The sequence below is a fragment of the Equus quagga genome, chromosome 12 (genome assembly GCF_021613505.1).
Source record: "Equus quagga isolate Etosha38 chromosome 12, UCLA_HA_Equagga_1.0, whole genome shotgun sequence".
NCBI classification, from domain to species: domain Eukaryota; kingdom Metazoa; phylum Chordata; class Mammalia; order Perissodactyla; family Equidae; genus Equus; species Equus quagga.
In genome coordinates, this window is record NC_060278.1 from 25,856,294 (window position 1) to 25,928,382 (window position 72,089).

Below are 72,089 nucleotides of genomic sequence, written 5' to 3' on the forward strand. Positions count from 1 at the left end.
CCTAGAGATAACCACTATTAACCTGTTGTTATGTATCTTTTACCTGTTTTCAATGGTGAATAAAATAATGAAATTGCACTTTACGTTGTTTTGTAACCCACCTTTTTCATTTTGCACATTGAGCATATTTCCTTGTTATATAAAAGTCCTTCCTTCACAGTATTTTCAGAGGCTACACAGCACGCCATTTTATGGAAATACCCTGATTTATTTACCAGATGCCCTGTGGCCAGAATTTCAGGTAGTTCTTAGTTTTTGGCTATGACCAAGACAGCCGTGATAAACATTCCTGGAGTTATGTTCTTTCATACAGCAACGATTTGGTCATTACGATTCCTCAATTATACTAAGTTTGAAAAGTCAGAGAAGACATTAAAGAATCACTTTTTGAGGAATGTTTCTTATATAACAAGAATGAAAGCCCCAAAAAGAGGACGGGACGATTGTAATCGTTAGCCTTAGATTAAGGAGCGCTTGTTGGTTTGTTTTATGGGCACTGTGGCTCTCCTATCATCCCAGAAAAACACACTGAGCCCCGAAACCAATCTATTCCAACTACTCATCAGGTCAGCCTTGGCAGGAGAAATACGTCTTTGGAGGAAAGTGCGTTTGAGAAATGCAATGATCTGGGAGAGGCGAAGCAGAAGTTACGCTCTCTCTTCCCTTCTTTGGCAATGAAGTCAAACCCTAGCCGCTGCCATCACTTAAGTCACACCTGATATTTCTTCTCTATTCAGTCCACTGTGAACATCTGTCAGGATGTTCCTTTTTACACACTTGAGGATGTTATGACATATCCAAACATATACCCATATGTTTCATATTTAAAAGGAAAATTCTATAATTAGGTCAAAACTTCTTGAATCTCTCTTAACCAGACAAAACACATTTATCTGATTATCATAACGGCAAAATGATGTTCCATTTGCAGAAATGTTCACGAACACAGTCAAACAAGATTGGGTTTTTTTCCTCCGGTGATGATAATCTTTCTAACAAAGAATGTTCAGGAGAGCAGAAGGCAGATTTGGCAAATACACAGTAATTCTTCCATCAGAAACTGAATCCATTCTAGAGATGCTCTAAGATTTATGGGTTTTCAAAAACTGGCACCCACAGTACATTATTCTCTGGATCACTATCTGATTCTGGTTTCTGTTGATACTATGGTGGCGGTTTCATATTATGGCTGGCCGTATTTCACAACTGGCAAAACCCTGCAGTCCATAAGTGCCTCCAAAAGGTCATTAACTGGAAAACCTACAAACCCAGGCTCTGCGAACCTCTGAACCACTCCCCCCCATCTCGCCCCGAGGAATATGACTATCAGCAGAACTGCAGAGACACTTGGAGAACAAGCCAATTTTGAGTTAAAAACTCTTTAAGATGGCAATGTTTCCTTGTTTCTAACTTCTCTTTTTCTTTTTAAAGTCAATAAAAAAAGCTGCATAATCTGACAGTTAAAAAAAATGCCTACATAGCGTTCTTAGATAAACTGTAGTAGTACGTTTCCTGGAAATTCTTTAAAAAGGCAAAGATGGTGTTTTTTCTCTGATTTAAGAAACTGTTTATAGTTCAAGATAGGCAGTACGTACTATTTGAGTGCTTTGAAAACGTATTATTGCATCTACTTAAAAGGAGAAATGTATTTCTGAATAAGATATTCACCTGTATTTAAAATACATCAGTGTATTTATCTCTACCAATGTGGATATCCAAACAATAGTAGTATAACTAAACTTAGATATACAGCCTGGTAGTAAAAGTCGTTTTTCAATTTGGAGATATATCCCTTCTCTCCAACCCACTGTCCACTGCCTTCCACTGTCTTCTTTACCTCAAAACACAGACACATACACACACATACACACCTCCATCCACTCTTCAAATGAAAACTGATGGATATTTATTTTAATTGTGGGCATTGGCGCACCAGGACTAGGGTACTCATTCCCTTTCGTTGAACCAGGTAAGCTTCATTGAAAAGAGACTCTGTACCATCAAACATTCATCCTAGGGTAATGAAGTTTCTTCTTTTGTCTTTTCATGTGAGCAGAAGTCTAGAACCATATCACATCCCCCATCCTTGGGTTTTTGTTTGATTTCATATATATTTTTAAGATATATAATATTTCATTACGCATTCATAGGATAGAAATTTTTAAGAACACTAACATCTTAACTATTAATTCATTTAATAAATATTTTGGACCTCTTATATCAGTTGGCTTTTGCTGTGTAAATAACAACAATAAAGTCTTAGTGGTCCATTTATTTCCTGCTCACATGTCTTTGAGTCAACTGGGACCCAGCTGATTTAGGATGGACATAGCTGAGCTTGGCTTTAGGCTGTGAGCTGAGTTCAGGTGGGCTCCACATGTCTCTCATCCTCCTAATGTCAGAAACTACCTGTTCTTCTGATGGCAAACACAGATGTGCAAGAAGGCAAGGATGGTGGGAACCTCTACTTGTTTATGTCCACTAAAATTCCCTTGGCTGAAGCAAGTCTTATGATCAAAACAAAGTCAAGGGGCATGGAAATATTCCTCATACATCATCAAGTCAAAGCAAGTTGTGTAACAAAGTGAACATCAATATGGTAGAGCAATATTCTGAAGGCAGGAGACAGAATGAATATTTGCCAAACAATAAATAATCCAGTCTATCTTGGCCTTACCCATGCACTTTGCTCCATACTGGGAATACAGTGTAAACAAAGCTACCTGTGCCATCATGGGGTTCATGTTTTAGAGGGTGAAGCAGACAGTAAGTAAATAAATACAAAGTCAAGTGGTACTCACTCTAAAGGAAATGAGGGGGCTCTTGTTGAATAGGTGGTCAGAGAAGTTTTTTTAGGGTGAGACCTAAATAGAGAGGACTAACCATCTGTTGAAAGAGGGAATAGTCAGGAAAAAGGCCCTGGGATGGGAACCAGCTTGACATCTTTAAGAAATAGCAAGGCAGCCAAGTATGTCTAGAGTAGAGTGAGCTCATATAGAGTCCTAGATGACACAATCTTATTCTGGGTGAGATGTGAAACCAATGGAGGCTTGAGAGCAGGTAAATTATGAGTGAGAGAGGGACAGAATTTGGGGATCCATATGAGCATTTCCAGCTCCATTGAGCTGGTCCTTTGGGGACATAGAAGCACATAGGCAAATGCAAATTATTTTATAAATTCACTCATTAATATCCAAGACCCAAGCACAACATTGTTTTACTGTAAAACAGTCCTCGTTTGCTGTTTGATTTCCATTTTTGCAACACAATCAGATTCATTCTGTTTACAGAGGTTTTTTTTTTTAACTCCGCAATCTGAGAAATGGATCTAAATGCTAAAATGGCTTCATTTTCAGGAACCTCACGAAATACTCAGCAACTAACTGACCTTGCAGGATGCCCTATGCAAATGACTTCACACAACTCATCTCCTGTTGCCTGATCTTCCGAAAGAGCCATACGATCAGCCAGGTGCCCCTTCTGGGTGAATGAGCTCAGTGGTACAGCAGGCTTTAGTACAAAAATGAGCTTCAAAAGGCCCTGCATCTAAAAAGATGCTGAGTGAGGACATTCCTTAATGGCCGTGCCCACGGTTCTGACTCCAAGCCTTTTCTACCATGCCCCTCCTTCACTTCTTTGCCATTTAAGAGTAAGTTTAATCATCTTTTACCGAATTTGTTTTCCATAGCCAGAGGATTTCATAGATAGGCAACAATAAATCCCCAGCAACACAGACTCCTAACAGATGGTAGTAAACGGGTTTGAAAATATTTCAAAATCTGCCTTAATTTCCATTCCCCTAATGTCTCTCCCTCCCAGCTTTTTTTATAATAGCAGTTTCCTTCATTGTCTCCAAAGGTCCCATTTTGGTTATAATTTATCCTCCCTTATGCTCTAAGACTGTATCCAAATTACCCCCTAACCATGGGCAACTCCAAAATGGAAAACTTGTAGCATTTCACAATGTTTCCATTCATCCTACTGGTTGAATATTCCTTTGAAGACAAAGAGAAGTGACATTCTTTCTTTATGCACATTTCTCAGTAGAAGAGAAAATGCTTGAATCGGGTTTGTGCTTCAAAGAGTAGAAGCCCACTTCATCCAAAGAGAGAGGATTTTGTTTTTGTCTGAGATGCAAAATGAGTTTACAGTTTATCATTGAGAAGAGGCATTATATAGCAATATCGCTCCATTCCATCTCAGGCGTCCTCTCAGGACAGTGGCATAATGTAGTGGAAATAGTATGGTTCATTATTCTTCATTCTACCATTGTGCTCATCTGCTTCATAATAAAGGCACACTTTTAAATATATATATATTAACTTTTACTTATATATATTAATTTATAAATTAAAATAATATATGTAAGTACTTTGATGTTCATAAACCTCCTTTGCCTTCACTTTCTCCTTTGAGCCTAACAACAACCCTATGATGACAGATGGGCCCATGTTTTTGTCCCCATTTTACAGATGAGGCAACTGAGGAAGGACAGAGGGATCGGGTGGCTTGTCCAAGATCACACATCTGGAATTGATAGTCAGAACTGAAACCCCCAGGTCTAACAAGCTTTCTCTTTCTCCTTTATAACAACATTTGTTTCCTTGTGGGTTGCAAATTAATGTATATTCATAGTAAAAATGTTTTGGCAATATGGAAACACACATGGAAGAAATTAAATAGTTCCACCACCCAGAGGAAAGTGCTAACATTTTGCCGGTTTAAGCATATATATACTATCTCTTATTACAAGCCTGGGATCATTCTTCACATACTGGTTTGTAACCTGTCTTCTTCACTTAATGGCTACTTAGCAATCCATCAGAATGGCTGAACCATAATTAATTTATCCAATCTCTTTTAGTGCTCTGTCTTCCCTTTTTCCCTTTGTGGAACATCTTTGCCATAAATTAGAGCAGGGATGCCTAGGGAGTACAGATTCTTGATTATTTCCATAAGACAAATTCTTAGAAGTAAATTTGCCAGGTTGAAGGGTATCAACATCCTAAGACTTTAAAAGTCCATATTGGCAAAGTGACCCATCACAAAGTTTACTGCTATACACACTGCAGACATAAGGGACTGAGACCAATTTCCTAGAACTTAAATGCTCTTTCTCCTGCACTTGGAACCCCTTTAAATAATGTTTTCCACTTTTAAGTGGAAGACATAATGAGATGACAGACGTGGGACTCTCTGAGAAGAACACTGCTCACTGTAATGGTCAAGGCTAAAATAAACCAGTTGCTCTGGTCACTGCAATGGCTCAGGGTGGAGGTGATGGATGAAGTCTTCTGAGATTCATTTGCAAACCCATTATACTGGACACATGATGGAGGCTAAGTTGCTTGCAGGCAAGGTCATTCCTTGTGAGCGTCCAAGACTTTTAAAAATTGGGTTCCATGATTTCTGCCATGTTCGTTGATCTTAAAAGAGTGGGAAAATGGTCACTTTGCTAACTTTCATTGGCAAGGAGAGGGACTGAGTCTTAAGGACCTTGCCAAGAGGGGACAGGATAGTCAGCACTGCTCCTCACCATCTGACCTGGGGTGACAAAGAAATCTCACACCCAAGAAATCTTGGTCCTGCCCCATCAGATGCCAACCAGACAATGGAACCCTGTAGAACGCCAACTCAGAGGAGCAGATGCTCTTATGCTAAGGGTGACCATCACTCCTGAAAGTGAGCTGACAAGACATTGTCTCTGAATGGTCCTCTCAGAAAACATTCAAAATTGCAAGATTGAGACATAATCAATATAATGAGGATGATAAATGTCACTAACCAGTGAATGCTCTCTGGTATGCCCTCTGCTGAGCATGATGAGCTCCACCTCACCTAATTCTCAGCACACCCTGAGTTAGGCTTCCTTCTCATCCCCATTCTGCAGATGAGGAAACCGAACCTTGGAAATTGTACACCCTGTGAGTGACTGGGCCAGTGCTGAAATCCAGAGCTCATGCTGTCTACCACCTCGTTGTACTGAGGAGCTGTGCAAATAAATAACACCATACCTCATAAAGAGGTGACCACCTGTGGCTGCAAGTGATGCCCCACTCTCCTTCGCTCAGAAGGCTGCATCATGGATTTCCTGCCCCTACACAACCCCGCAGGAGCATTTACTACCCTAATTAGGGAGTTGGGGATTGAGAGACCTTTCATTAAAAAGAGGGGGGAAAAAGCCTGAAAAGCTGTTATCTTCCAATCCAGATGCTGTAACACACTCAGCTTTGGCTAAAACATTTACAGGGAAGGTGAAATCATTTTCTTTGAAGAGATGACTGGAATTCTGTTTGTTGAAAGTTGTTTTCATAGACTTTCCCCAGCCCATGTTTTCTCTGTCCCCCACCACTGGGCTGCCATAAAGGGGAACTTCTGTTTCTGAGCTTAGGTGCTCCCCTAGGCTTTGGATGACAAAGTATTGATTATTTGACATCTTTCAGGAGTCTTTAGGTGATGCTGCCCACAGCTTGCACTAAGCAAGCGTGGCCTCTTCCAGGACTTTGGGTCTTGCCTGCAGCCCGTGCTGCTCAATGCTTCTCCCCCACCAGACAGCCTAAGAGTAAGGCAGGTGTGGGTCAAATTCAAGGGATTGATTGGGAAGGAGGTTGTGGGATGGGGAACAGTCTAGCATAGTTTTCTTACTCGCCTTCTCCACCTCTCTTACCTGCCGCAAAAGAAAAACTCATCAGCAGTGATGGAAACAATCTCGAAGAAAGCTCAAGGTTTTGACTACAGCAACAACTAGCACTTATTAAAGATAGACGCCATGCTTGAATTCATTCCTGGAGGACCTTTCTGGGTCATGTTTGAGTGACATAAAGGCAGAATGGCCAGACAGTCAGCATCACAGCCTCGACTCCAGGCTCTACTCTTCTCCCATGCCCAACCCCAACACCAAGCACTCATTCAGCCCTTGCCTTTGCAAGAGAACAGACCCAGGGAATGGCTATAAATCAAGATTAAAATGAAGGCAGCAGGAGGAGTAAGGAGCAGGACTGTGGAGGACAGAAGGATGAGCCTCACAGATGGGTACAGATGTTCCCAGAAGAGTTAGGAGGGTTGTTGACCACTGAAAGTGTTGGCATGCTTATCTGTAGTCATTGCATAATACATAGAAGGTGTATATCAGCCAAGCGCGTGGCTAACTTTTGTGTTAAATGAAGAAAAGTAATCTGAGCACACCCATTCTGTGTTTATGGAAAGAGGGAAGGAAGTCTCCATACCTCTTGCTCCCCCCATGACCATGGGAATTTGGGGTGGGATGTGTGGGGGATCAGAACTGGCCACCCCAAAATGTGTCTCTTTGCCTTGCCTTGATTATTTTTAAGAACAAAAGACTCTGAAAGAAACTTTGACCTTCCCCCTAACTGCCTAAAAGAAATTTAAAATAGATGCTTGTCCCCAGGACAGGCCTTCACCATAGATAACTCTGGGTATCTGGTAGACTGGGAGGAGCCCTGCTAAGCCCACTCTTAGAAAAGTTCTATTTACCAAACATTTGCTTTTCCGTCTCCATGTGAATTGCCTTCCTCCCCTTTGAAGTTCCAAACCATCACCCCCAACATCCTCCTTTGTTTTTAACTGAAAATGGTATTTAAGATGACAGCCTCCATCACTTCAGCGAGTTGCTCAGTTTTCCCGGGTCTCTCCCGTGTGTACATGTTAGAAAGCTTTGTTTGATTTTCTCCTGTTATTCTGTCTCATGTCAATTTAATTCATAGCCCAGCCAGAAGGACAGAGGATATGTCTTCCTCCCCTACAGATGCAAACACTCGTCTCCAGACCTATACTTTTACCATTGGACTCAGAGTAAATAATCCTAAGTCCTACCATTAATTGAGCACTTATTAAATGGTAGTATCTTACATGAGGGTAATAATAACCAATGTCTGTTCGATGACTCCTGTGCCAGGAATGCAAGTACAGGCCTTAACTTAGTGAAGCCTCACAACAGCCCTATGAAGATACCAGGGCATGTCGCCATATGGCTAGTAAGCAATGGAGCTAAGTCTGGAGCCCAGGCGACCTGGACCCAGAGTCTGTGCTGTTAACACTGCACTCTGTTTCTTCATGTCAGAGGCATGTGTCTTTCAAGCCCTACAGCAACCCCAAGGGAAAGGGTTAGAACCAGTTTTGCTGACGAGGGAAAATGGTCCCCATGTAGCTAGTTCAGCGGAAAGGCTGCAATTTGAGCCTAGTCTCTGACTCCACACCTCATACTCCTTTCCTACACCACAGGGCCTCTTTCAACTCTCACATCAAGCAAGCTATGCAAAGTCCCTCTTACGGGCCAGGGCAATTCCTGAGGTCCCTCCTCTGTCTTCTAGACTTCAGAAGGGTCTAGAAGGGCCAAGCCTGCCGCGTTCTTGCTCAGCCACTTGCATTCATAGAATGCAATCAAATCCAGAGTTCCAGGAGAGGAGGCAGAAAGAGTGGTGGAAATATATGTGAGGCTGCCCCCCTCTAGCCCAGTCCTATTGCTATAGACTGAATGTTTGTGCCAAAGTCTTATGTTGAAGCCCAGCCCCTAATGTGATGGTATTAGGAAGTAGGGCCTTTGTGAGGTGATCAGGTCATGAGGATGGAGCCCCCATGATGGGATTAGTGTCCTTATAAAAGAGACCCCAGAGAAATCCCTCCCAACCTTCCACCGTGTGAGGACACAAGAGAAGACAGCTGTCTATGAGCCAGGAAGCAGGCTGTCATCAGACAGCAAACTGGCCAGCATCTTGATCTTGGCCTCCCAGCCTCCAGAACTGTGAGAAGTCAGTTTCTCCTGTTTAAGAGTCACTCACTCTATAGTATTTTATTAAAGCAGCCCAAATGGAGTAAGACACTTGTCCTATACACAATTCAGTGGAGCTGTGTTTTCCTTCCCAGTCTACTAGTTTGTTTGGCCATAGTGGGCAGTAAAGATGAGAAGAGCAAGAACATCCTGTCTTTCAGATTTCCCCTCCCCATTGCATTTATTTATTTATTCATTCATTCAATGATTTCTTGATTTAGTTATCTCTTCACTCATCTAACAACTGTTAAGTATTTACTCTGCAGGCACAGTTTTAAGCTCTAAGGATACGGCAGTGGAGGCAACCCTCCTGGAAAGTACATTCTGGCGGGGAAGACACCCAATCAACAAATTAGTGAATAAGATACAATATCATAAATGTCACAGTGTGAAAAGTCCAATGGAGAGAAATTAAGCAGGGTAAGAGGCCAGAGTGTCATGGGGATGGGGGGGTAGTGGCTAGTTCAACGGGGGTCAGGGAGGACCCCTCTGATGAGGTGATATCTGAGTTGACATCTGATGGGAGTGAGGGAGAGAATCCCATGGCAATTTAGGGAAGAAAATCTCATTCTCACCCCAATATACACCATTTAGAGTGGCCCTTTATTCTTTACGGCTTTGAAATAGAGTCTCTGAACGAAATTTCAATTAGTCCTTGCAAATTCAATTATCAGAAAGATAGGAAAAAGAAAAGACGTTGTAAGTGGGGACACAAAAATATTCTTTCCTGGTAGCTTTTTTCTAAGTGACTCAAACACTTTAAGTCTTCCCCATGCAGGAAGCTTCCAAACGGACTTGCAGGAAATCAGGGTTGGCTGCCCCGTCTCTCCTCCGTACACACGTGTACCAACCCACCCACCTCCACACAGATGCGTTAATGCACTTGAGACTTCAGGAGGGTCCACACTGCAGCGATCTTGAGAGGGAATAGTAGAGAAAGAAACCCCCAAAAAACATAGTATGTATTTTCACAGTCCTAAAAACAGTATACAATTGAAACTGGTAAGAATGAGGCAGAAGCGAGAGGAGCCAATATTTATTGATTTATTAATTCATAATAAATGAGCTGCATTTTGTGCTGTTTATGCTCAACTCTGTGTTAGGTGCTAGGGGTACAAGGGGAAAGAGGTCGCAGTCCTTGGATTTCCATAAATCATAGTCTTGAAACAGGCAGGGAAATAGATGTGCAAACTTTCAAGTGAAATACAATCAGTCTTACCCAAACTTGGAAGCAACCAAGATGTCCCTCAGTAGATGGATGGATAAATAAACTGTTGTCTATCCAGACAATGGGGATATTGTTCAGTGCTAAAAAGAAATAAGCCATCGAGCCATGAAAAGCCACGGAGGAACCTTAAGTGCACATCAGTAAGCGAAAGAAGTCCATCTGAAAAGGCCACACACTGTGTGACTCCAACTCTATGACATTTGGGAAAAGAAACCGTTACGAAGACAGTAAAAAGATCAGTGGTTGTGAGTGAGGCAGGATGACCCGCTGGAGCACAGAAGATTTTCAGGCAGTGAAACTATTCTGTGTGATACTATAATGGTGGATACACGTCATTATACATTCATCCAAACCCACAGAATGTGCAACACCAGGAGTGAACCCTGATGTCAGCTATGGACTCTGGGTGATGATGATGTGTCCATGTACATTCATCATTTGTAACAAATGTACCATCTGGTGAGTGATAACTGGGGAGGCTGTCCATGTGTAGGGGCAGGATGTATATGGGAAATCTCTATACTTTCCTCAGTTTTGCTGTGAACTTAAAACTTCTTTAAAAAAATAATAAAGTTTAAAAATAATAATAGCAAAAAATACAGTCAGTCTCAAAGTCCTTTTTACTTTGGTGGTAAAATAAAGCTCTGTGTGTGTGTGTGTGTGTGGCCAAATTAATTTCGATCAACAAGTGACAGTGCCACTCTCTCTTCATCCTGATTCACTTTCAAACTCTCGATGCCTGTTTCTACAGCAACACGAGGCCCTGGTTAATTGTCCTAATTTCCATGCTGTAGGGAACGTGTGCTTGTCACGCTGTCCAAATGAACTGGAGAGACATCGTGTAAACAGGTTTAGGACTTCTTCCTCTCCTCATCCCCATTAACCATCTCTAAGCAAGTTTAAATTTATCCTGAAAGCCAACACCTGTGGATGCTCAGCTTGGGCTCATCATACTTGCACAGGGAGGTTGAAAGGGAGCCTGCCAGCATCCCACACCTGACCTGGAAGAGGCCATAGAGATCACCTGGCCCAATTCCCTGATGTTAAAGATGGGGACCAAGGTCCAGAAAGCTGACATTGATCGCAGGGCCTTGGCCAGGCCGAGAGTATCCAACGCTCTATTCATCTTTTCCTGATGCCTCTGCAGTACAGCGCCAGGCCATCTGTCCCTAATACCTCCTGCCATGTCTTTCAGGCACATTTACCATTCAGAACAGGCCCGGAATTTCTGAGTCTTCTTGTTTCTTCAATATCTCCAATGCTCCGAATAGCCTGGAACCAATCCTGACATGATGATTGTTTATAGTGTGCTTAGAAGATCTTTGCCTAAAACTCGCCTGCCATCATGGTCTGAACACCCATATTAATACATTGACTCCTGTCAACTAACAAATGTACCCAGTAAATTTTAGCCACTACTTTTGTTATCCTCATTTTTTTTTTCTTGGAAATAAAAAACAGGGATGGAGGAAAATCAGCTAGAGAGTTGGAACTAAAGCTGGGTTGTGGATATGCGGGTGTGTTCTTAGGAAGAAAGGAGCATGGAGGTGGAGGCGAGCATGCATTCTCTGCACATCACTCTGAGTCTCACAGCTGGAAGGGACAAGAGATCGCGTCTCCCATCCCCAGTCTTCAGGCAAGTGGGGTAAACTTTCTCTGTTTGACAACTCAACAGTGAGGTCCATAGAGGTCAAGTGTGCTGGACGAACAGTGGAAGGGGCCGGACTGGGGTTGAGGAACTAGAACTGACGCTTTCCACCACCACGTGTGGTTCCTGACGTTCAATACACGTAAGTTAACCCTCGTATGTACCGTAGATCCCGCTGCGTCCATTTGATAAATGAGATGATGAAGGAGGCAGTGTGACACTGCATGATGACTGAGAACATGAGCTTTAGAGTCAAAGAGATCAGAATACAAATTCCAGCTCTGTGGCTTCCTGGCTGTGTGACTTTGGGCAGGTGACGTCAATGCTCTGAGCCTCCATTTCCTTTTAGCGAATGGAGATCATACTTCTACTTAGAGGGTTATTATGAGGATTAAATTCATGTAAAGTAAAAGTAAGGGAACATAAAGTGCCCAAGAAATGTGAGCTTTGATTATAATTTAATGAGGCAATTGGGCAGAGAACGCATCTGTGACATTTTCAAGGTCATCTGATCAGAGAACGGCAAGAGCCTGACTTAGAAACAGCTCCCCCGATCTGGGAACAATGGCTGCGTGTGGAGAGAGGTATAATTCTCTTCCAGCGCAGCCTCTGGCCAAGTTTAGATGTCCTCATTGAATGTAGCTAATCCTCCCTAGTGAAACCTGATCATTCTTCCAAGCCTGGATCAATTCACTGTTCTGAAGGCTCACGCTCCTGGTGGGGTCTTAACAGCACATGTTTCATTTTTGATAGAAGGGTTTGGGGAATTTCCCTAAATCATGGTGTCACCTCAGGAAGAAGTTTCTTTGTGGTCCAGCTGCCCTCAACTCCACCTGGTTCTTTGGCACGTCTCTAACTGCCGATGTTCCTGACCTAGGAAATAAAGAGGCAGCCGTGTGTCCCCCTGGAAGGAAGTGGCCTCTTTCCACCTTTGTCCCTTCTCCACAGCTGAAAACCTGTTGCTCTTCTTGCCTGGAGTCCAGAGCAGAGAGGGAGGCAGGGCAGGCCCCTGTTTATGTGTCCCACTTCCCCACGGCCCGTCACAGGCCTCTCTCTGAAGGCTGGGTGCTCTTGCTGGTCCATCTGTTCCCTCCTCTGTTTCTTTCGTCTCAGCTTCAACACAACACAGTCAGACTCTGCCAGTTTCCCCATCCAATAATCCCGAGTTTTCTTAACCATTCCTGATTCCCACTCTGTGCCGTCCAAAACAGAGGGGGGTCACGCAGGAAGGTGGCCTTAGCTGTCAGAACCACCTGGAGTCAAGTACCAGTTTCGCCTGTATCTGGGTCAACTGAAGTAGATTCTTCTCTCTATTTAGTGCCAGAAGAGAGCAAAGACTCCACACCTCTCATTTTGTAGTGGAGGAGACAAAAGTCGAAAGAGGATGTAAAGTGACTTATCTAAGTTCATACACGTTTGTGACGACCAGGAACAGCAATGCGTGTCTCCTCTCCCCATCACATATATATTTTTTAAAATCCCTGCAGAGGTGCTTGAGCCATCCTAATACTTTGAACAATTTTCCTCACTGGACCCTTTTTCATCCGTTTAAAATGAGACGCTCTGACCTTCTGCCAAGAGTGACCTACATCCACTCTTACTTCATTTGGAAAAATGCTCAGGATTCACAATGCAAAATGTTTCAGACGCTTCCACCACAAGCAGCCTGCTGTTGGCCCTTCCACCTACATAGTCTGCGAACTCTCCCAGCTGCTTCCGCAAACCTCCCAGGAGCATGCGCCCTTCGGAGTCCGCGCATCTTTGCTCACCGCTCACTTTACTTGCAGGTAAAGAATTTTCATTTGACATCGCACTTCCGGAGGGATGGGAATCCGGGAGGTTTTGCAAGGGGGGGGCAAAAGCAGACAATTCCTTCTGGAAACTTTTGCGCTTCATTCGTTCCATAGAACGTGTTCTTCCCTTGTTCCTCAACGCCCACCCTCTGCAAGCTCTTCTTTCCCACTGAATGTCTAGTTCCACATGTGGATTCAAGAAAAATGCATTCCATGTGTTTCTGATTGATTTGCACTTAACTCCCTAGGAAATGATTATGTAAGTCCTTTTGCAGCCCCACAGCCACTCGACCCTGTCAGTCCCGACAGGAGGGGAGAGCGTCGCCAAGGCCACACCAGAGAATAAACCCACAGTTTCCAAGTGGGCTTGGAGGCTGCTCAGCACATTTTCACCTTCTCAGTCCCACGGGACATTTTGCTCCCGCTCGGAGTGGGAATTACGAACATGGTAGGACGCAGCCCCAGCATCTGTTCCTTCGCCGTGGCCCCCAAGTAGGGCTGCAGTGATCCAGGAGACTCCCGGGAGAAACATGTGTGTTCATTGTCTGCTCTTCCTCTGCATCTTCTCTGTCAGTGCTGTACAGCTGTGTTTCTGTGAAAACAAGGGCGCCAGAAAAGGAGAAAAACACTGTTTATGAGGCTGCCTAGATTGGTGAGTCACGTCCTTTCAATAGCCCTGAGATATACACAGCTGACTACTTATGCAAATTTCAGACATCGTGTTTGAACAAAAGGTTACATGGTAACATAACCTGGAGCTTTTATTACTAATGAGGCACTTATTTCCGTTTGAATACAGAAATGTGTATTTTTTTTCCCTTTTTATGGCTTCTCATAATTGTGTCTAATAATATGAAAATAACATCGGGTCTTTATCTCCACATGGCTTAGACACCAGACGCAGACTCCCATGTCATTCCAGATGTAAGGAGGATGTGACATCGCACAGACCTCTCCCTCTGCTTTTGCACAGATTGGAGACGCTCAGCCCCAGGTGCCTCTTTGGAATGAGAAATCCCATTAACTTTGTTCACTTCTGAGTGCTGCCTGCTCTTTCGGCATGTTTTAAAAATTAACAGTAATAATAACAAGAATGCAGGAAGATGATAAAAAACAGCCGTTTGGTTTTTATTATCAATTAGAGAAGGCAAACTTGGCCCAGTTTAACGGCAGCTTTCTACCTGCCAGAGTGGTTTGTATTTTGGCATGGTACAGAAAGTTGCAACTGATGCTGGGGGGGTTCTTAAGATGAAATGGATTTCCATAGGTGGCTCATAATGCCATAACAACTTTATTTTAATGAATAAATTAAATAAGAGAGACAACTGAATATGTAAATAAAAAGATAATGACTTGAATAAACCATAAGACTGAATGAGAACTTCTGAGTTTGCACCAGTATATATTGATTTACACACACACACACTTATTTTATTTGAATTGGTCATTGACAAAGATTTGGGTGAGCACAGATCAAATTTGAGTTGCAAAATGTAGCACTGAGCCTGGCATCGTCTCCTTGAATCTCAATTTAGTGAGTAATCTTTCAATCTTATGTATTTCCTCCTTTGAAATGTGAAGATTTCAGGCACTTAATCTTTCAGAGTGGAGGAAAGGGGAAATACTGGTCAAACGTTGTAACGTTTCAGTCACGCAGGATGAATAAGTTCTGGAGACCAAATGTACAGCATGATAGATCCTTGAAATCTGCTAAGAGTGTAGATCTTAAATGTTCTCGTCATACACACAGTGTTAACTATGTGACATGATGGACACGTTAATTAGTTTGTGGTAATCATTTCACAATGTACACATACATCAAATCTTCACATTGGACATCGTAAACATATACAATTTTTATGTGTCAATTATACCTCGACAAAGCTGGAAAAAATTAAATAAAAAGAATCAGCCTTTCAGATGCAATGCTTCTGGGAGGCAGTCAGATTTTTTTTTTTTTTAAAGATTGGCACCTGTGCTAACAACTGTTGCCAATCTTCTTCTTTTTTTTTCCTGCTTTTTCTCCCCAAATCTCCCAAGTACATAGTTGTATATTTTAGTTGTGGGTCCTTCCAGTTGTGGTATGTGGGATGCCGCCTGAGCAGTGCCATGTCTGCGCCCAGGATCTGAACCGGCCAAACCCTGGGCCATCGAAACAGAGCACGAGAACTTAACCACTCGGCCATGGGGCCGGCCCGGCCGTCAGATTTTAAAGAGTATTTTTCACCCCATAAAAGACATCAGTTGACCCCTGGGGTTGAGCTGACCCCAGCTGAGAGCAGAAAGAAGCCTAGTGGTTGGACTGAAGGCCGAGGTGCCGGTCAGGGGAGGAGAGAGAGAAGGGAGGCGGAGAAGGACCAGTGACAAGGACCTGGACCAGGGAAGGACCAGGATCTAGGGGTGGGTTTGGACACAGTGAAAAACATTTTCAGGATTCCCTCTGCCCAAAAAAGAGCGGATGGGCTGAAAAATCTTTCGAACTCTTTGTCTGGGGCCTCCTCCTGCATCACCAGCGTGGTAGACCCAGGAATCTAGTTGTCTTCTCAGCATCCCCCCTCAGCTCTGAGGAAGGCTCTGGTTTAGATTTCATGAACATTTTAGTACCCCTTACCCTGACCCTGGGCCCCAACACACCCAAGACCATCCGCCTAGAAGGAGATGAGAAAAAGAAGGTGTGTTCTCAGTCTCATTTATTGACTTAAACACGGATGCTGTGATGATGAATTGCAGGTACCAACTTGACTGGGCCATGGGGCCCATGTATTTGGTCAAACGTTATTCTGCGTGTTTCTAGATGAGATTAACATTTGAATCAGTTGACTGAGTAAAGTAGATTGCCCTCCCTCCTGTGGGCTGGCCTCGTCCAGTCAGCTGAAGACCTGAATAGAACAAAACTAAAAGAGAATTTTCTCTCTCTTGCTCTGCCTGACTGCCTTTGAGCTGGGACATCATTTTTTCCCTGTCTTTCCACTCAAACTGAAACATCAACCTTTCCTGGGTCTCAATCCTGCCAGTCTACACACTGGAACTTACACCATTGGCGTCCAGCTTGCTGACTGCAGATCCTGGGTCTTGTCAGTCTCCATAATTTCAGGAGCCAATTCTTTACGAGAAATCTCTTCTCTCAATATATATGCATCTTACTAGTTCTGGTTCTGGAACCCTGACTGATAGCGGTGCCCAAAAGACACAAAGGAAAAGCACGTGATCTTTTCCATTCCGAAAATGGGGACGTGTCTATGTTACGTATGGGAAACTCATCCTCCTCCCCAGCCTCTAGGATGAGATGATCAGTTCCAATGTGAAAAGTAAGAAAGAGAACTACAGAAATCTGACATGGTGGGAAGAGAGTTCGAGAATAACACCATATTTCCCCTCTCAGAAGACCCTCCACGGAGAAATCTCCTCTTTGACGCTTTCTACATGGTGCCACTTTTATGTTACTGAGCATGCAGAACAGTAAGAATCAAAACAGGTGCAACCAGCTTCCCCAGAGCAGAGATGCCTGTAAGAACCCTGGCCACCAGGAGTGATACCCAACCCTCGGCACAGGCAGGGGCTCCTTCTCCATGGGACAGCCAGTCCTCCAGGCAGGGTCTGTGTCTGCGCTGGGACTCACTCCCTTCTGCTGGTTTTATTGAAGGGAGACACATGTCTGACCTGGTGATTTTCAAAGTAGCTGCTGACAGAGACATCAATTAGCTATCATGGAATGATTTGATTTTCAGTAAAGAGAAGGAAAAAAGGAACTGAAGGGAGAAAGGAAAGAAGAAAAGAGGGAAGGAAGGAAGGGAGAGAGGCAGGAAGGGAGGAAGATTATAAGTATAAATGCACAAATACATAACAATCTCTCATATATGCTTAAAATGCATTTCTCAAAGATGAATTAAGAGGAGAAACCATGACCTGTTATCTTTGGTCTCACATCGCATACATTGATTGGCTCAAGTGCAGGAACACAAATTACCAGGAAGCACTTATTAACTAATTTCTTAATTACTCACTTACTCGGATTTTTAAAATCCAATGTAGCAGCATCTGTTGGGGGCCAGACAGAACACGTGATGTCACACATGGCAGAGGCTGATGGGGAGGTGTGTTACCCATCCCTGGCCCGTTCCGCTCTGCTCCTGGGTAGAATTAGGATTTCACCAGTTTTTCATTTTTGCATCTCTCCAGCCTCGACCTTGCATCCTAGGCCTGAAACCTGAGGGAGACATCCCTGCTTTGGCAACCTGACTCAGCCTTCAGCGAGGACCGTGCTCCAGTGTCAGGAGGACACTCAGTGGCCACCAGCCTGGAGACCCCAGCTGTGGAGAAGTATACTGTCTCCACGGCTCTTAAGCCATTTGTGTTTCCCATGACTTTCCTAACACCTGGTTGAGCTCCAGAAGGACAGGGAAATCGAGCATTAGGGCTGAAAATGACCTCCTATGACATTCTTTCTTAATCCTTTATTCTAGAAGTAGGGAGACTGAGACTCAAGAAGATCACGGATTTTCCCAGACTTGCACAGCTGGCGAGTGGCAAAGTCAGGACTAGAAACCCAGACTGCTGGCTCTCAGCCCTGTGCTTTTTCTACAATACCAAATATATGTGTGTCTGTGGGTCTAGGGTTCACCCAAGGAGATGGGCCAGCCCAGGGGGTACATGCATAGGGGATTAGTATGAGCCTGGGGGCTTTTAAACTCTGGGTAAAGATTTGGGAGGGCTTGGAAGGGCCCCCTTTACAAGCAAATTAAAGTGGTCTCAGTTTTCAGGGTGAGGATGAAGTCCTGAGAAAGAAGGACTTAAATGTCACAAGGAACTCAGCTGTACCTCCTTGTAGGGCTCGAGGCACAGGGAGCCCAGTGCAGGGAAATTAGAGATATCTGTTGACACCCAGCCAAGGGCAGTGGGCTGAGCAACTCTTTGACCCCCTACATTCAGCTCACTGACGTTTCCAAGAAATGAAACGGGCTTAACAGAAATGAGTCTGTGAGCTCAAGGGAAATTTAATAACTGCCTCTCCTCTCGGTTCCTCTTTTTTGGGGCTTGCATAGAGATTTGCACTGGTGGGAAAACCAAGGTCTCCCCTCCTCCCACGCAGAGCAGGCAAAGAAAGTAATGTCGAGTCAGGGCAAACGGCGCCAATCAGTGAAAGGCTGTCCTGTCCGGAGATTGTTTTTAATCTGTTGGCCCAGCTCTTTTGAGCCCCAGGTATTTCAGCAAACACTCCTCTCTTTGTTAATATTCCTTTAAATGGGTTGAGACAGTTCCACGCACCAGGCACTACACACATTCAAATAATCCACTTCTCCCCCCTCCAACAAGACAAATACACAAACACACATTTGCAAGGGTGTGCACATATGTGTACACACACATGCACACACATCTTGTGGTTGGAGTTATGAGAGAATTGAGGGGCACACTGCTTCCGCCTGGCCCAGTGGGCAGGTGAACCCAGGAGGCACCTCACCGACCACCAGGAGCATCGTCTCTCCCATCTTGTCTTCTGGGCAGATCTGCACCTATCTGAGGATATCTCTGATCATTGTTTTGGATTCATAGAGCAACTCATACCCCGAGCCTTTCTCTTTGTTTGTTTGTTTGTTTGTCTATTTGTTCTGTCTTTGAACCAGAGAAGCTACAGAGTTGCATTGAGGCTTGGGATGAAATCACCCGCCACGGTGGTGTGTAGCTTGAGTTAAGAGCCAGCACTGCCCTGGATCCTCCATCTCCCAGACATCTCTGAACCTGGGAGTTTGAAGCAAACTCCACTCCACAGGGGTGAGGTGAAGAGCCAAAAGTCCAGTGTCTGTCCTTCTCTCTCTCGCTCTATGCCTCTTTCTCTGTCTCTGCCTCTATCTTTCTGCCTCTCCTTATTTCTCCCCTATTACAACTGGAGATCCAACTGCTGCCTTGCCTTCCAGACAGTGGAAGGCCAGGGACCAATGGACCATTGCTCTAAGCCGTACATCTCAAAAACAACCAGCCAGACTGTGAGCTGTGGGTAGCAGCTGTTGTCACATACTCCAGCCATATCACTGGTTCACTGACTCTGCAGGGTTCTGGAGAAAGGTCAGTGATGGGAGTCAGGTGGGTTGTCCAAGAGAAGGATAAAGATGGCCTTTCCTACATTCAGTAGAATAAGAAATGAGTGAGTGGAGACCGACCTTCACAGACTAGCTGCACAGTCATTAGCAAGGTATTTCATTTCTCCAAATGTTATGGCTGAATTGATAATATTGACTATCAAAAATATACTTCACCTATTTGTGACCTGAAAAATAAAATTTGCCCAAGGATGAGAAAAATGTTAAGCAAGAAGAGAATTTTTTCTTAAAGTCATTTAACTTGCATGAAATTAAATTTAATTAATATAATCTCTGGATTGAAAGCAATAGTTTATACTAAGGGTACTTCTAGTAACATTGTTATAAATGGCTGAAAATTAAAGAAAAGTGATCATCATTCGAAGAGCTTAGCTCTGGTCCAGAACTCTTTTTTTCCCCATGAATGAACAGAATCAAATTTCTTGTGACCACTGTTAGCTTCCCGTCCAGAGCCTAGCAAGACTTGCTAACTCTGGTTTTATTCTATTTCTGGTCCAATGAGTTGTTTCTTGTTGATGAACCAGGTGATATCTTGTTTTCTCTTTTTCCCTCCTTTCTATCTCACCTGTCCTTCCTAGCAGAAGGAGTGCATCCAAGTCTGTGCTTCTTGCCCAGAATTCTTTAGTTTGCTTTTCCGTCTGCCTCTGGACTGTAAGCGACTTGAAGACAAGGACCGCATCTTTCATCTTTCTCTCCAATGCTGAGTACCTGACACATGGGAGGGTTCAACCTGAGCTTCTGGGACAATAAGATACCACTGATAGATGTGTGGACAGAAGTGAGTTCAGAAGGAGGATGAGTTCCATTTGGTCCATGGCATTTGAGGCGATGGAGACCCATCCAAGCAGAATTGCCGTCGGCTGTTGGAGTTATGAGTGCAGGACTGGAGTGGGGAGCGAGAAGCAGGAGTGAGAATCATCAGCAGAGGTGAGAGCGGAGGACCTGAGGGAGGGACGGTTCTCAGAGGAGAGAGCGAAGAGAAGGAAGACACCAGGGACAGCTCTTGGAGAACCACCCGGCTCTTTCTCCCACAGAAGGATGAACAGAGGAGAGCAGGGCAGGGAAGGAGGGACACGCAACATGGGCTGCTCCATTCATGCATAGAGGGCCTGAACTAGACACAGAAGTCACAGTTACAATAGCTAATATTTATTGAAAGCTTACTGTGTGCTATTATGTTTGCATAAAGAAATGAAGGAGAGTTTAAATAATATGCTCAAGATGATATAGCTGATAAATGGTCAGTCCTGGAGGAATGCACGCCCTCCTCCCTCATATCCTCCGACCCATTTCAGTTACTGACTTAATTTCTACAATCAATTGATCACCCCATTTCACTAGATTCACACACAAAAAAATTCTATTCAATCCCATTTGACATTCCACCTGTTTCTTTCTTTGAGCAAACCTAAAAGCTGTTAATGCAATGACTATATCTAGAGGAGAAATAAATACTCATATCTATACACATTGCGTTCGTTACTATCTGGTCACCAGAGAGCGAAGACTTTCAGGTGACAGGAGAACTACACCAATTAAGAGAGAGGATTCCTCGAAAGCCCAAGGGCATGAGTAATTGAAACCCTCCAGCCAGAGCAGAGGCAGGCAGAGTAGCGTTTCCTTCATGCATAAATTAGGCCAGGGTGACTGCATGGAAAGCATATTCCCTGTGGTTTCTATTGCTACTGCTTTCTTTAGAATCTTGATTGCATTAAGAACATGGGATTTTCCTCAGTCAGGGGCTGTGGTATAATAAAAAAATGTCTTTTTTTCTTTGTCCCAATTCTTGGCACAGAGCTTCAAAAACCCTTGGAATTTCCTGAGTGACAGGAGCGTCTTTTCTTATTCATAAAGAGCCCCATTTGAATGGACCATATTTGAGTTTATGCTAACGGGGTGACTTGTGGTAGGTTCTTAGATAACTTCAAAGGAGGGTCTGGCCACTCCAGAAAGACCAACTATGTGGTTAGAGGGTCGGAACTCTGAGCCCCATGCCCTGACCTCCATCAAGGGCTGAAGGGCTGGAGATCAAGTTCAACCACCAGTGGACAACGATTCAATCAATCCTGCCCAGGTAGTAAAACCTCAATAAAAACTCTGAACAGTGAAGTTTGGAGACATTCCTGGTTGGTGAACATATCCATGTTCCAGGAGGGTCTTGCCTCCTGAGTCCATGAGGACAGGAGCTCTTGTACCCTCCCCACTCAAGACTGCGTCATACATGCCTCTTCCATTTGGTTGTTCCTTCATTGTATCCTTTATGATGAAATTGTAATTGTAAGTATAGCACTTTCAGTGAGTTCTGTGTGTTGTTCTAGCAAATTAACAAACCTAAGGGAGGGTCGTGGGAATCCCAAATTTGTAGTCATCCTGGCAGAAGTCTGGGTTGCTTGGAGATACTCAGAACTTGCCACTGGCATCTGAAGTGAGTACAATCCTGTGGGACTGAGCCTTTAACTTGTGGAGTCTGGGCTAACTCTGGATAGTTCATGTCGGAGTTGAACTGAATTGTAGGAAACCTAGTTGGTGTCAGAGAATTGGTTTTGCGTCATAGAGGCTAAAGTGTGATGGATGGTGAACACATATTGAAACACAGCTCAGTGTATGGTAAAAGACAAACATGAATGACAGGCTGTTAATGCTTTTTTACACTGTGTTTTGCATTTGTCTGATAGGACCCAACTACTTAAGATTGTGACTTTTCTGAGGCTCCTTCCAGAAGCCTTTGCTGACCCACCAAGTTAACTTAAACACAACTTTTCTGGGCTTCTGGTGCATACACCTCTCCTTGTACATATCACATAGAACATCATAGGTGACTTATATTTATTAGTGTCCTTCACTCACTGGCTCTCAACCAGAGGTAACTTCACCCCCCAGGGGACATTTGGCAATGCCTGGAGATATTTTTGATTCTCATGACTGGGTGGGGGGGTGTGTAGGTACGTGGGATGCTGTGAGCATTCTACAAGGCACAGGACAGCCCCTACAACAAAGAATTATCCAGCCCAAAATGTCAATAGTGTTATGATTGAGAAATCTGGGTTTCCAGTGGACTGTGAGCTACTGTGGAGGTCATATCTTAGTCATTCCTGTAACTTTCACATGTAAGCAACACTTCCTCGGGTGGATGAGTAAGTGAGATAGAAAACTAGGACAATGCTGTCTGACAGCTGTAAGTGAGAGGCTGGTCTATCTTGAAATGCGCACAAGCAAAATTAAAACCGGAAAAATTAACATCCTAACACATTTTCCTGAAGTGGGCTGGGTTTAGTGCCTCAGGGTACAGTCCAGGGTTCCCAGAGAATGGGCACACTGGAGGGTCTGGAGTGGGGCTGAGTGAGGAAGGGTAGTGCAGTGGTGAGAAACTGGGCTTTGGCACCAAACGGTGATTCATTTAATTTCTGGCATTAACAGTATAATCTTGAGTAAGTGGTTCTTTCCTTCTGAGTCTTTGTTTTGCTATCTATAAAATGGAAATAATCACATATGGTTTAAGAACTAAATGACATTCACAATAGCCAAAAGTTGGAAGCAACCCAAGTGTCCATCAGCAGATGAATGGATAAACAAAACGTGGAATATACTTACAATGGAATATTATTTGTACCTTAAAAAGGAAGAAAATGTCAATGCATTTTACAACATGGATGAAGCTTGAAGATATTATGCTAATTGAAATAAGGCAGTCTCAGAAGGAGAGATACTGTACGATTCGACTTATATGAGGTCTCTAGAGTAGCCAAATTCATAGAGACAGAAAGTAGAATGGGAGTCGCCAGGGGCTGGGGGAGGAGGAAACGGTGAGTGGCTGTCTAATGGGGACAGAGTTTCCGTTTGGAAAGATGCAAAAGATGCAACGCCATTCTGGCGAGGGATGGTGGTGATGGTTGTACAACAATGTGAATGTACTTAAAGCCACTGAACTGTACACTTAAAAATGACTCAGATGGCAAATTTCATGTTATGCATATTTCACCACAAGGGAAAAAGAAAAGTAATATATAGGAAAATGCGTGGCCCCTGGTAAGTATTCCTTAGTTCTCTTCTCTTTCCAATAAGAATGTGTTAAAATAGACTCCTAATCTATTTTGGGGTGAGGAACTGACAAAGAATAGACTACAAATAAGAAATGGGTACATACGGACATAGATTTGATAATGAAAAAACAGTTCAAATTCATTCTTCTTCTTACACTTCTGAACCAGCATCCAACTCCACCAAGAGTTTTCCAGACCTGAAACCCACGGTGTTTTGTTCCAAGATGGGCCCTAATACAGACAAAAGCCACTCTGTAACTAGGAGTAAAAGTATCACTTGTCTGAAAATGATTCTTTCCTGGTCTGCTCTCCCAAAGTTTTCTCCAGGGAAAAGCTCGAGCAATCAGCCTATTTTCCTCTTGGGCACTAGTAATCAATTACATGCGGCAAAGGGCAGATGACTGAAAGCTAAAGGCGGAGAAGCAAATATTTATTGATCCAAGCATCAAAATTTGCAGAAAATACCTCAGAACAGGAGCGAACATTTATTAAGGTTGGTGGTGTGCCAGACACCGCTCTATGCATAGTGTTTCATTTAATCACCACGATAACTCCACCCGGCGGGACTGTTATCCCATAGATTTTAAGGATGAGGTAACAGAAGGAACTTGCCTTGGGACATGTAAGTGAGGGAGGGAGGGAAGCCAGACTCCTCACCAGGCACCTCTGCACCGTGCTGCCTCCCACTGTTTTGGAAGGCATGCGTTTTCCGTCTAGAACAACGTCTGCCTACCCTGCGGACCATATGCTCTGGGAGGGTATGCAGTGAGTCCTCCAAAAGTATTTGTTGAATCAGTGAACATTATTATCGCCCTTGTGCTTCGGATCTGGTCTTTAGTTTAACAGGCATACAACATACGGACCTAAGAGACATACCTGGGACAGGAGTCTTCAACCATTGGATAGGATCCATCAGCACCAGGAAGCCTAACCAAGCAGTCTAGGCCATTGCCCCTTCTGTAGACCTCGCGCTCCCCCCTCCTACCAAATCCCCAGCTTCCAAGTCTGTGGGGGTTTATATGAGGAAGCACCAACCACCCCTTCCAGCTCAGTGGTGAGGAAATTTCCTACCAGCATCACCTACCTCCTTTGCCCACCCCAACCTTGCAACTGTCCAATTTCCTCCGTTTTCTTCTTTCCTGCCTCCCCATGTGTGCTCAGATAAGGCCCAGAGCTCTTTCTCTCCAAATGTTAGGAATCACTCATTCAGTTCAGATAATGAGAAGGCCTGAATTCTTGTTCCATCTGCCAAGACTGATAATTTGTACAAACTCAGGGAGGATTCTTATCCCATTGGTCTCTCATTTCCCACTTTGAAAATTGGAATTTTAGCATAAACTGCTATTAATCCAGAATCTAACCAACCAGAAAATTCATTACCAAAATGTTTTTTAAACTCAGCAGACAGGAAGAGCAATCAGCCATAAGAAGATGGAGGGTCAGGCCAAGTGCTCAGTGATAAGAAATATTATGATTATCTCTTGTCCTAACTGTTTTTATTTTAAACAAAGCAAACTCCCCTCATTTGAAGGGGAGGGGGGGTAAAGGCAGGGGGTCGATGTGAAAAGAAAACAGGAAAAATGGAGCTAGCCTGAGATGAAGAAAAGTGTTAATAGGCAAGAAGGGAAAAAGTAAAGATAGCAAGCTGCTATATAGAAGAAGTTCATGGAAGAGAATGGAGTGGAAATGAAGAAACAGAAGACAGAAGAGAGTGGCCAACAACCAGAATGTGCAATAGGTAAAGGAGAGCTGGATCATGTATTACGGAGTATTTCAAGGCATATATGATGGAAAGCCAAGAAGAGAAGCTTAAGTGAGAAGCACAGACTCTAAGAGTGTCGGTATCAGTAAAAATGGGTGGAACCAGGAGAGTTTTGATGAAAGACTATGCTGACGTCCTATGCACACTCTCTGGCATTGAATTCACACAGGGATGTTCCTTAGGGTTCACTCTCATTTCGAGGGGGTCATTGGATAATGCACTGGACTTGAAATTGAAGACCTGGGCCTCCATCTTTCACTAGCTGTGTGATCTTGGGCAAGTGACAACTTCAGATTCTGTTTCTTTGTCTTTAACATAGACATACCAATACCTGCTTCATGGAGTTGTTATGAAGGTAAATTAAATAAGATACATGAAAATACGTAACACCACAGGTGCACATAGGCGACTCAGAAAATGTCAGCTCCATCAGACCTACGGTTTGCATGCGTCAAAATTGACTGTGGTCAATACGCGTGGCTTTCAGCTAACAGAATGTCTCTGGTCTCTGACACAAGCAAAAGATTTATGTAGGGGAATGCAGTTGACTGGCTGACCATGTGTATTTTCTGAAGGATGATGTTTAAAAACCGGAGCAAGGGTATGGACAAGGGATTCACGTGGTGAAATAATATTGAGACTATGAAACTGCAGACAAAGTTTGTGAATTTTTTAGAAATGTAATTGCAAAGCATGGTCTAACTTCCAAACAATTTCAAATGCAGTTAAAAACAGTATGTTTTGGCGATGCCTGCTGAAATCTAGTCATCAAATTTCATAGGAATGCAATGCCTTCTCTTAGTGCTACGGGCTCAATAAAATAAAACTATTGGGGTGTGAAATGCTTAACCACCTGGGGCTGGTGTAGACCATATTAACTTGTTGCTGACAAAAGCCAAGTAAACTCTTAACAGGCAAAGACAATCCTTTTTATGACTTTTCTCATAATGTAATTAAAATTCCAGTGACTTCCAGTGAAGTTACAGTTTTATAGCATAGGTTTACCTGAAGTAGAATGCTATGCATAGCTCACTGAACAGTAGGGTTAGTATCTGAAAATACTTTTTCTATCTCCCTACTTGTTAATGTACATCATTGATTCAATCTCTGTAACCAGATATTATCCAAAATATAAGATTTATTATTACAGAAAATATGGCACAGGGAAGACAATCAATCATAAGATTTGCTATCTTGGTTTGATACAGAATAGGTGATTTTAAAATGTTCTTGAGTCTGGGATTCTGTTAGAAGGAAAATAAAAACAATTTACTCTTCTTTTGCAGAAATGAATTCTAATAAAGAATTTGAAGACTTTCACAGTTCATCAGATCGCTAAAATGAATTCAATGAATGCATTAATCAATTTCAAGTGATGGAATTTTTAAATATAGCAAGTTTCAGAGGATTTTTTTGTTTTAATCAGTCAGCACCATCACAGCCACAAGCCAGTTTCCTATGGCAATATGTTAGTTTGAAAATAGATTTTTTTGCACAACATGAAACAAAACAAGGGCAAGTAGGACTACTTGGTTTCGTTAAATAATTAGAAGCCAGCTTTCCGTTTACTCCTAGATGGGAGCTGAGATTAATATAAGGAATTTCCAACCAAAATTTCCAGTTTTCAAATATAATTTCGAAATTGCTCTTTCGAAGTTCAAAGTTGAATATAAACATATATGCTTGAATATCTCCCACACGTAAAATATATTTCTTTGAAAATATGGTAACACAGGGACTTTACCAAATGGCACCAAGTAACTTTAGAGGGGATTCAGAAATAAGCTCTTTTCAAGTGATGTTGAGTTTCGTGTCTTTAAGATAAATCCTTATTCTTTTGGCTCAAAAATGTCCTATCATTCGAAGTGGAAATTCATAATGAAAAAGTAGAGAAAAAAGTCCTTTGATCATTTATAATTAGATTATTCTTTGTTAAACAACAGAGAAATACATACTGAACTTATGAAATCTCTAGGATAATTACATTTTCCAACTACAAGAGTTTTAATTTTTTGAGCCTGGCATGAAAATATTTAATAATTCTTCTGTTTAGAGCCAGAGTCATTGTATTCTGTTTATATTGAATTATTTTGTATCTGTTATGCTGCGTTTAAGGATTTCTAACTAGTTTTTACCCACGTATCATGTATTTTTCTTGTCATTCCTTCATGGTATCTGTCTCCATCACCTTCCTCTTGTCTGGATACTGGTTCTTTTTTTTTTTTAAAGATTGACCCTGAGCTAACATCTATTGCCAATTTTTTTTCCCTTCTTCTCCCCAAAGAACCCCAGTACATAGTTGTATATTCTAGCTATAGGCCCTTCTGCTTTTGCTATGTGGGTCACTGCCTCAGCATGGCCTGATGAGTGGTGCTAGGTCCACGCTCAGGATCTGAACCAGCGAACCCTGGGCCACCGAAGCAGAGTGCATGAACTTAACCACTTGGCCATGGGGCCAGCCCCTGGATACTGGTTCTAAGGGGTACAGGTATTCTGCTTTATATCCATATTGCCCTTGAAAGAAGAGGTAGAGAAAAGATTAGAAATCATGTCCTCCATGGGGTTGAGGCCACCATTAGCTTAATACAGAAAGCTAATCAATGGAAACTGTCTTAGTCAGCTCAGGCTGCTATGACAAAACACCATGGATGGAGGGGCTTAAACAATATGTATATCTCGCAGTTCTGGAGGCTGGAAAACTGAGATTAAGATGCCAGCAGATTCTGTTCATGGTGAGAGTCCACTTCCTGACTTGCAGATGTCCACCTTCTCGCTGTGTCCTCACGTGGTGGAGAGCTCGCTGCTCTTTCTTCTTATAGAGCCACTAATCCCAACAGGAGGGCCCGACCCTCATGACCTCATCTGACCCGATCACTTCCCAAGGCCCCACCTCCAGACACCTTCACAGTGATGGTAGGCCTTCAACATAGGAATTTGGAGGGGATACGATTCAGTCCAACGCAGAAACCAAAGCAAGAGGAGCCAAAGAAAACCACGGCAAGACTGAATTTGAACAAATTAGAGGCAGAGCATTGGTTTGCATTCATTCCAGAGACAAAATATCAACCTACCTGCAGAAGCTTCCTGCACATTCCACGTTGCATTTGTGAGGCCGTGTCGCTCAAGGGGGCCAGGTTGGCATTTAGGACCCTCCACACAGGCCTGTTACTGTGCTCCACCAGCATGCAGGCCCTCGGAGCTTTGAGCACTGACCTGCTACTCCACCTAGCCCTGTCTGTGGTTTTCTTCATGTGTGTTTTAGATCGCTAGACCCAGTGCCATCGTGACTGAATGCATACAAGACCCTGCACCAGGGCAGTGGGCCCCAAACCATAGCAGGACCTAGCAGGGCATCTCTCATGCAATCTACTCTTCCAGCTCTATCTTCTGCATAAGAGGGAATGTGGCCTTCCTTCATCCTGGCCCAGACCCGCTGCCCTCGTGTGTGATCGGACCTTCCCTTCTCTAGTCCAGCTCGGGTTGAGAGTGGCCACAGGTGAGAGGCAAGGATGGCAGCTGCTGGCGGGCATCTGGGCCACTCTCACCATCGCTGAAACGAGAAGAGTGAGGTCTTTTGAGACCAGGGTAGCTTATTTCAGGCAAACTATTCTGCAAGCAGCTTAGAGCAAAAAGAAATTGGGCCTTTTAAGATTGACCAAAGACACAGCGGGATTATCAGATTTGAAAGTCAAATGTCTGATCTGGTTAGGAGATTTTAAAAAAAGAAAAGAAACTATAATTAAAAATCACAACATTAACAGGGAAGAGAGAGAGGGAAAGTGCCTAAAAGTCAATCAGATAAATACTTTCGTCATTTGGCTAACAGTGGCTAAGGATCAGTTACACAGATGACACAATCAATACAGGGTTTAGAAATCATCTAGAAAAATGAAAACGAAACAAAAGCACCTGATCCCTCTCGTGGCAGAGCTGGAGACCCAGCTGGGTCTGTCCCTTTTCCCTAGGGTTTACATTCTAGTTCTGACAGATTTCCTTGGGCCCCCACCCCATCTGCCCCAGGCCTCTGCAGGACTCTATGAGGTTATTTATGCAGCTGAATCAAGATGCTGACCTCAGCACTATAAAAGCACAGCAACCAGGGAGTCCAAGCGTAAGGGGGTTTGCTGACAGTTTTATAAGCCTCAGTAAGTGCCAATGGCTCCCTTCTCCTGCCTGTGTGCGGCTTGCATTTCAGCGGCTGGCAGGCTGGAAAGTGGCTGCTCTGCCGTCTGCTCCAGGAGCCTTCAACACTGGCATGTAGGGGACCACGGTGGGGCGAGGTTCTGGAGCTCAGGCTGGGAAGATTATTAACTGCAATTCTGCAGGCGTGGAGAAGCTCAGGAAAGGCGTGTTTCCCAACTAAATAAAGGCTGGAGGACATGCCAGCATTTCATGATACCTTCTTCTCTTTCAAACACCATTAACGCCAAGATATGGAAGGCTCAACTTCATGCCATAATGGGAACTTAGATAAGGCATTATGCAGAACCTTGGAGAATCAGAAATATTCCTCATCTCTGCTCACATTGCAATCAGAATAAACACACATAGGAGCACACACACGCTCGCGCGCATACACACACACACGGCTTTCTCAGGCTAAGGATGTTCAACACTTAAGAGTTGATTCTGGCGCCGGCCTGGTGGCACAGTGGTGAAGTGTGCACGTTCCTCTTTGGCGGTCCAGGGTCTGCCGGTTCGGATCCCGGGTGTGGACATGGCACCACTCATCAAGCCATGCTGTCACAGGAGTCCCACATATAAAGTGGAGGAAGTTGGGCACAGATGTTAGCTCAGGGCCAGTCTTCTTCAGCAAAAAGCGGAGGATTGGCAGCAGATGTTAGCTCAGGGCTGATCTTCCTCAAAAAAAAGAAAAAGAAGTTGATTCTGCTGAACGGGCACATCCATGTAGCTCTCACCCTGTTTAGCTTGTAAACCCTGAACACCACAGAACCCAACGGTAGACACGGATCTGCCATTCCATGGGTCAGGACCCAACACAGAGGCCCTCCTTCCTGCAGGGACCTTTACCAAGGATGGGGCCACCACCACAGCAGTTAACACAATGTGATTCATGCCAGGTGCTGTGTCACGCATTTTGCTGACATTATCTCATTTATTCAGCACACAGAAATACAAAAACTTTTTTACTGGTGGGTAGTTTTATTTTCCTATCTTTTGTGACTGACATTGTGGCTTAGAAAGTTTAAATAATGGCTCAAGCTAGTAAGTGACAGGAGTCGCTTTGAGCCCATATCCCACATCTCCAACATGGTTTGTATCAGTTAGCTATTGCTACAAAGATGCAGTGTAACAAATCACCCCAAAACATAGTGGCTTAAAGCAACAACAACTTATTCTCAGGTATATGCCGATTGGTAGGGGGTCAGCTGATCTAGGCCGAGGGCAGTGGGAGGTGGCTCTGCTCCACGTGACTCTCATCCTTTTCCTGGGACCAGTGAACCAGTCAGAGCATGTTCCTCTGATTGTGATGACAGATGTGCAAACATGTGAGTGGAAATACACAAGTCCTTGGTCTGCTCTTGAAACTGACACACTTGCACCGTTTTCCCACTCTACTGGGCAAAAAGAAGTCACCTGGCCAAACCCAGAGTTGAGGAGTCGGGTAATGCACGTCACCCATTAGGCAAAGAGGACAGGGCATTGAGGCCAGGACACACTATGGCTGTCCCACGCTCTCAGCCTCCACACTGTCTCTCTAGAACTGTTCCTGCAAGGCTGACCTTTCCAGGAGCTTGATAAATTCATTCTAATGTGTATTATGTAATGTTGAGAGATAAAATAACTTCTGGTTACAAACACTGCCTTTGGCATTAATGTCAGAAGACTATCTTCCAGAATCCCAGCTGTCGCCCACTAACTAGGGGACCTTGACCAATTTACTTCAACTCTCCAAGTTTCATTTCCTTGTCAATAATAGGTGCCATGCGCTCAAGGAGCTGGGATCAATGCTTCCTGCCATTTTAGAATTTACTACTCAGCAGGAGGTCGAGGTCTTAGATATTCTTCAGCAAGAATCCATGATATGGCAATCAAATGAGGGAATTTTTGCCTGGAAGCACAAGCTAACAATGAGTTCCTTTACTCAAAAGACCTCTGTCTTCCCCTCCAGGATACAGAGATAAGACTGAAGAGGGACCGCTCCCTCCACTGACTCCAGAGCTACTGCAGATGGTGCTTGCTTCCCCCATATGGGCCTTGGGGACCTCGCTCAGTGGTTGAATGCGTGTGGGGGGGCAAGGGGCTCCACAACAGTGTGGCAATGGTGGGTGTCTGGGCTGCACCTGGACCCTTCCTTGCTCTGTAGAATTAAGACTGTAGCCCGTGTCCGGCCAGGGCAGCTGAAGAAAGGACTGGAGATGAGCTGTTCAGTTCGCCATCTCCTCGGGCATCTCCCAGGCCTAGTCTAGAAGGCAAAGTAGAGGACAGCATTGCACAATAGTTAGGTACCAGGCTGTACAGCCAGAAGGCCTGGGTTCAAATATGAGCTCTGCTGCTTACTAACTATATGATCGAGGGCAAGTTATTGAGCCTTCATGCCTCAATTTTCTCATCAGTAAAATAAGTATTATAGCTCCTAATTCCTAAAGTCGTTACGGGTTTGAAGCATAGCTCTATCCTTTAGAAGGGTCCCCGGAATATGGTAGTGCTGAGGAAGTCTTGTTCAGCACCCCTTACCTCCTCTCGTGGCAGCTCTCCTGGGTACCACTCTGCACATGGAGGAGAGCCTATGTTAGCTTCACGCCCTACGAAACGTTGGTACCTTAATGCGCATTCCCTTCAGGAGAATGGCCCATAGGTTTTCTGCAGCTCCTTCCAGTGGCTCTCTGTTCACTGGACAGTTAGATTGTTTCTGGTGTCAGTCTGCGTCTTCATTTGAACCACATACACTCGTTATTGCCACGGGGAAAGGCCAGAGCCTCTGCTCCCCGACCTGAAATCCTCTCCTCCCCTCTCAGCATCTAGCTGTAACCATCCTACAGGGTCCACCTCCATCCCACCTTTCTGTGAAGCTTCCCATTACTACCAAATGCAGTTCAACACATGTTAGGTGCCTGTTAGGTGGCAGACCAGACAGTGAAAAAAAAGAAAGAACTTAAAGGGAGGCGGGAGGGCAAGAAGGACATGGGTAAGCCCTGGGGGAGGAGGAGCTACCGAGATTTGTGCCCAGTCTTCCCACTTTCCCTCCCATACTCCTGGCCTCCAGCTCCCTCACAGCTGCCTGGGGAGTTGGGAAGACCATCTGAGAGGGCAGCTATGAGGCTGCGTCCTAGTGGGCTCGGATGCTGAGAGGATCTGCAATGACCACCATGGAGGGAAGACAGAGGGCCTGACTCAGCGGTCTGCTCTACAGAAGGTCCCAGGACTGTTGTGGAGCTGTGGAGAAGGGAGCCCCAATTACAGCTAAGGTTGAATTTCCACTAACATTGTAAGATGCGGGCTCTAAGTCAAAGCAAATTTGATTTCAGGGAAATCATATAACATGACAGTTCTTGCAAATCTAAGCTTGTGGAGTAGACCTGCTGTTCTCTAAAACATGTGTCAAGCAGCAAAGTTTCTACACATTTCTGTGGGTGCTGGATGAGGGAGAAGGTATTTCTGCTTTCCAGGCTCAGGCAAGTGAGGATGAAGGCCATTTTCAGAGGAGAGAACATTTGAACATCTTATTAAAAGATGAGTGAGAATCAACGAGGTGGCCACAGAAGGCCATGGGCAGCCCCTAGGTGAGAGAACCGCACATGCCCGACGTGGGGGCAGAGACCCGGGTGCAGACAGCCCCAAGCTCTCCCCTTCCTGGGTAGTTGGCCAGCCACCCACCCCCTGTGCTCCCAGCTGCCCTTCTGAGTACCACATCCACCACTCTGGGGCTGATGGAAGGGGCGCATGAGGCAACGCATGCCCTCACGGGCTCTCTCCCCTGCCCTGTGTGGTATTTATACCAGTCATTGGCCCAGCATCTTCTCTAGACACCTTTCCAAGTGTGTTCCTTATTCTGGTGTGTGTCCTCTCTGGGTCAGTAGACTACGACCCTCTGAAGGGAAGAAACAGTGGCATAGGGACTTCCTCGCCTGTCTTAGATCAGCAGAGCGCCCTGCACGTGGGAGACACACCATACTTATCAATGGACTGCATGAGTGACCAAACAGACTGACTAATCAGAAATGAGTGTATCTTAATAGAGGATGGCGAGAACAAGCAAATGTTTAACTAAACAGGATTCCTCATAGTGGTAAAATTTCAGGCACGCTGGATGCAAGACTGGATGAGGAAGTGTTCCCTTTTGGTGCTTTGCAAGCCATTCCAAAGACCTCAGTGGTCCCCAAACTGAAAGGATCATCAGCATCATGTTGGGGGGCTCTTAAAAATGCAGATCTCTGGGCCCCAGGCCTGCCTCTCTCATGGGATTTCTGGGGCTCCGGATTCTCAGCTGAGCCCGGTGAGCGCTCAGGGGCAGGAAGCAGGAATGCAGAGCACAGGTCGTCACACCTGGGTGAGCATCACACACCTGGTGTTTTCAAACACGGACTCCTTGGCCCCACCCACAGAGGGTCTGATTTAACAGGTCTAAGGTGGGACCTTAGAATTCATTCTTCCAACGAGTTCTTGGGTGAGGCTGCTGGTCCAGGGACCACACCTTGGGGAGCACAGATGAAACATCGTGCCTCCTCTGGCCGGGATGACTCCTCCCAGCTCCCTGCCCCTGACCCCTCCTCCAGGCAGATATCTCAGGATAACCCTCCCTGCCTAGACCCTGCTCACTCTCCAGCTCTTTCCCTCTCCTGTCTCTCTCAGGCACCCGCGGCTGATTTCTGTCCTGTCTTTCATGACTGGAAGCTGGGGAAAGAAGATGAGAGGATTTCAGAGTGGTCTCTGAGCATCTAGTTTACCAGTAATCAATTAAATTCCCAGGGACCAGGGTGCTTCTCTCTGGCGCTGGCAGAGCTGTGACAAGCACTGCCTGTTATAAGGCGCCTCCTCCATCCTCACAGAAACGCGTTAGTGGAAGACTTTCTGTCAGTTCGCTGTATTCGAGAGAGACGAGAGATGCACTCTTCTGGGTCTCCATGGGTCGTCCATGTGGGTGTTTTATTCACAATTTTCTTCTCATTAGAAATCTCCCTGAAGTAAAACCTCTCTTGTATATTAATTAGCTTGGACTAAAAACTAGTGGCCTTCAGGGAGCTGTGTTTAAATGTATGTTGAGAGGGTTTCGCGGAATTTTTCCCCCAGCCACATTTCTAAATGACTATACGGACGCGCCAGCAGGTTCCTCTTAGAATCGCCGTGTGTCCCTGGTGTCGCCTCTTCCTTACTGCCTTTACAAATGGAGCTTGATTAACACCTGCCTGCAAAGGGCGTGTGCTGGGGACCGGCTCCTTGAAGGAATCCTGATGAGCAGTGGCAATTATAAATGCAAAATTAGAATGGGGACTGGAGGGGGGTGACAGAGGGACAGCAAGCCACAGGAGGACATGATTCTCCTAGAGTCGTGTGTACAGGCACATATGCAAGAGTGTACATGCTCTTTCTATCTTCCCTCCCTCCAGCAACCCAATAAACTGTCTTACAAGGAAAAATATAATAAATTCAGAATCCTAGTCCCCTTGATTATAATATCTAATCCCTAAAATTCCTTCTGAACAGCTCGGCATGAAGCCATTACGAGAATACACAACTTAACCTACACCTGCTTAATATAAGGACATCGTGTCGTAGAAATAGTGCTTCTGAGAAACTCCTGCTTCTGATCAACAAAGTATCATTAAGCTTGGAGCAAATTACAGTGTATCCACACGATGGAATCAGAGCGGCCGGCAAGTCTGCATCCGGGTCCCCCTGGACGGTGGGATTATACATGATTTCCCTTTCCTCCTTTGGATCTTCGTTTTCTAAATTGCCAAGAAGGAATTTCCCCATGAGGTGGCCTCTCTTCCTATCCCGCCCCATGTCACCCCTATGTCTACACAGGGGGTCCCCCTTGTTCTCATAATGCCCTCTGCCTACCTTCATCTTTGCACTTACCAAATTGTATTTTAATTATCAATTTATTTAACCTGTCTTGTCCTTGAAGTTATGAGATCCTTGAGGTCAAGGATTGTGTCTTATTAATCTGTGTCTTCCCAGCCGCCAGCACCATATCTGCTATGTGGTAATTATTAACTACAGATCTGCTGAATGAATGAAGAACGCAGACCATTAACAGTGGTTGTCTCTAAGTGGCGATTTTTATTTATTTCTCTTCACTTTGTCTTATTCCAAGCATTTTTACATTGAGAAAGATAACTTCTAAAATAAGATAAAATGTACTCCTTTCCCCAGTTGATCTCAGTGAAGAAAACACACTGAATAATTAAAGAAATGAACACATTTTTGCTCTGTGCCTATTATAGGCTCTATGTGTACACATCTATGCTGTAGTTAAAGAGTCTCCCATTTAAAGTACTTTAAACTTTTTAACCAAATGTATTCCCATCCAGAATTTCTTTAAATGACCCTTGACTCTGGAGTTCAAATGTGTGTGTGGAGTGAACTGCGGTATGACTCCATCCAGCATGCAATAGTCTAAGATACATAGATGGGTGGCCACAAGGAAAATAGGCTTTCTGTCTCCATGAACTGGCATAAGTGGGACGTACTTTTAAAATACATGCACCCACTTGCCTAAACCTTAAAGTCCTTGTACTTCTAGCTCATGCAAATTCATTTAGAGGTGTGAAGTTGTTGGCGTTCAACTAAAAACGGTCCTAGCTAGAGACTGTTTCAGTGTGTGGAGAGGAGCTGCTCCATTATCGCCCTGAATTGAGGCCCATCCGTCTCACGGGTGGAAGAGACGGAGGGGTTACTAATGGGAGTCTGAGTTTGGGGCAGCCTGGATTAAGTCACCTCCTAAACCAGAGAGGGACAAGGCAAAGGCAAGCAGAGCAGTGGGGGGCCAGGGTCTCCAGCTCCCTTCTTGACCTCTTCACTGCCCTCTGAGAAAGAAGACAAGCCTTCCAATGTTTGGGAACTGATGTGACCTCCCATCCAGGCTTCAGTGTTATCACAAACTGGCCTGACGCGTCCGGCTGAGCCGTGCGTTCTCCCATTGGACATAAATAATCTCAGAACATCCACCCAGACCAGGTCGCACAAGATGCCAAAATCCCCCGATGTTGTGAGATCAGTGACTGCGACAACTTTACCAATTCTGGCTTTGTCGTCGTTCTAATCTGCCCTCCCCACAGATGAGATGTATTGAGAAGCCCACCCATAGAATTCCCTGCTTTTTGACAATACCCAATCTACAGCAAAACTCCCTTCCTTACACCCTCCCCAAAATCACCCAACGAGAACCCAAATCTTATAACGGGCTCTTGCAAACCCCCTCTTATACCAGACACTCCCAGATCCCCATGGTGTGTGTTCTTTCTCTCTGCAACTAGTAATAAATTGACTTTGTTCAACTACTGGTGTGTTCTTGGTGACCTTTGGCTGCAGGGCCTTGACACATCTTCACTACCAAGCTGATGCTTATAATTAAGAGCCAAGCACTGTTCTCAGAGCTTCGGTCCTTATTTTTTGCTCACTTGTTTACCAGCTACAGCACGCTGTCTCTGTCCAGAAGCCCTGGACATCTCAGGCCACCCATGCAAACATTGCCACAGTAGCTCCTTGTGCTGTGGTCCCTCATTCACCTGAATCAAATGCGATCTCTCACATTGCCACTCAGAAATCCCACACCTGTGAGCAAATATTTACTGAACATCTGCAGGCTGAGCTCTGGGCTACAGCTTATGGGGAAAAGCTGTATATTTCTAACTGCCCACCAAATACTTCACATAGTGTGGAGACAGCATGCTTCTGATATACCCTCTGGAAGCTTCCATCTGTGGGGAATAAGAGACAAGCTCATTCTAATGAATGTGGGGCTACAAACTGGCTATGTCATCCATCAACTCTTTCTTATCATGGAATTGGCAGGCGGCATTAAGAAAAGGGTAATTATTTATTAATGGTTACTTGAAACCTGGTGTTTCCCCACAAGATTCCAAAACACACAGGGCCATTTATTTTAAGTGGTTTCCAGACTTTGATAGATTGAGTATTCTTTCGTGCTAGCAAAGGCATAAAGGCAATGATGCTAACCAGAGTAACTATAGAAACTAGACAATCTCAGCACAGCCCTAGAACATCTCTGAGAAATCATCCACATGAAGGAAACATCGAGGGGATGCAAAAACCATCTGGTCTCTATAGCTAGAACACTTGAACAGCCTGTAAAGGAAAAGAAAAACGAAACCTCACAATAAAAATCTGGCAGATGATAAACACAAGATTTTTATGTTTAGCAGCCAATTGCTAGAGATCAAGATCAATATACAAAGAAAGAGCACTGTCAGAATCCAGCAGCTCTGGCTGGAATGAAAAGAGGAGCAGGAGAAACTCAAAATTGAAGCTGATCATAGTCCTACTGGCCCAAACACACTACTCACAAGAAAGTTATTTATTTTCTTTACAGATGATGGGAAATCCAAACAGAATGAAATTATACAGGATGTTGCAAGACAAAGCGTTTCTCTGGGTGTTTCCAGCTCAGATGGAAGCAGAATGTAATGATAGCCCCATGAGGAAAGTTTGTTCTCCTGTGATGTCCAAGGCAATTTTGCAGATTTGAAGTTAATAACCAATCCAAGGATGATTTCAACCCAAGCCCTTCAGTGGAATAAGTGAAATTTTCAAGTAAGCCCCAGCCCATCAGCACAGATAAAGTCTTTCCTAAATATTTCTGCTTGTTCATCTCTCCTGGCTCACCCCTGGTGTAGCCCTGGGCAGTTTCCAGTTCATAGTTTAACTTCAACAAACTCAACATCATCCTGAGCCAAACCAGGCTCAAGATGCTCCAATGGAGCGACTTTGCGTGAGTGTGCCAAACAGATGTGCGCAGTCACCCAGGTCAGTGGGCTCCTCTGAAAATGGAACTGAAACTTAGCTAGGGCCCAGCCCACTCCAGTTTACCCCGTCAACACAGCCGAGTGGTTTCCATGTGATTTTCATCTGTCTCTCTACAGTGACAATCTGAAGAGCTGGCAAAGTAAGATAATAATAACTCTTACTGAATAGGGCATTTTAACTTTTTCAAAGTCCTTATGCCATTTAATGTGTATTTTTGTGTGTGCATGTGGGTGTATGACTACCTCACCAAAAAGACTACATCTTATAAATCTGTAAAGTGAAAAAGGGACAGTGGCTTTCTCCTTTTCCCTCTGCCCCCCAGTCCCATCACCCAGACATAACCACTGTTAATAGTTTTGTATGAATCTTCTTGTGCTCACCAAACACTTATTTTTAAAATAAACATTTTATCATATTTTACATCGTTTTCTGGAACTTTCTATTTTACTTATCAGCTATTACAGATATCCTTGTAATGTGTTAATTACATTATGCCTTCTTCTTAAAGGCTGCATAGTATAGAATTGCAGCAAAGTGTCGTCATTTATCCATGTAGTCCCCTTATTCCTTCCAATGATAATGTTGCAATAAACATCTTTGAACGTGAAAAAAAGTACAATGTCCTAGAAAGTTTGCAACTACTTTTTTGTCTCTAAGCTGTTAAGATAAATGTGGGTGGTTTCGTGTAATGCTCTTGCCTTCTCCCAAACATAAGCCCTGAGCACCCCCTAGTTAATAAGCTGAGCTTGGGAACAAATGTTCATGAGATGGTACCTCCATCCTCCTAGTTTCAAATGCAAGAATTACGGACATTTTTTAAAACTCCATCCTATCTTTTGCTCCTACATTTAATTGAGCACCAAGTCCCACCATTTCTTGCTTTTTAAATGTTTCCCAAATTATCCGCTCTTTTTCCATCTCTCCTCCCATTCTAGTCAACTACCATCTCTTATCTGGGTTACTGCAACATCCTCTGAGTGGACCTCTCTGCCCCTCTCTTATCTCCCTTTAATCCAGCAGCCTGATGATCTTTATAATACTCGATTCACATAAGATTATTCCCCACTCAAACCCTTCCCAATGGTCCCGTTGCCCTCAGCATAAACACTTCTCAGCACAGCTTTCAAGGTCCCCTGCTTTCCTCCTTGTCTTCATATTTCACCTTTTTCAATCTCATAGCCCAGGCTCCAGGCAGGCTCGTGGAACTATTTTCAGTTCCTCAAAAGCACCACCTTCTCTCCTCCTTCAGGTCTCTGCACCTGCACTGCCCTATACTCAGGTCGATCTGGCAATTTCTTCACCCTCTCCACTGAGCCCCATGTCTCCAGCTTTACCTGGAGTAAGTTCTGACAGTCTTCTCTCTGAGAAGTCTTTCCTGACCTCCTTCTGCACTCACAAATCCAGATAAGACCCTCTCCGCTCCGCTGCCGCCCATCACGCTATACCTTCCCCATCATTTGTCATGCTCTTCACCTTGCGTATTGATTTGTAGGAATTCACCCAGCCATGGATCACTCTTGGAAAAATTCTCTCCAGGTGATACCCATGTGTACAGATTTCTCCTTCTCCTGGAATCAAATGGGAATAGTGGACTTTGATTATTGTTCTTAAATTTGGTATAAGAGGTGTGAGCCCCTCCCCAGAGATAAGCTACTACCTATCTCTGGAGAAGAGAGCACACAACAGGCCTATTTCCTCTGTAAAGTGCATCATTATTTAGAAAACATACTTCTTTCTTGATGGTAGAGTTGTTTTCAGTGCTCCTGTTACAGAGACTACATGGAGAAGCCAGCACCATAGGAGGTAAGGACGTTGGGACTGAGTGTCACCGGGTGTTAAATTTTTTTCTGTAAGTAGTGACAGTTGGGAGCAAAACTCTACTGAAAGAGTCACTTGATTGATCCCATAAAAGCTTAGTCCTGTATCGGCATCAGAACACTACCACCAAGCAAGATATGCCGGTTCTGGAATCTAGGACCATTTGAACTCCATCCCTCCACTTAAAAAAGAAAATACCAATATAGGAGGGTGCTGAAATCAGGGTGATTAATAACTGAAAGTTGCTTAGCAATGAATTTTGATGAGGAAATAAATGGATAGTGAATCCCTTTGGCTTGGAGTCTTGAACTAAAGAGTCCTATTAGTGCATTGCATGGAGGGGATCATGCCTGATTTTGGCAGATCTTCGAATACCCCACACACACACTGCAATCTTCATAAATTCAGGGATGTATCTGACTAGTCATGACTCTCCAGCAGCTAGTACAATGCATGGCACATGGCAGGTGCTCAAAAAATGTCAGTGGAATGAATGATGAACTGAATGAGAGGAAGGGACAAGAAAAGCCAGGTCAGAGAAGAGCTGTTTATCCCTCTATTTTTTTCAATAAATGACAAAATGCTGGCAATTCATAACTGGAATCCTCTGGATCCTTCCTAAAGTGAGAAAGAGCAGAAAAGAAGAGTGGGAGAAAGTAAGAATGAGTGTCTTTCAGATCTTCAGAGATTGTGCATCACCACATACCACTGACAAAACAAGTAGAGGAAAATGTTCTCTTCCAGCTTATCTGCTGTGGAGAAGACAGCAAGGAAAATCACACGGCTTGACAGCATTTGTCCAAATGCAAAGACACTGCAGTAAGATGACTGTCTAGAATGGAGGAAATATGCCATGTTAGCCAAACACACCAGTATTTATTTGAGATCTACATTTACACTTGGCATTGAGAGGCAATGCGGCAGTGCCCTCGAAGGGAGACAACTACCGCGGGATGCTTAGTCCTCAGACTCTGAAGGTCTCAAGACCAGTGCTGCTGGTAGTGTTCTTTCTTGCACTCTCTGGGTAAGATGGAGAGAGCCCATTTAATAAAGACTTGGATCAGTTCCTCCCATATTGTGTTTCACGGAGGGCTAGTGCCTTGAGATACTCCAGGAAACCAATGGTCCCCTGATCAGACAAGGAAGGAAATGCTGCAGGTCTTGGTCCTCTGTTTAGAAAGAAATAATTCAAATTAAAAACTCATTAACACTTAGAAAGGAATGAAATTCTGACATGTGCTACACCATGGATGAACCTTGAGGTCCTTATGCCAAGAGAAATAAGCTAGTCACAAACAGACAAGTACTGTAAGATTCCACTTATATGAGCTACCTAGAGGGTCAAGTTCATAGAGACAGAAAATAGAAGGGTGGTTACCAGGGCTGGGGGAAGGGAGGAATGCCAAGCTGTTGTTTAATGGGTACAGAGTGTTTTGTAAGATGAAAAAGAGTTCTGGAGATGGATGGTGGTGATGGTTGTACAATAATGTGAACACACTTAACACTACTGACTATACACTTAAAAATGGTTAAGATGGTAACTTTTATGTTATGTATATTTTACCACAATTAAAATTTTGAAAAATTTTTAAAAATCTCATTAACCCAGAGTTATGCCAAACTTTCATTCATGGAATGCCTTTTAAAACTCTTCTAAACAATTACCCCTCAAATGCAGGTGTAATGGGGTACACTGTAGCCTATTGTTTGAAAGTGCAATTCTAAGCTTGAGGCTTTGGGGGCAGGGGAACCGGCACCCCTGGGGACCAATGACTCTTTTGAACAGGTGTGAGACTCAGCAAACGGGTCTGCAGCACCTGCCCATACCCCAGGCCGTTGCCCATGCCCTGGGTTTGAGAGCAGATCATAAGCCCCAGAGAAGTACCGGCCTCCTCCACCTAGAAAGAGGCCCTCAGATTGTGCCCAGGGCGGTAAAGACTGAGCTGCTGACAGCCATGAGGGTTCTGCCTTTCCACTTCTTCTTCAACCTAGTTCCCACCTCAAACAGAAAAAGAAGCTCATTTTCTCTATGTCTGTGTCCCTGGCCAAGTTATGCTCAAAGTAAAAAGAAAGGGCTTTCTTTTATCACACATAAGGTCCCACATTAGCTGTTCTATCAAGACCTATTTTTACCAATTAATTTGAACCACAAGAAGCTGCCATATTTGACCATCTCCGACCTACAAAAATAGCAATTTCAAACAGTTTAACCCAAATAGTTATATCCTTAAAATTCCTCCTCACCTCCAGCAGAAGTCATTTTCAGTGGAAGACACTCGAGGAAATGCTGTCTTAGAGTCTTTCAAGGCACAATCCTCTTCAACTAAAATGTCCTCTGTGAGCTTCAGCAGGATTTAGCCTTCCCCTGCTGGCCTCCCCACACATTTGCTCCCTCCTACCTCCCACAGTGATCGCTTGGAATTGAAAGGACCCATGGCTGATGCCAGAAGCAGGAGCCACTGGTCCTCTCATGCCTCTCTGTCCCCTGGTGTTCCATTTGCACTTTCTCATGAGGTTGATCAATTGTAGCAACGCTATCTACTTTCAAAGCTTTTTTCCCCCTTTAAAACCCCTAGCATTAAACACACATACACACATACACACATGCACACATACCTTCACCCCAATTGTCATCTAAAATTCTGAATTCCTAATTCACCTGCTAACATACTTCTCTCCCTACTATACACTGAAGACCCTCTGTTTTAGATATTCCTTATAAGAGCTCCACCCTGGTGTGCTGCACAGACCTTTCCTCTCCCGCCTCTGGTCCTTCAGTATCCCTGACCTTAACATTAGAAATAACTCCCCTACCTCCAACCTGAATCCTGCTAGAAACTTTGGACTTATTTCTAAACCACCTTCTCCTATATGGCTTTCCAGAACTCTCTACCTTAGCTTTCTGCATCAGAGTTACCTTGCTTGTAGATATAAATGGAAACGGACTATTTGGTACCAAGGTACCCTACCCTGAGCACAGATTTATTCTTAGGAAACTCCTACAGATGTATTTATTTTGTGTATCTGTTTATCCATTTGGTTTTCCTACTCAACTCTAATGGCCTATAAAGCAATAAATACACATGCACATAATTAAATAAAATATTAGGATACCTCACCAATACTAGATCAACCACTAATGTTTGGTAGAGAACAGTCATGCTCCAGAAATAATTACTAGTGAGACTATAATATCATTTTTCTCTTGAAATTGAGAATGAAATAAAAATTGAACAACGAACAAGCAATTCAATCCATTCATTCAATTTCTTAGTCATGATGGCTTCTATAACAAACAATCTCAAAATACCAGTGCATAGTTCAATAATGGTCTACTTTTTTGCTCATGCCACTCTCTGATGTGGTCAGACAGCACTCCTGAGTGGTTCTCCTCCAAGCAGTGACTCAGAAATCCATTTTACTTCCATCTTATAATGCCACCATCTTCAACTCACGGTCTCCATGTGGACTCCACGGTGTACATCACTTCTGTCCATATTCCATTGGCCGGAAACTGGCCCCAATCTAACAACAATAGAGACTGAGAAATTTGGTCTTTCTGTGTAACCAGGAAGAGGAAACACAATCAATGAGCATTAGCCAGATTCAGACAAATTTTAAAATGGTGAAATTTGCTACATGCTGGCCACTGGGAGATTCTATCCTCAAAAACTTGCTACTAAAAATATAAACAAAGACTTTCAATAGAGCTGGAAAACTATCATAACAGAGAGGGGTAGGTGCTATTTCAGGATCTGCACTTCAAGAAAAATTAGTCCCCTATGAATTGCCTACTCGGTGACTCTCTCCAAGCCTTTGGCCCCCATGAGGATGTAGACCAAGCTTTGTTCATTCTCTTTACCTTCCACTCTTCATCCCCGCCATCTCTCATCCTCTTATCCACACCAGGAAGAGACAACCTTCTATTGATGCTTTGCTCAGCCGCCGTGGGCAGAGTCGCCATGAAATCCATTGAGCTTATGCTTCCGGGCCCCACATTTCCTCCGGTCACGTTCAAGGTCCTGTACATAACTTCAAATTAATAACTGTTCATCTTTTTCTTAAAGAGGGTTCCCCAAATTCTATAAACTCCAGCCTCCACAAACCTAGGTCCTCCCTTGACTACTGAACAGCTTCACCACATTATATCCAATCGATTGTTTCCTCATCCTCCCTGGCCTTTCTCTGCCATGGTACCTCTGCTGTCTCTTTCATGCGCTTCCACAATCTCACCTTCTACAGATCAGTATGTTGCAATTTTCCCCAGGTGGATCCCATTTTGCTCTTCCTTCCTTCCTTCTCCTCACACACACTTCTAGCCTGTCTATTTATCCCTCTGCACAGGACTTGATCTTCCGTACTTTCTCTAACATTCGCCAATTTAGTACTGCTGGCAGAATTCATGCGCATCCTGTTGACTGGCTCTTCCAATTCATTGATAAAGATTTTTAATAAACTCAGTCCTCACAGTCACCCCTGGGGCATTCTGCTAAACACCTTCTGGCAACTAGATCTGCTGCCACTTATTTATCAGTTCCATTACCTCTGGTTTATGGGTTTGGAACCAGTTTTCAATCTGCATCGGAATTTTCCTATTCCAGCAAATTTGAACTTGTTTTGCAAGTAAAATTTCATGAGACATTTTTATCAAGTGCTTTAGTAAAGTCCAAATAAGTAACATGTGCTGTGTTCCTCTCAGCCATTCATTCGGGTCATGTGTGTGTGTGATGTGTGTGCAAACGTGTGTGTGTGTGCATGCACATGCACACATTTCTTTTCAAGAAGCAAGCTACTAAGTTTGTCTGGCAGTATTGGTCCCTAAGAAACCCATGCTGCTGTTGGTCCTGGATTTCATTATTATCCTCCAGTTTGGTGCTAGTCAGTTTCCACTGGCCGGGACTGTCCCCTCTTCCTACTATTTGTCTTACACCATAAACAATTATTTCAGCTGAACGATGAAGTAGAACTTATAAGACCGGATTTCACAAGATCATCTTTTCCTTCATTTGAGGACCTCAGGGGTTTGCTCTCTGCTCCCAGCTGCTTCTAATCAAAGTTGCTTCCCTCCCACGGTCTTCACCCCGCTCCAAGTGCTGGCACCAATTCCCCCATTGAGCAAGATGACTCCGGAGGCTTGGGAAGCAGTTTCCCCTTCTTCAGCTTCCCCTCAGCTTGCTGCTGGCCTCCTATGGTAAATTTACCTGCATTGCATGCAGCTCAGAATCTCCTCTGCCCAATCCTCTTCGTATCGTGTGTGTTGGTATTTCCTGGAGTAGGACCAGTTCCCTCCCAGACAGACACTCTATCTTTAACCAAACTTTAGTCAAGCTCCTCTGAGCCCTTTCTCGAATAGGCCTCATCCTTACCAGACCTGCACAGTCCAGTTTTAACATGAATCCTGCTATGTCAGTTTAGACAGAATCCTCCATCCTCCATATCTGGTCACCCTCGATATCTGACCAAATTCTTGATCAGATGTCCGACGGTGCTGGGCTGCCTTCAGCAAGAATCCTGCTGTCCCTTTAGCCAGAATTCTCTTCACCCTTGATATCTCCACTGAGTAATTTTCCATCCACTGACCCCACCCTGCTCCTTGGCTATCAGTCCCCCCTTGTCCTTGCTGTACTTGGAATTGAGACCCTTTCTGTACTGAGGTCTCTCTTCCCCTGATGTCATAGTTCCTGGGCAAAATCTGTGTTTACCACTTTAGCTGCTGTCCAGCTCTGGTTTCCTTTACTGCAGCTCCTCCCCGGCCCCTTGGAGGAGCCCCGGCGGATGGTAGGTAATGCGTGTACCAGCTCATGGACTCGCCATAGCTCAGAGGCTTCACGGAGGAGTGGCGACGAGTGAGGGCAAGAGAAAGAGAATGGAAGCCAAAAAGAATATTCCAAACTTAAGGTAATTTATACTAGTAGTGACTTGTGGAAGATAGAGGGAGAAAAATGGGAAAAATAGAGATTGCATAAAGGCAGACGTGTAAAGACCAAGAGCTTCAGAGAAATGAGGGTCTGCTGAGAACAGTCTGGAAAGGTGGCAAGAAGTCTCTGAACTGAAAGCTGGAGACACTCTGAACTCTGAAAGTTTGTCAGCTTCTTTCTCTCCACGAATTACACCCTCTGAGCTTAGAGGGGGCAGGGAGCGCCCCAGTGGTCCCTTACAGAGAATGAAAGTCTGGGAGCTGGGAGAAGATGTGTCTGCCACTCCCAGCACGGCACCCTGCATTTCCGTGAGGAAGGAAGAGGATCACAGAGACAACATGTTTGAGTTCTGCTATGTTTCAATTCCTAGAGTCACAAGGGTCGTTTCCTGACCCATTTCTGATGCAGCATTTAGGGCATCCTGTCCTTCACAAACACGGCAGGAAATAAACCTAGCCACTCCAGGAATCAGGTTCTTCTTAGGTTCTAAAATCTATTCTCTAAAACCACGGGAGAGACCATCCTGACTCAGAACAGTGGCTTCTGACTGACAGCCCCGTTACTGTGAAGGATAGCCCCAACATTATTCTGTGAGTGTCTAAGGGAAAACTTCATAATACATTTGATGGTTGGCTATCAGCACTTCCGTTCCATTTTTCTGGTTAAATGTTAAAATGAGCATCGTGAAATTCTATGTGAAAGTGTAACTAATCATATTAGGGTCGTTAAAACATTACTACCCCTTTATGCTTGAGACTGTCCACAGCCGCTCAAATACTACTCATTCATGTATTCAGTCCATATTCGTCAAGTTGGGTACTAGTTCTCAGACGCTGTCCTTGGCTGTAAGAAAGCTCCCTTCCGGCCATTATCTGCCTGGAATTTACCTCTCCGCTGCTGTCTTTGCCCCACCCCATCTCATTCTTGCTCTCCTTTCTGTGTCTCTGTACCTTCCATCCCCGCCACCATCATCTTCCTGATGAAAAAGTAAAAATTAGTTCACATGGAGAAAGTAAAACCCTGCCTGGCCTTTCATCAGGCTGGAGTCACAGATCCAGCCCAGCTGCAACGTTCACAGGAAACAATATTTCTCCCAAGGACAGGCTGCAACTCCAGCGTGTCATAGCAACCCCTTCCTGAGTGACTACTGCGTTCTTACTCCCTGAGAAACTCTGTTCTCTTCAATCACCGACTGGCGGAAGCTTTGCTGTTTGAAATTGTATCAATAAGAGTAAAACCTCCCACTTTTAGCCTAGAGGGTACTTTGTGACACATAGAAGCAGCCTCGATTTACAAAGCAGGTGCAGAACTTCATTAAGGGGTTTCTGGGCACCACATTCCGTATTTACTTTAACTGTGGGTTTTTTACAGAAACGCTTTTCAGTCCAGATCTGATATTGACCTGTAGGCTATGCTACTTTGCCTATCAAAACACTGCTTCATTCAGTTTCGTCTGAACTCCAGCCTTCCCCAGAGTCCTAAGGGCCTCTATTTTTTTGTTTGTTTGGTAAGTGACCCTTTAAAGCACCTGCTCCTCCTTGCATCGGATCAATAAGCCCGGATGTGTCAGGCTGTCGGTTTGTTCCTGATGATCTTCAGTTTGTTGGCGAGGACACTGAACACCTAATGTCTATTCTGCCATAAAAAGAATGGATTTCCCCAAAGGCTGGCAGAACAGCTGTAAGATTCACCACCTACACTCACGTGTGGTTGTATGCTTTTTCAAAGTATATGGAAGCTAGAACTTCTGCCTCTATTAGGGATATTAACACAGTCATGCGTCACTTAATGACAGGGACATGTTCTGAGAAATGCATCATTAGGCGATTTCATCATTGTGCAAACGTCACAGAGTGTACTTACCCAAACCTAGGTGGTATAGCTACTACACAGCTAGGCTATAGGGTACTAATCTTAAGGGACCACCATCATATATGCAGTCCATCTTTGACTAAACGTCCTTATGTGGCACAAGACTGTACATGAAATGGGGTATTTGAATTGTACAAATCTTGCATTCAAGGAGTCAAGATCAGTCAATACTTTCATGTAAACTTGGAAATAATTACCCTAGACTGGGGATCACAAATTTTGTCTGTAAAGGTCCAGGTGTGATATCTAAGGATTGATCACAGCTAGTTCACTATGATGCTGTAGCGCAAAAGCAACTGAAGATGATGTGTAAATGAATGAGCATGGCTGTGTTCCAATAAAACTTTATTTACCAAAACAAGCAGTGGGCCAGATTGGGCTCAAAAGCTGTAGCTATCTGAACACTGTCCTAGACCGTGAGGATAAAATAGAATGACAGTTTGTGAGTTTGTGAATTGTCTTCTCCATTGAGGATGGATGTCAAATGTTACTTGAGTGCCTAGAGAAGGAAGACTGAAATCTGAAGAACTTTGAGAGTCCCCTGAAAAGAACATACTTCTACTCAATCATTACGATGAAGGACCATGAGAGTTAGCAAATATTTGGTACCTACCCTGTGCTTGGTACTTTACATAAAATGGCAAATCCTCATCGCGCTGCCAGGTGGGTGTTTAGATCCCCATTTTATATGTAGGGAAATCTGAAGTCCAGAGTAATTATGTATCTTTCCCAGAGTCGTTAAGTTGTTAAATGGTGGTATCAAGATGCAAAGCCAAGTCCATCTTACTCTAAAGCTGGTCTTTCTCAAATACACCCTGTAAGAATTTAAGCAAGTCAACTCTCCTTTGCCCATCAATCTCTTCTTACTTATTTTCAGCAGAGCTGGGACGTTACGTTCTCCCGTGTGCACTTAATCAGAGACTTCTCTGGTGACTCTTAGTGAAAAAGAAGTCTTATAATGGCAAGTCACCAACTTCCCACTGAAAGAACCTCCTGACAGCATTTTTCCAAGAACCAATGGAACCTATCAAAGATGAAACTCAGAAACAGGTCAGCAAAGCTCTATCAGCTGAGCCAGCCAATGGAAAATAAGCAACAAGAGCCCAGCTAATCTACAGGACACAAGACAAAAGAGATCTCGCAGCTGGTACATGATTGAGGCAGTTCTGATGCTAAAGGTGTTGGGGTTAATACATCCAAAGCCCTTTGCCATGAATTGAATTGTGTTCTCCCCCCCAGATTCATATGTTGAAGCTCTAACCCCCAATGTGATGGTACTTGGAGGGGGAGCCTTTGGGAGGTAATTAGGTTTAGATGGGGTCATGAGGGTGGGGCCCCGTGATGGGATTAGTGCCCGTATAAGAAGAGACACAAGAGAGCTTGCTTCCTTGCCCTCTCTCAGCACACATGTACCAAGGAAAGTCCACGTAAGGACATAGCAAGAAGGCAGCTGTCTGCAACCCAGAGAACTCTCACCAGACACAGACCCTGCTGGCCCCTTGATCTTGGACTTCCAATTTCCAGAATTGTGGGAAATAAATTCCCGTTGCTTAAGCCACCCAGTGGATGGTATTTTGTTATGGCCGCCCACACTAAGACATACCTCAAGGGGAAAACATGTATAGACAAAAATCCTTGAAAGGACTTGGTCCCTTCAAAAGCTCCATTGGAAGAAAACTATACAGTGTCTAAGGGAACCACAATGTTTCCTCATTTTTGAGACCTGAATAAAACTAAGCTATTCTGGCAGAAGCATTGAAAGTTTTTCCCTTTCAGTCCTCAGACAGCCAAATTTGCATCAATTTCTGGACTAGAATAGGCTGGGTCCTTTCGCCTCTTGTAGGGTGTACCAGCCTTACCCTTCGCAGCAAACAATGAGTGGCCTGCTTTTGTAAACTGCATAGATGATTTAAATATCCATTTTAGGAAATGCTAAAAACTAGTTTCTTTAAAGAATACACTGTTAGTAATTACCTTCCCATCACGATGCATCTTAATGCCATTTCACTTTCTTTGGGGAGAAGGCAGCGAAAAGGAACAGCTGATGTGGAGGGTAACTGAGTTTCAGATTGCAGTCCATGAAACCCCAGAAAGGAGCCCGACAGTGTGATACAAATCCCAAGTGTGCATCTACGATAGGATAGTGAGGTTTTTCGGGTAAACCATCTTTGGACACAAGGAGCACTTCCTGTTGGGTAAGCCTCATCATGGCCAGTTTCATATGCCATTTCTTAGCACACTTGGGTACAGCACACCATCACTCTTATCCGCTCAGTCCAGACAAAGGAGCTGTGGCATGGCAGGGAGGCTGAGCAGGTCTGGGTTGCCACAGTTCCCAGGAGTCAACCACAATAGGATGCTCCTCTCTGGGTTAGTGGTCTGCCTTTGATTCCGAGAGAGACATTGAATTTTCTGGAGAAATTCTAACAGGAGAACATCTTGGTAAATGGCAAGCTTGTTCAAAAAACAAACTAGAGCTGATTTTCATCTATGACGTGCTAGAAACTAGCTTTCACGCCTTCCCTGGTTAAGCAGAGGAGGCAGGGGGAGGTGTGGTCTTTGTTTTGATTCTAGTCTCAGGCATCAGACAGCCCATGAGAGAGCAGATCTGGGGGTTCAGAATATTCACATTTTGCAGTAGAAGAAACACCAGACTAAAGCGTAGTTCTAGTCCTTTCATTCACTGACTTTACGTGTGGGTAAATCACTTAACTTGACACTGATTGAGTTATGACACCAGTAAAATGAAGGTCATAATATCTCCCATCAGGGCTGTTGTGAGAACAAAATGTGCTGCAGAGTATGATCCACAAGTAAGGAATTATTAAAATCTTCCCTCTTTCTGGCCGAAATGGTAGCAAAGACTGCCAAGGGGCTAGGTTCAAGGCATTTGTCATGAGAGCATCTCTTTTCACAAACTTGATTCCATTGACGATCCTTTGCCAAACAGACACTAGAATTCAGAGACAGTGATGTCCAGGCAAGGCACTTCTGGGAGAAGGCCCTTGGCTATCACCTCGACCTTCCTGTGGAAGCCTGAACCTCTGCTTGGAGCTTTGTGATTTAAGTCGAGACCATTGGCAGATGCTGCGCTGACACTCAACAGTGTGCCGGCAAGCATCTGTGGCCAGAGTCTTGGGTCAATCCCCCACTATGCCAGCCTCATTTCACGTCACCTTGGGAAGTTATATAACTTCTCTGTTCCCCCTTGACCTGGCTAGAAAGATATGAGTGGTGCAATAGTGAATTTTATGTGCCAAACTGGGCTGGGCCTTGGTGCCCACAGATAAGGTCCAACATTATTCTAGGTGTTTCAGTGAGGATGTTTTTGGGTGAGATTTGCACTTATGGTGGGCTGTGAGTAAAGCAGATTACTTTCCACAACGTGGGTGGGCCTCTGCCAATCAGTAGAAGGCTTCAATAGCCCAAACACTGACCTCCCCAAGCAAGAGGGAATTCTCCAGCGGACAGCCGTCAGACTTCGTCTACCACATCAGCTCTTCCTGGGTCACCCGCAGACGGCCTTTGGGCTCAAATTGCAGCTCTTTCCTGAGTCTCCAGCTTGCCAGTTTCCCTCATCAGATTTTGGACTCACCGAGACTCCACAATGGTGTAAATCAATTTCTTAAAATAAACATCTTCCTATACATGTGTATATATATACATGAACACACACATCCCATTGGTTCTGCTTCTTTGGAGAACCCCAGCCGATACAGAGGGTAATACCTATCTTCGAGTGTTGTTATAAGGCATAAATGAAAGTGTTGGGTACACACCAGGCACTTGGTAAATATTCGACTTTCGTTATTATAAGAAAGATGAAAAAGAGAGGGTGAATCTGCCCTGGCTTCTATTTTGGCAAAAATGATCCCACCTCTTACTGCTTTTTCTTGTAAAGGGATGGCGTTAGAGAGCCACAGATCCTCTTACAGATCCAATGGGACGAAACTTCCAACCAAGTTGGAAAAAAGTGGCTGCTTGTATTTGCTTCCCTTCACCGTTACCCAATTCACAGAACTCGGCGGCAACTCTGCAATCATTCTCTGTTGGGTGCTCCAACTTCTAAGGCAGAGCAGTAGACATGGCCTCTTTCCTTCTTCCTCAAATTGTATGGTGGCCTCGTAAATGTGTGACCACATGGGATCAGGTGGAAGCACTCTTAGAGGGTGTCTATTCAGAATAAAAGGATGAGTGTCTGCATACTTGACAAGAACAATATATGTGGGACCCTTGACACAAGGATTGGCCCCAGATGTGCAACAAAGCCCAGTTAAACCCCTTTATGTGACCTGTCAGCGTGCCTTAGAGAGATAGTCTCTCCTATACTACCTTCCTGGAGCAGGTAGCATAGACCCACTGAAGATGAATTGAAAAGCTAAGGTCCACAGTAAACGAACATCTTCAGATCGGAGGGAACCTCTAAAGCTCCTGTAATTAGAAAGCCAGGCTTCGGGGAGAAGCACGCCTGAGCCATTAGGAGTAAAGGCGGGAAGACTGCAGCGCAAAGAGCAGAATGCAGCCCTCCTGGCTCTCAGCCCTTCATCCTGCCGCGGAAATGAATCTCCCCTTCCACCACAGAAGAAAAAATAATTGGATTTCCCTAAGTCTTATGAAGGTATAACTTGCAATTCAGAAGAATCTGTGTATTTAACTTTATTCCTCATCCGCCCCAGGGGTATTGAAATGAAATAAATGAAACTAGAACCACAATGCTGGGGCTGGCTCTGATGGGCCCCCAGTGCTCCTTGTTTCCTTCCTGCGCTGTCATTGCACTGCTGCCGCAGATAAAGGGACGGGAGAGCAATGCGGCGCCCAGCTGAATACAAAACCGCAGCCTCCTCTCCGCCTCCCCTCTCATAATTAATCTTCTCCGCTTTCCGCAGGAACCATCCTCTGCAGTGCTCATCACGGGCTGGGGCTTTGCCTTTTGTTGTACTGTCGCTGTCTTTTGTTTTTGGAAAAGAAGAAAAAAATATCCATGGCGCATAGACCCTGCATGTGAGGGTAGCCGGGCTTCAAATACAGCACGTCACATGTAAAATTCATGTAGCTCTCCTTCTATCAATTTGAGCATCATTTCCATGCCTAAAGAACCTAAGAAATACAATGCTAACCAGTATTCTTTCTGAGATTATAGTCCCCAAATTTAGACTTATTAATAACTAAGATCGAGCTCTAATGAGTGGAATACTTTTCAAAAGACACCAAAAACATCAGGTGAATGTAGATATTCCATTTATGAGCCGAAAGAAGCCGATATTTCTGAACTCCTTTACCGTTCACTGATGTGGTTGCCATGGAAACCATAACATTAAGCCAGGCAGTTACTTACCTCCACATTACATAATATTATCTAATGCTTAGTTACTCCTGAACAAACGTGTTTATTCAGTAGCTTTTTGTCCATGTAATCAGCCATATCTGCTTTCACTTGATTAAACCAGGAGCCGCGGCATAAAATCATTTATTGCCATGCGCTTTGCGCCTGTTACTCATCCAGAAAATGACGTGCTCTGTGTTTGCCACAGAGACTGTGCATGTGAACTTGTGGAAGAGGTTCTGGCACGGCTGACACAGTACATCGTTATGGATTAAAGCAATTAAGAGGAAAAGAAGATGAAGGGACAAGCTAGAGCAGAAATATTTCAGATGAAATTATGATGGTTTTGAACCTTTTTTTTTTTACAAAGAAGGGAAAAGACAACTCAGATCCCAGGACGTCTGTACGTATCGGGAAAGTTCTTTAGGGGAAAAATGTTTACTACTAAAATTCTTGTTCCAGCTAGGAACATTATTGCCCATATTAGTAGTGGGCCTGTTGTGTGATTATTATTGATTACATGTTACTTGTGAGACCATAATAGATGACCACTTTTCCATGATCCCAGGGCTTTTTCCTTTTTAGTCATGGCATCAGACGCTCCCTTTATTCCTCTTCTGACTCATTTTTTTTTTCCTTTTTCTCCCCAAAGCCCCCCAGTACATAGTTGTATATTCTTCGTTGTGGGTCCTTCTAGTTGTGGCATGTGGGACGCTGCCTCAGCGTGGTCTGATGAGCAGTGCCATGTCCGCGCCCAGGATTTGAACCAACGAAACACTGGGCTGCCTGCAGCGGAGCGCGCGAACTTAACCACTCGGCCACGGGGCCAGCCCCTCTTCTGACTCATTTTAACACGCAACTTTTGGTTATTTCTCAATGAGCGACAATGATGAATGGAACACCCGGATATTAATAATGTTTGTTGAGACAAAGATCTTTAAGAAGTAATGAAACTTACTTTACCCATAGGCCAGTCTACTGTCTATACATTGCAAGATCTGGAGGAATTTATTTTTCCCCTCCCTCCCTCTCTCTCTCTCTTTCTTCCTCCCTTCCTTTCTGTCTGTCTTTTTAAAATAATCACTGCTTTAGATAGATGTTAACCGGATATACTGAGAAATGAACCCAATCCATAGGCTGGGTTTTTTTTAAAACACTTTACTAGATATGCGTGTAACTATGCAACCTGTTTAGTGAGTTTCTGATATGTTCTTTGTTAGTACATTCTTATTAAAGACACAACGATAATGTGCATAATTATTTTAGAAAAAAAGATCGGTAAACTAAAAGTTCATTAAAACCACTCAAAATTCCCACCACCCAAAAATAAGGAAATAGCATTTAATTAGCGTTTCTAAAGGAAAGCCTTTTGGTTGGCTTTGGTCTGTAACTCCTTTCTTGCTGTCTTTTCTTGTATCTGTTGATGCTCACCTGTTCTGCATTGGCATGCCACCTTATTTCAATGTCCCAATATTTTTGCATGTAATCCTTAGTCTCTGCATCTGCAAAAAGTCAAAGTTGACTTTTCCTACTATTTCTAGAAGCTTTATTTCCCTACAACATTCTCCTTCTCTGTCCTTTCTCCTTTTGCCATTCCTAGCTTCTCTGAGCTAGCCAGCACATACTGCTTTCATGAAGCTTCCTTTGTTTATTGGATTCTTTCTCTCTCCCTTCCCCCCTCCCCCTCTGGGCATTGTACCCTCCTACCCCACTCACCTCTTAATATAAGATTCAGTTCAGGCATCAAATACTGAAAAAAGTTGCCAGTTTACAACATTTTCCCACCCACGAGTGAATTTGCCCCCTCGCTTCCAGCTGCAGCCTCTAGCGTGTGTGTATTTCTATCACAGCACCTATAAAGCATTGGTTTCTCAGTTGTTGGTCAGTCTTTCTCCACTCACTTATTGAACCAATATTTATGCATCAATCCAGGCCAGGGGGTCAACAGAGGCAAACAAGACTGCTGGGGTCTGGTCCCCGAAGGCGTTTACCCCTCTGTTTCTTGAATATCCTTGTAGCCTCAGTGCCTAGCAAAATGCCTGACCCACCGTGGACACCTCAGATTTGTCTGTTGAATTGTTTTTTAAATCTTCCAGTTTTATTAAGTGGTATTATTTAAATTTTATTTAAATTTTAGAATAGAAAAATATAGAAATTAATAGAAAAGATTTATGCATCTTCTCACTTAGCCATAAATTGCGTCACATTTTTCTGTACATATTTTCCAAACAAAATTTCCTTAGATATAATTTAAATCTTCTTTAAAAGTGGAGTCATACAACATGTGCTCTTTGTACTTAGACAACCCACAAGCGTGGCCATCAGCATTCAGAATGGCTTCTTATCATGTAGGAACAAATGTTTCTGAGTAAGGGGACACTCCAATGGCTCAGGCGATTCTTTAGCCATTCTGCCTTGGTCTGGCTCTCTCTATTTTTTTATAACTGGCCTCCAGTGAAGTCTTTGCCGACTTTTCACTCCTCTGGAAACAAGAGCAAGAAAGGACATAGAAACCCAAGTCCCAGAAGACAAAGAGCTCAATTCCAAGAAAACAGACCAGGATTAGTCATGCTTTGTCTGTGGCTTCTAATCTACAGTCCCCACTCAGGGTAGCTCACCAACATCTTGAAGGTCTGATGCATAAACCCTCTTATTCAGCATCTGATTTTGTACTCAGAAGATTTGCATACCAACAAATCTCAGACTGTAGAAGCTGAGTCAAACCAGCTTGGCTTTCAGATGCTCATCCTGCTATTGGGGAAACTGTAGACAACTTATTAACTCTCTCTTTTCAGTCTCAGTTTCCTTTTTTGGAAAATAAGAGCCATAATAGAAGATTAAGTGAAAGGCATGCATATATAAAACCCTTAGCCTAGTGCATGGCACAGAGACAGCATTTAACAAGTATTAATGCTGTAACTTCTCTTTCCCTCCCCGCACACATGTACACACACATACATGACTCAGATACACGAAGATCACATACTTATCTCTTTTGAAAATGCGGAGGTCTTTTCCTCTTAAAGTAATGCAATGTTAATTACCTGTATGCTTTGTACGTCCCCACCTTCTAATAAAATGTTTTCCGTTGGCTTGACATCTAATCAGCTTATTCTTTTAGACTCTATACTTTCCTTGTTTTCTAATATAAGTGATTTCCTCACCTTTGAGCCTCAATGGTCACTGCACTTAGAATTCTCATAGTATCCATCTTGCCATTGTTCAGTCATACAATCATATAAGAGAAAGTTTTGATTGCTAATAGTTTTAAATGACTCTACTTTCACACATCTATGATAAATTTTATTTGGGGAGCTGAACTGAAACTATTTCATAAAATGGAATTTCACACAGAGAAGAGCAAAGTAAGAACATGAAACTAGTGGACATTGTTGCCATTACCCTATTTCCCTTTGATTATCCAGAGTTTCACAATTTAGTTCAGTTGGGAAACACATGTGCAATGAGTGGACAGCACGGAGATGGCCATCTTTGACATCCCCAAATTACAAGGTGGAAGGATCTAGTCCTCATAGGCTCCAACAGGAAACTCAAAAGTTAGACAAGAAAGAAACAAAGCTGACCCTCCAAAATGTTGGGGTTCTGAGTTAAAGGAGCCCGATGCAGCCAGTCCACCGGCATCACATGGGAAAGACGATGAGGAGGGGAAGGCAACAGAGCAGAGGAGACTGCCATCAGAACTCCGTTTTTATCTTCTCGTGTCCACTTGATACAATTCCAGGAGCCTCTGTGCTGTGTCCCATTAAAGGAAGGACGCGAGTTTATTCTTGTATCGACAAAACAGGAAGCCTTGCCGAAGAATGTGCTGTAGCCTAAGAAACACCGTGGTGGGTAGATAAGCTCGATCCAGCACACTTTCTATTGTGGTGATAAGAGTGTGGTTTTGAGGGAAAGAATGTATATATATTTATATATGTATAAATTCTGTGAAAGAATCCTACTTTTCTGAAGCTGGATACCTCAGTTTACCTAAATATTTGCTGAATGTTTTCATAAACTTGCTTTTAAGATAAACGGTTCGTAAGATTTTATTGCCCACCGTATTTATTTATTCTCCAGACATCGCCCTTGTACATATATGCTTACATCTGACTTGTTCCCATTGGAGTCCACATCTAGTCTTGGAAGCAACTAGGGCTTATGAACCCCACCTTATAGAGAAGGCAGCCAGGAGCTCTGAAAGCTACAGTTACACACCCAAGTCCCACAATGAGTAAATCAGTGGTACTTTTTTTTTTTAATGAAAGCCATGGAGTCTGATCCCAGAAAAATGCAGAGATACACAAACTTTACATATTATTTCTGGAGTTGTAGCCTCCTTCAGAGCCCATTCATGGAACCCCAGCTTAATAATCCTTCTACGTGAAAGACCTAGGGTTCACATCCCGTCTGGATCTAAGTCCAGCATCCCTGCCCCCACCCCACAGAGCTCCAGTATCTAAATTCATGTTCACTCAGGCCAGGTCTAGTTAAAGATGTCTTTATAATATCCTCGCTCATCTTCTTTTCCTTAATTTCCAGGCTGAGACATAACTTTGTTTGCCTCATTCGTTGGAGAGCTCCTTCATCCCTGAGTTATGTTGGATCTTCTCTGGAGCTGACCTGCAGCAACCTGCATGAGGAATTCCACGAGGATTTACGCCAAAAGGAGGACAGCACTTCTGCGCAGGATGCCCAGTCCCCGGATGCTCCTAGACAACAGCACATCGGGCCACGTCTTCTGAGCATGAAAAATTCCCTGAACCTTTGGGTGTTTCTTTGTATACCCATTAAACTCTTGTAGAGTGAGTACCAATTGTTGCCATTCACGTGCTACTAGCTGACCTGTCTTTGGCATTCTTAATGGGTCTCTTCTTTGAACACACATGCTAAAATCCCAAATAAACTGTTAACTGATTAAATCTAATAGTATGTTAAAAGAATGACCTAGTCATTCCTCTTTGTGACCATTTTAGGTTTATCCTAGGAATGCAAGCACTGTGCAATATTAATAATGTGATTGACTCAAATTTGCAAATTAGAGGAGAAAATTCACATGATCCTTTCAATCAATGCTGAAAAAACATATGATAAAATTTAGTACCCATCCATGATGAAAATGCTCAGTAAGGTACGAATGAAAGGAAACCACCTTTACATAATATCTGAAAGTGAAATATTAGGAATACATATTCCCACTAAAATTTTAGAAAGCAAGATATCAGCGAGCCGTAACTGTTGCTATTCAACATTGTCCCACGACTCTTAGCTAATGCAATGGGATAAAAATAAATAGGAAGCCTAAATACTATAAAAGAAGAGACCAAGCAGGGTTTTTTTTGCTCACAAATTATCTGCTCTAAAAAATGCATTGGCCCTTCCACCTTTTCATCCTTACCCAACTGTGTGGGATGCGTGCTAACGTTGGCCTCCCTTGCCCAAGGTCACAGAGCCAGTAAGATCCAAGGCCGTGATTTCACCTTTGTCAGTCTGATTCCCGAGCCACCAACGTCATCACCATCCCGTTCCCTCCTTGCACTGTTTGAAAATGGGAAAATAAAACAAAAGACAACAACTCCCAAAAGGGTCAGCGTCATGAAAGCAGGCACCAAAGCTTCCCAGCCGTTTCTCCTGTGTCTCCCTCTGAGAAAAAGAGGCTAGACAGTGTGATCAAACATCAGAGCTCTTGCTCTAATTTAAAAAACAAAAATACCCTCATTAACCAAAAGTACAAAGCGACAGGAGAATGCCAATGAGCAGCTCATCCTCACTGGACTTCCAGTGCATGGAACTCGGACCACGGACACACCTGTATTTTTTTCCCATAAGACCTAATGGGTCGGTGGAACGCTCATTTTTCTGATAGAAAATAGATAGGACATTTATATGTCCTCTTTCAGAGGGTCCTGGTAAGCCTAACAAGGACGCTGTCCTGGAGCATTTCACAGAATTAAATGCCTAAGAAAAGCTGAGCAGTAACAGGAGGGACCTCCGTACCCAGCGACCTTTGTTCCGACCTGCTCGTCATTGTCTGTTCTCAAACTTTTCATAGAAAGTACATCAGATGAGAGAAGGAAAAGCATAAACACTTTGTCTGCTAAATCTTAGTTTTTCAAAATATATTTGGCTTCGCTGTCCGAAGCTATTTTGGTTGCACTCCGCTTAAAGCGCCGTTGACTTTTTCCCTTTGCCTGTGGTTAACTGTACTTCCTTTTGTACTACTGAGAAAAATTAGTGTGTAGGCTAGAGTTTCTTGCTGGGTCCTTAAAAAGAAATTGTATCATCAAAACCTGGTAGTTATAAACTGGGCTTCAAAGCAGCCAGAGAACTCCAGAGGTTTATTTCAGGAAAATATATGTTTTCTGTAACATACTTAAATGCTGAACGAATATTATGGGACTGCTATGAATACTAGGTGGTGTAGGCCTCTGGCTACAGCATAGTTCTTTATAGTCTAGTTTACTGACATTAACCATTATAGATAACCATTATAATGTACTAGCAACCTGGGGATTTTTCTATTCACTTTAAAATACACAGCTTTCATTTCACACTGGACTACCATATTGAGGCAAATCAGGTCTAAACACGTTTGGAGGTTAAGTAAAAAATTTCTAATTGTTTCCAAAATATCTTGTTTCTGCAGAACACATTGGTAATGTTGGACATGCTGGATGCAGAATGCATCATACCTGCCTCCAGGGTTTAGGGAAATTATACAGAGTTTTACCGAGAAAAGGAGGGCCACCCTTTCTGGTGGTGGTTGCTGGTATACCTGTAGTTTCTGACGCTGACCATTTCTGAACCTACTTTCCTCTAATAAAATAAATGCAGATAGTGTAAGGAGGCCAGACTACCATAGAGTGAGTTCCAGAATTGTAAGAAACTTCCTCCAGCTTCACTGTCTTATCACACAACGTGGATGAAGATTTTGTCCATCATAACTGATTTCTTAAAACTCAAGGTTAAAGGGGGTTTGGTCAAAGAGTTTAAAAATATATGTGGCACCCGCTGTGTCTTCTCAACCTGGTTTGCTCACACGGAGCTGAACTCACCCAGAGAAAGACATGGGCTTCTCTGAATAGGTTCAAAAATATGATGGATGTTTTGTCAGGGAAAACAAGCTCGGGCGTGCTCGCAGCTGGAGAAATATTTGCCGCCTGACCTGACTGCTGGATGTTGCCCTATGACATGAGCATGAAACAGAGCTTCAGAGGCGTCCATGTTTTGCATCAACCTTGATATTTATAAGTTCGCGTGAACAGATGTCGCGCTGCCGTCTCACTGAGCGGGGCTGTGGAGGATGCAGGAGCTGCGTGAGCCGTGTAATGTTTTCCTACGTGTTGTCTTGGCAGGTGACAGCCTGATGTCTCAGAAGACTAAGGGGAGATGATTGCAGCATCATTATTGGGGCCATCATCATCACCATCATTTCTAGTAATATTAATCAGTCACCTGAAATGAGTCAAAAGCCGGAGAACGAACACAATGAGGTGGCTCTGCATCACACAGAACCCAGCACTATCCCTCCAGCCAAAACAGAGCCGAGAGAGAGGGAACTAGCCTTATAGAGCTCTCGCTGAGTGCTGGCCCCGGTGCTGGGTACTTTGTGGCATCCATGCGATTGGGCTTCGTGAGCAGTGTAATCAACATGCGTCTTGAGAGTTACACAGGAAATCTTGGCATCCACGCTCATGCCAAACGGAGGGTCTGTTTTCAGCTGAAGCCTTATAAAGGAAATTACTCGTCCGACGTACAGATCCAGCAAGTGACCCCGTCCTTGACCACAGAATAGAAGCCAGGACAATGATTAAGAGGATGCGATCAAGAAGGCAGGAGCTGTCCTCAGGTCGCCCGGGTCTGACTCCCCGCTCTAACCTGGACCTGTCCCTTTCTTCTCCGCATCTCACAGAGCCTGTGCCTGTGGGAAGATGGGAGAATGTAGGGCTGTTGACAGGGTTGTCGTGAGGCTTGAACGAGAATCCAAGTAAGCTCTCAGCCCAGTAATTCGCACATGATGGCTGGTGCCCATTCTTATGATAAACCAGACCCAGGACACAGAATGTTCAGGGAAGCGGGTGACACGGGGGAGCCGCAGCGCCGTGCAGCAGGGAGCGAGTAATTAGAAGCAGGCGTTGCTCTGCAGAGCACATTGGAGGAGGCAAACCTACCTAAAAACACAAATGATAAAGATCATATCTGATGCCCATGTTGAGCATAGGCTGAGAGTGAAAACTGCGACGTGACACGTGGTGCCCGAGCACAGACAGGAAGGGCCACAAATAGCACGAGTGGATGCCAAAGGACCAGAAGAACGTGGTCAGCGCAGAAGGAACAGAAAACCAGCCCAGAATAGAGATTGTTCTCAGCCACATCCTGTGAAGAGTTTTCCTTTGTCTTTGCTTTCCCTTTCTCTTCTTCTAAAAAAATCTTTTTTAGGGGGGCCAGCCCCATGTCATAGCGGTTAAGTGTGTGCGCTCCACTTCGATGCTCCAGGTTCACAGGCTGCCATCCTGGGCACAGACCTCGCATGGCTGGTCAAGCCACACTGTGGCAGGGGTCCCACATAAAATAGAGGGAGGTTGGCACCGATGTTAGCTTAGGGCCAATCTTCCCCACACACACACACACACACACACAAATCTTTTAAATCAATTTCTTAATGAAGTGGAAATGGAAATATATAACAGCGCCCCACAAGGCAATATTAATTTATACTTAAGTAAATTGCAAAGGAAAATAAATACAGTTTTCATCCCATTTTCTTGTATCCACTAATCTTTAACAAGTCCTCCTGGCCATTAGTCACTGGGGGCACCTTATCATCATATTATAATCAAGATGCCGTGGCCCAAAACTGTGAGCGTTGTGGAAGAACGTGGCTCTGCCTGGAAGTGACCCACATGACGATTTCATGGATTTTCCCTCATTTCGGTTCCTCAACAACACAGTGAGGCACATGTCGCAATTTTATGAAGAGGAAACTGGGTCATAGACCCTAAATTCCAAGCTGACACTGCCCTCATTGTTCCAGTAGCGTCTGCATTATACTTCTGCCTCTTTTACGTTCTCTGAAACTAGGCTGGCTCTTTACTCAATTTTAATCCACTTATTTTCATCCTCCACCCCCAAACCCGTGCAGACTGAGAAGGAAAACGCTGCTAACGTCATCACGTTTCCTGCCTAAACATGAAATTACCATAGCTTCTCTCTCTAAGATGCAGGCCAGTTATATATATCTACTTTTAAATTCTGGTACTTAAAATCTACTCACCTCAGGCTTCCGTATAATATCAATAATTTGCTGCTGAATTCCCACTTGTCCCACATGTGTGTTTGTTTGTTTTTTAAAGATTTTATTTTTCCTTTTTTTTCCCCAAAGCCCCGTGGTACATAGTTGTATATTTTAGTTTTGGGTCCTTCTAGTTGTGGCATGTGGGACGCTGCCTCAGCGTGGCTTGATGAGGAGTGCCATGTCCACGCCCAGGATCTGAACCAGCAAAACCCTGGGCCACCCAAGCAGAGCGCGCGAACTTAACCACTCGGCCACAGGGCCGGCCCCTCCCACGTGTTTTATTATTGCGTGTTTTGGTCTGTATTATCAGCTTATTATAGGCAGGGAAGAATCATAAAAGCAGATGGATTAGGAGTGCACTAGAAGATGCTTTCTGATCATATGATAGGGGTGTGCTTTTGGTTTAATTAACATTGAAAACCTTAGAGGAAACTCCAAGATCATAGGAGTGGGTTATTTTGGGACCAACACATTTATGATGTTGGGAATATGACCGACATTCTGCTAACCAGAGAGCTGCGTTACCTCTCCTTAGATGGAACTGTAAGTTGTCTCTCCTTCTTTCTCATTACAGACAACAAAGAGGCTATGTCAGCGTCAGGAACTGTGCTCAGGAAAAAGTGGGAGAACCTCAGTGCAGCAGATCCAGGGGAGTTTTCTGACATGGAAATCTCCATAAGGGAATGGCATTTGATCCTGGCATCTCCATGAGGGGAAAACATAGTGGGTGGGGAAATGGGGCAATCGATACTGGAAGGTCACCTCAGGAAAGGAGGAGCCAGGCGTTTCACTAGGAATTTATCTAAGTGAATGAAAACAGAATTATCCAAGTTGTGAGCTCTGTTGGGATACGTATGATGGCACCGTTTTATATTTAGAACTTTCTCCCAGCTATTTGCATTAGGTTTCGAAAGGAAATAAGAGGAAGAAAAGAATCATAGGCGAGCATTCCTCAGTCATGTTTCAAATTACCTAAAGCCACTTTCTTGAGGGATTCCAGACTGTGAAATGTAAGTTTTTCCCATCTAAGAACAGAATGGAACTTCTAGGAGAGACTGTCTTCTCCCAGGGTACCCATGAATGGTTGTGCAGGTTGTGCACTGAACAACTCTAGGAGGCACCATTCAAATTGTAGTCTATGTTAATAATATTTCTTAGAATGACGCAGGGCACGACCTGAAGAGATGCACAGAATATACTGTTTTTTAGTCACAGTATTGCCATGTCTTGAAAATTTCAGAACAGGGGCTTGAGAATCAGGGGTTCCTATTAAAAGAAAAAAGTGGGCCTATTGGTGAAAAGAAGAAAGGAAATGAGAATGGGAGAGCTTTCACTATAACATGGTGAGTTTGAAACCCCATCTCACTGCTTTTAAGCGTAGCCTTGGGTGAGTTACCTAACGTCTCTAAAAGCTGTTTTCCATTCGTAAATAATGACTAAATCATATCTTGCAGGACTGCTCTGAGGGAAAGAGTTACCCTCCTGTCAGTGCAGCACACGACTCATGGCGGGTGCTAAGGAATTGTAGCCATTGTTATTATTTGTATTCCGTTAGTTGGTCATCCTATGGAAATCCTAGGATGTGACAGAGTGGGACAGGACCTGGGACGGCAAAGTTTCCTTCAATGTTAAGCCTACTGGGATATTCATCTGGAAGCAAAAAGAAATGATTATGAATTCACAGACCAATGAGTCATCAAAGGAGAGGGGAGGGAGGAAGAGGTGAACACAGAGGATTTTTAGGACAGCGAAAATATTCTAAATGAAGTCATAATGGTGGATGCATGTCGTTATACATTTGTCCAAACCCATAGAACGTACAACACCAAGAGCGAGCCCTAATGTCAACCACGCACTTTGGGTGATAATGATGTGTTCACATAGGTTTACTGATTGTGACAAACATCTCACTCTGCTGGGGGATGCTGATAACGGGGATGCTGTGCCTGTGTAGGGGCAGGGGATATGGGAAGTCTGTACTTTCCACTCACTTTTGCTGTGAATCTAAAGCTACTCACTATATCTTCCATTTATGGAGTAAAAGACCTAAATGATACTCGTGGGCCTTTTATATATTTATAAGTATGAGTAGGACTATATGCGTAAACTCTGCTCAAACCAGAAGGAATTTAAGTGACTTACTAAATACAAATTCAAATTCAAATTTGGGTGGTCCAAGGATTCTTTTCTTAGCTGGCTTACCATTATGACAGAATTTTAAAAATATAGATGAGGGAATTTGCATGAAAGTGTAAGAAGGGGAGGAAAAATAGGACTTGGCCAGGTATACATTTGCATGAAATTTATATGCCTTTGCTCAGATTTGGACACAAATTTTCCTCCAAGCTCCTTAAGAGACAAAGCAATGAGAGAAATACGATGAGATTCCCAAGTCATGGTAGGCATGAAATGAAAACAAAGCAGCTGCTACTCAGGGGTACAGATTTCTCTGTCCTGAGATGGGAGAGAAATTCCTCTCTAGGTGCTCAGAGATGGTGGAATAAGAACAAACTCTAAAGACTATGCGTTTGAGTGCAAGACGGAATATTTGCCGCGTTGAAGAACTAGGACAAACCAATGTTAGAATTTCTTTCCCATCCTGATTTAGACTTGGACAGTTCCAGAGCACTTCATCTTTTCCCTTGTCCCTTTGCCAGTGAGTCTGGAAGCTGAGGAGAGTTGGAGGTGGTGGCTGAGGTCTGTTTCTGTGTTGACCTGGCTCCCTTCTTAGGAGAAGATTGAATCCACTCAAGACATCACTTTCTGGAATCTCAAACCCAGGAGCCTCCCCTCTTAGGGACGGCCCAGGCTCTTAAGGGGAGTCCTACCAGTCCTACCAAGAGCTAAGGACAGTGGCATTTGGGGCCTCTCATACATGACCCAAAGCCTCTTTTGCTATCCAGCTCCCCTAAAAGGATCCTCTACTGCTTAGATGCCATGGTTGGGAATCCAGCAGCTGTTGACTGCCATCATTTCACGTTGCTTGTGTCATGAGCCTGTTCAAGAAAAAGGCACAGTTCAGAAGAATCCAGCAGTGATCAATAAATTTAGACCCCGGAGTTTGTTAAAACAGGCTCGATTTGATCCACTTACTCTTACTGAGCTACCGGGCTTGCTTAGAAAGGCTAGAATCAGTGTAAACAGACATTCCCAGATTAAAATCAGAAGATGCTGAAATTTGTCTACACAGGACAAAAAAAGTAATGGGTTGAGACATCTTTGTCTCCCAAATATAGTTATACAGAAAGTGTATATCTTTCTGTCTAGTAAAGGAAAGCACCCAGGTTGGTCATTTAAGTGTATTTCCCCCAATTAAAAAGGCAAGTGTGCAATTTACAGCTTCGCTTTCCCCATGGAGACATTGCCGGTTGCTCTCTGCTTTTTCCCACCAATTTTTTTCCTCCATCCGGGCCTGCGCTGCAAGAACCATCCAGTTCTGAGGCCTCCGCATCTTTTGCGTAGGTCTACAGGATAAGCTCGTTAACTGGGTCTTTACTAGAGTGAAGTCAGCGATCATTAAGACAGCGAATCACTATAAAGTTTTCCTTGGTGCTGCTCTGGGATAAAACGGTTTGCCAAGCAAATTAACAATGTCAATGAGATTCCAGGGGAAATGTTGCCTACTTTAGCAAACAAACTGTTGTCAAGTCCATTAGAACCTCAAGCTATCAATTAGGTGCGTGCAGACTTAGCTTAAATGGATGGTGTGGCACAGACTCAGACAGACATCCAGGCAGTTCCAGCTCCCTTGCTTATTAGCTGGGTGACCTGGGGCAAGTTATGTCATCTCCCAGAGCCTGGTTTCCTCCTTGAAAGTCAAAATGAAAATATCTCAAACGAGCTAGTGTGTCTAAAGTACTGGACAGATATGAAGTTTCGATATGTGTCGGCTGTCTTTCCCCTTCTCCTCTTCCATTTATTCCAAAACAGCACCTCCACCCAGGAGAGAGACACGCATCTACTTATCTCAATGTTAAGAGCCTCCCCTTGAAAGTCATGAAAACGATTTCTGTTCAAATTTTCTATTTCGCAGAGTGGCCTGTAAGGTGGGTTTGTGAGTTGTGATGGTACCTTCAAAACAGAACGAGAGTATCTACAAATGTAACAAGATTATGTTCTGTCCTCCTAAAATGGGTTGTCCGTGAGCATTCCTATGACGGGCTTAAATAGCTTTAAAAAAATAACTAATCTGATTGCCACTATTGGAAATACATTTCTGAATTTACATCCCTTAGAAAATGTACCAGAAAAATGATCTGCCTACACAAAGGGGGATCTATGCATATGGCTAACCCCAAATAGCATGAATAAACTACGTAGCGGAGGTGTGGCCTATAAAGCAAAGAGACAATACGGAGCTCTAGCTGCTGTTTACTGAGCTGTGAAGAGCCATGCCCCAGAGGCCGGCTCAGACGCCACATTAATGATTCCCGCATACACAAATTCATTAGTTTAATTAAGCTCAATCATGAATTGCATTTGTTTAATCATTAATTAAGGAACAAGTCGTGCTGTGCTAAAATTTAGCACCTCAGGAAAAAAAAAAAAAAACACAGAAGAATAGCAATTCCAAATTCCTTACATCCTATATCTAGCAGTGGTTTCGTTTTGCCCTCTATCTCCTGACACACACACTGAAATCATTTTCAGAAATATTTTTACCTTTCCATTTCAAACTTGTTTTCAAAAGAAAAGTGAAAGTCATTTATTTATAGATTGTGTATATGACTTTTGTTCCTCCTACAGGTGGCATTTTTGTTACTTAAGGGGTAAGAAAAGGATTTGCCAGGCTTTGTAGCAGGAAAATGGTGGCATATTTTTACCCACCGTGAAGGACCGACACGCAGGGGAGGAATTAAACTTCGACCCCAACGGATTCGCAAGAGAACTCTAACAATAATCTCAAATCCTTCAACCTTCATTTTAAGAATTCAGATAACAGAACAGTTCGAATCACAAAGGTATTGTCAGGCTTCCAGCTTCGCATAACACTGAGAAGAAAATGGAGAATTGCATTTATTCAACAGCTGCCATCAAGCTCCCTCTCTTCTCCCACAGTGAAATGTCGGATGCCACCTAGAGCTCTTGGATTGTGAGAAGGCGAGAAAGTGGTCATTTGCTCTGTGAATATAAGCAGTTCCCCTGGTGCTATCTTGGGCATGACTTGTGAATCTTACAGCCCCTCCAGATGGTTCGTGCCATAATAATGCACCAAAGCAATTTGTTCTGGTTTCGAGCGTTAATCAGTGAGCCATTTGTGCCATCTCTTACAGGTGTTTCCCCAGAACGGGATGTGAATTCTGGTGCACTTGACTTTGTTTTTTGTGTTGCCAAAGGGGGATTTGGCGGGATTACTTGGCAGGCTGGCCTGAGGACTCGAGGCTGAAAATCCCTGCTTTGTCATAATTGTCCACATCCTCACGGAAGTGGCTGGGTTAGTTGTCATAGCAACAGGCATAAAATTTATCCACCTGATTTTTCCTTCTGGCTTTTCAGGGTACAGCACCGTGAGGTATGGGAACCCTCTCCCCAGTGTACTCACAACAAAGGGAGGTGAGTTTTCTCACTATTACCCCTGACAGCTGATTTTCAAAGATCCCATCTTTCAATTTGTAGCCTGGTGGATCAGTCAGAACACAGACATGTTTGGATGATATGTAACTAGACAGAGCAGTGTACACGGTATCAGATAAATGGAACTTCCTGAATTTGCTAACAGAGGGTCAGATCTTTGGGGAATAAAGTGAGAAGAAGGACATCACAGAAGAGGAAGTTACAGGAAGAGCAAGAAAGAGAGAATTATTTGTCCTCCTAGCTTCCTCAATGGGAATAGGGAGACTACTGGCTCAACAAACTGACTCTGCAGAATTATGATGCTGTTTTGAAAGATCCAGAAAAACATGGACATTTTTAGTGCCTTGAATTCATAGATATGACATATGTAAATGTAAATATTTACATAGTTGTGTATACATATGTAAGTCTCTAAATCCATATCTATTTCAAAGAATGAGATATTAGTTGAGTTTATGACTAATACTTCATAGTCAGTATAATTCTACTAATATGTATTTAGTGCCTGCAACTTAGAGGGCGTAAAGTATGAAGTTGAATGAAATAACCAAGAGCCCACTTGTCCTGCAGAGAGTAATAGACAAGAATTGCGTGTGACCATAATGCAAAGCGTAATAACAGATACTTTAAAGAGAAATACAAAATGCAGGGAAATGCCCCAGAAGATCTCAGTTTCATAACTGAAGAAATCAAGGAGAGATTCATAAGATGAGAGGCGTTTAGGATGAATGGTAAGGAATGGGTAGAGGACTGGCGGAGAGAATAGGGAGAACGCAGGCAGAGAGATGGACTGGACAAATGCCAGAGGTGGTACCTCACTGTGTTTCTTCAGGGGAGGAGGAGATGAAGCTAGAAGGCAGATTGGTGCAATATCAGGGAAGGACTTACATGCCAACGTCAAGGGTTTATATTTAATTTGGTGAGTCACTGAAAATTTCTTGAGTAGGTAATGACATGGCAAGAGGTTCACCAAAGACAGGTTGCTAAGACACCTACACGTATGTAAAAAGAACTGATAAAAGGATAACGTGTCACCTGTGCAGGAGTTGTGCCAAATAACACATATCATGCCTCTATATTAAACCATCAATTTACAGAAAATGCCAGGGACTGTAGACTATGCTAAACAAACTTTCAACAGAATCTTGACTGTGGACAAACACGTTAAGTTCTTCAACAAATGAACTGAAAGGAAAAGGATTGAGCAAGAGAGAGGGAGAGAAGATAGAGCATCTATAGACTAAAGAGACATGTCAACTAATTGCAATATGTGGACCTTATTTCAAAAACCACAACAAAAAATTATGAGACAATTGACAACAGAAATGGGAACACTGGCTCGAAATGTCTTCTACTGCTCATTATTTTTCAGTAAATAATGGTGTTATGGCTATCTTTTTAAAAGAATCTTTATCTTTTAGAAGTATACCCAGAAACATTCATAGCTTCAAAATAATCGGATGGGGCAGGTACAGCAAAGAAAAACTCAGGACGCACCATGAGTTGATTTTTAGTTGATGGATGATGGGTACATGGAGGTTCATTATACAATCCTGTCGACTTCTGTAAATGTTTGAAATTTTCCAAAACCATTTGTATAAAACCAGAAAGATTTCAAAGACATTTCCCCTTCCTCAAACACACACCCAAAATGTTCCTGAGGTTCGCAACCGGGATGATGATAAAAATGTTGTCCAGGAGAAAGTGCTGGAGCCAAGGGTGGAGAACAAGTTTGTTCTTGAGCCTGTTGAATTTAAGGCACTGGCAGTGCGTCCTGTGGAGAATTCCAGGCAGCCGTTTGGAAAGCTGGTCTGCAGCTTGGGAGAAAGTTGGTATGATTAGAATGACCAGGTTAGATAACACCCATTGTAGATATTCGCAGACACATGCTCAAAAAAGAAACCAAAAAACAACAGTTAATGGCCAGAATAAGTACCACAGGACACTGCATTCTGACAGAGCTGAGGAAGAAAGGATGTAAGGTGTATGTTGGGTTTTATAAGTCCCAAATATCATAACAAATAAATCCTTGGCCTTTGTGTAAGTCAAGATGGGCCAGGTCATGCACAAGCAACAAACTACCCCAAGATCTCAATAGTGAAACATATTTAATAGATATATATATATATTTTTTTTTTTTAATTTCTCACTCATTCTAGATGATCAGCAGTGCTCAGTAGGGATGCTCTGCTCCTGGGGCTCGACTGAAAGCTCCATCAAAAGCTCCATCTTATGTGAGTCTCCAGAACTGCTGTTTGAAGGGGAAGGGAATGTGGGGATTCATGCCTGATATTTTTCTTTTCTTTTTTTTTTTTTTTTTGAGGAAGATTAGCCCTAAGCTAACATCTGCCGCCAATCCCCCTCTTTTTGCTGAGGAAGACTGGCCCTGAGCTAACATCCGTGCCCATCTTCCTCTACTTCATATGTGGGATGCCTGCCACAGCATGGCATGCCAAGGGGTGCATAGGTCCACACCGAGGATTGGAACCAGCAAACCTCGGGCTGCCAAAGAGGAATGTGCTAACTCAACCACTGCACCACTGGGCTGGCCTCTCACGCTTGATATTTTAAAGCTTCTTCCTAGAAGGTTGTATGTCACTTCATCATGCATTTCATTGAACAAAGCAAGTCAAGAAGCAGGTGCCGAAGTCCCTCACCCCTGAGCCACGTCTGCATTCCAAAGGAGCAGGGATGTGCCATCCTTCCCAATGCCCAGTAGAAGAAAGGGAACATTCTTGAAGAGCCCTTTTGTGAACTGAATTGGGTCTCCCTCAAATTCATGCATTGAAGCCCTCAGCCCCCATAGGACTGTATTTGGAGATGGCCTTTAAGGAGGTAATAAAGGTTAAATGAGATCATGGGTGAGGCCCTGATCCAATAGGACTAGTGTCCTTATAAGAAGAGGAAGAGATGCCAGGTCTGCGCGTTCACACAGTGGAGAAGCTTGTGAGGACACAGACAGAATGCGGCTGTCTGCAAGCCAGGAAGAGAATTCTCACCAGAAACCAACCCTGCCAGCACCTTGTCCTTGGACTTCCAGCCTCCAGAACTATGAAAAACATAAACGTCTTTGTTTAAGCCGCCCGTCTATCGTATCTCGTTATGGTGGCCCCTGGACTGACCAAGGCAAGCCCAAGGGACCATCCCAAACACAGAGGCTGCATTCCAGTCTGAGGCTTGCTCAGCATTATACATCTTTATTAGGCTTCAGTGGCGTTACTCTGAGGCTTAGGCAATCTATCAAATTAAACGAACCTGGTAAAACAAGTAGAAATCAGACGCAAGTCACTGCTTCGTGAAGGGCTCCTCCCAGCTACACCGAAAAATATTTCCTAAGTTTGTTTTCATACATTTTGCATCAGGATAAATATTCTAGGCTCCAGTTTTCATCCCAACTTGTTTGAAAAACAAAAATGCTGCCAAGTAAACTGTATTGCCTGTCTCAATTTAGTATGGAAAGGATTTGGAACAGAGACAGAACCCTACCTGCTGGCTCACTATTGTGTGGATGAGTGATAATCCAAGGGTTTATCTTGTACCTTTTGTCCAAGCATCTCACAGTGCTCAGCAAACAGTGTCTGATCCTCCTAAAGGTACAACATGGAAGTGTCACAGTCTCTCACCCCGAGTCTTTGCTCCTCCCGCTGGCCAGGATTTCCACAGTCTCTTGAGGCACTCTCTGCTTCTGGCTACTGACCACTTCTCCTTGACTCTCCCTCCGTCTTCCTGCCCCCGGGGGATTTCCTTTCCCCATCAAGACTGGAGTAAGCACCCCTTCTATGCTTTCCCTTAGTACCTTTTATAGGTATCACAGCGTTGATTTTGTGTATTGAAATTGCCTTTTCTGAGGGGTGCATCCCTCAGGTCTGTTCTGGAATGGGCTGCTGTGGCCGTGGGATGTGTAGGGAGCTTTGCTAGTCTCTGGGCCATGCTTTCTCATGGCCCAGTCTGGGCTGGGGCAGGAGTTTCTGCAGTGGG